Source organism: Hyperolius riggenbachi, chromosome 8 (assembly GCF_040937935.1).
Source record: "Hyperolius riggenbachi isolate aHypRig1 chromosome 8, aHypRig1.pri, whole genome shotgun sequence".
NCBI classification, from domain to species: domain Eukaryota; kingdom Metazoa; phylum Chordata; class Amphibia; order Anura; family Hyperoliidae; genus Hyperolius; species Hyperolius riggenbachi.
The window spans coordinates 300065742-300137830 of record NC_090653.1 but is presented as its reverse complement, the minus strand read 5'-3'; the positions used below and the strand labels follow the sequence as shown (position 1 = coordinate 300137830).

At 44.7% G+C, this 72089-nt stretch overlaps 1 protein-coding gene across 1 annotated transcript; it reads left to right on the top strand.

Annotated features, from left to right (window-relative positions):
* Positions 1-27058: 27058 nt before the first annotated feature.
* On the top strand, positions 27059-62913 carry TRAF1 (TNF receptor associated factor 1). The gene is made up of 10 exons (XM_068249958.1): positions 27059-27302; positions 31938-32022; positions 36623-36721; positions 41470-41631; positions 44669-44740; positions 47596-47661; positions 51908-52318; positions 54521-54698; positions 60554-60702; positions 61907-62913. Exons 1-10 carry the CDS (start codon positions 27109-27111, stop codon positions 62123-62125), a joined length of 1635 nt encoding a protein of 544 aa, XP_068106059.1. The 5' UTR covers positions 27059-27108; the 3' UTR covers positions 62126-62913.
* The last annotated feature ends 9176 nt before the right edge of the window (positions 62914-72089 follow it).

The following is a 72089-nucleotide window of genomic DNA, read 5'->3' as shown; positions in this document are numbered from 1 at the left end:
GTACTACTTTTGCAAACGATCGTCGTTGGTTAAAATCCGCCGAGACAGAACTTTCTTTTGTAGCGATTTGGCTCGTTCGTCGTTTGCCTTAATAGTCGGTGGTTCGTTTTTTGTAACGATCGTCGTTGGTAAAGATCGGGGAACGATCGTTACAAACGACTATAGTCGCATGTGTGTACGCACCTTTACACTACATGATGCATACATAGATATATGACTAGGGTAGGGATTAGATTGTGAGCTCCTCTGAGGGACGGTTAGTGACAAGGCAATATACTCTGTACAGCGCTGCGGAAGATGTCGGCACTATATAAATAATAATACTATTTATATTACTATTATATATTAAACTATACTATTTATATTACTATTAACATACTATTTTAATCAAATGAAATCCTTAGCCTTGCATTGGCCATCGCTATATATGACACGGATGTATAATCTTTGTGGTATTTCCCCAGGCAGGTGGTAGCGGAAGCTGTGACCTAATATACTGTACTCTGTACAGGGGCAGGACAAGGGACATTGTGTGACATTACATAACACAACACATGTGACTTTCCTGCCTGTAAACACAGGGAAGACAGATTACTGTAAGCTTGAGAAGTCATCCTTGTTACGCTGCACCAGTCACAGTCCTCCTGACACTTCCCACGTGACGTTATCCAGAAACCGGCATTCACCCAGCAGAGCAGCATTCATTGCAGTATGTTTTGCATTTTTTTTTTTTTTTGTCACAAAACCAAAGTTGTACAGGACTAAGATTCAGCCCAGGTACACTTGCAAATCTTAAAGAGACTCCGTAACAAAAATTGCATCCTGTTTTTTATGATCCTACAAGTTCCAAAAGCTATTCTAATGTGTTCTGGCTTACTGCAGCACTTTGTACTATCACAGTCTCTGTAATAAATCAATGTATCTTTCCCTTGTCAGACTTGTCAGCCTGTGTCTGGAAGGCTGCCAAGTTCTTCAGTGTTGTGGTTCTGTGATGCATCTCCCCCCTCCAGGCCCCTATATGCACACTGCCTGTGTGTTATTTAGATTAGTGCAGCTTCTCTCTTCTCTCTTATCTTTTACAAGCTGGATAAATCCTCCTCTGAGCTGGCTGGGCTTTCACATACTGAAGAATTACAGAGTCAGACAAGGGCAAAGCTGTTTGCAGGAAGAAACGAGCAGCCTGAAACTTCAGTGCATGAGAGATGCAGGGGGAAAGAAACACACAAATGATCTCTTGAGATTCAAAAGGAATGCTGTATACAGCCTGCTTATGTATGAATGTATTTTCTATATGTGGACATACTGTACATCAACCTACTTCCTGTTTTGGTGGCCATTTTGTTTGTTTATAAACAAACTTTTTAAAACTGTTTTTAACCACTTTCAATGCGGCGGGGAGCGGCGAAATTGTGACAGAGGGTAATAGGAGATGTCCCCTAACACACTGGTATGTTTACTTTTGTGCGATTTTAACAATACAGATTCTCTTTAAAATGTAAAATAAATATAAACACATACAAATAAGAAGTATATTTCTTCCAGAGTAAAATGAGCCATAAATGACTTCTCTCCTATGTTGCTGTCACTTACAGTAGGTAGTAGAAATCTGACATTACCGGCAGGTTTTGGACTAGCCCATCTCCACTTGGGCGGCTCCATGCTGTGCATGCGTGAGTGTGTGAGAGAGAGCGTGATCGCGCATGCCCAGAACAGAGCAGAGGACTCCCGAAGACTTCCAAGGTCTCCTGCAGCAAAAGAGAGCAATCTCTGACCCATTGGAGTCTGCTAACGGGGGAGTCAGCACTGGAAGGTGGACCAGGAGAGGAGCGGAAAGCCTTCCCTCTCCTTAGGTGAGTTTAACCTCCTTAGCGGTGATCCCGAGTCAGACTCGGGATGGAAATCTGCAGATTAGAGCGGTAATCCCGAGCCTGAGTGAGATATATGTTGGAGCTGCTGCAGATCTCTCTGTACATATGTATGTATGTATGCTATGTATCCTCTTAGCAGGAATGCAGAGCCAGAAGGGGGGCAGGCTTGGGCTTGAAAAGACATCACAGAAGACTGACTCAGCTATAATTATTCCAGGGCAAAGCTAGACTGAATGCTCAGTCGGGGATTCTTATCAGAGATGGTAATAGGCAGGCTGAGCAGAGAAGAATGAAACAAAGAGCAGAGTAGGTGTTTACTGTCATGTTCCCATTGATATATACTGTATGGTAGAATACATGAGGGTGCTTCGTCTCTGATTCTCTAACCAATACTGAGAAATCAGTTCTACATAATGCAGATACTTCTATATAAACATACTGTATATAAATGGATGTAAATGTCATATTACTATTTTGATTGGTGCACTGCATACATTTAAAGGGAACTTAAAGTGAGAGGGATGTAAGAGCTGCTATATTTATTTAACTTTAAACAATGCAGATTGCCTGGCTATCCTGCTGATCCTCTGCCTCTAATACCTTTAGCCCAGCCCCTGAACAAGCATGCAGCAGATCAGGTACTCTGACTGAAGTGTGACTAGATTAGCTGCAAGCTTGTTTCTGGTGTGTGATTTAGAAACTACTGCAGCCAACGAGATCAGCAGGACTGCCAGGCAACTGGTATTTTTTAACAGGAAACTAAGCTTTGGAAGCCTCCATGTCCCTCTCAGTTAAGGTTCCCTTTCACATAACATTTGCATGAACTGGAAACGATTAGTGTCTCATTGATCATCCCTATCTATGACTCAGGACTGTGGTGTTTGTGGCATATCCCCAGGGCAGGTGGAAACGGAAGCTGTGGCCTAATATAGTCTGCAGAGAAGGGACACTGTGTGACCTTACATAACCGCACATGCCACACTTCCTGCCTCCACACACAGGAACACGTATTACTTACTGTACACTTGTGAAATTGTCCTCACTGGTCACACTTCATGTTCACAAGTGACGTTATCCAGAAACTGACATTTACCCAGCAAAGCAACATTTTCCAGTCAGTTTTGCTTCGATTCAGGGGTGAAACTAGAAATTAGTGGGCCCCCCCTGCAAAACTTTGGATGCCCCCTCCCCCATTTAGCACAGGAAGTAGAATGGGGCGTTGCAAAGAGGGGAGTCCGTGTTACCTGCCAGCTGCCGTCATTTCTGGAGGCGGGAGCCCGAGGTGAGGGAGGGGGGAGTCGTCGTGTGTGCCTGTTTCTCCCCCTCCTGTGCTGCGCCCCCTCCTGCCCCTAAAAAAATGGCCAGAGCTGCGGCCCCCCTCAGGCTTCTACCCCTACGTGCCCCCGTGGCCACTGCATACATTGCGGGGGCGATTGTTATGCCCCTGCTTCCAATCATTTCAATCTTTTCTTACAAAACAGAAGTTCCCACGGATGAAAAACTGATCCTGTACAAACTGACCCCTTTTCAATTCAGATCAGTTTGTTAAGTTGGACATCCGTTTTTCATCTGTGGTTTTTGTTCCATTTCGCGTCGCCACCGACACAGTATGCCCGTCAGCATCCACAATATGGAAAAGTTGCGCGGTACCCAAACTTGCATTGCGCTCGTTGGAACAAACCAAACGGGATCTGTTCTGAATAGACTAATGTGAATGGATTTTATTGCTTTGCATAGGATCCCTTCGCAACTGTGCCGAACCATTCTGTTTAGTTCCGCTAAATGGAGCATTATTGAAAACAGTGTGAACCCAGCCATACAACCCTTTTCCACCGTGCACGGCACGCGTCTTGCGAGACGCCATGCTGGCACAGCTGTGATGAGAGACACCAGGCCCGGTCCGCCCATGATGCCAAGTGAGGCGACTTCCTCAGGCGGCAGAAGTCTGGGGACAGCACCAGGCAGAAACAGGAAGTGAAGAGAGTGCCTGGCCAACCTATACTGGGGGCAACTGTACCTGGCTAACCTATACTGGGGTCAATTGTGCCTGGCTAACCTATACTGGGGACAACTGTACCTGGCTAACCTATACTGAGGGCAACTGTACCTGGCTAATCTATACAGGGGGCAACTGTACCTGGCTAACCTATACTGGAGGCAACTGTACCTGGCAAACCTATACTGGGGGCAACTGTACCTAGCTAATCTATACAGGGGGCAACTGTACCTGGCTTACCTATACTGGAGCAACTGTACCTGGCTAACTATACTGGGGGCAACTGTACCTGGCTTACCTATACTGGGGGCAACTGTACCTGGCTTACCTATACTGGAGGCAGTTGTACCGGGCTAACTATACTGGGGGCAACTGTACCTGGCTAGCCTATACTGGGGGCAACTGTACCTGACCAACCTATACTGGAGGCACCTATACCTGGCTAACCTATACTGGAGGCAGTTGTACCTGGCTAACCTATACTGGGGGCAACTGTACCTGGCTAACCTATACTGGGGGCAACTGTACCTGACCAACCTATACTGGAGGCACCTATACCTGGCTAACCTATACTGGAGGCAGTTGTACCTGGCTAACCTATGCTGGAGGCAACTGTACCTGGCTAACCTATACTGGGGCAACTGTACCTGGCTAACCTATACTCGGGGCAACTGTACCTGGCTAGCCTATACTGGGGGCAACTGTACCTGGCTAGCCTATACTGGGGGCAACTGTACCTGGCTAACCTATACTGGAGGCACCTATACCTGGCTAACCTATACTGGAGGCAGTTGTACCTGGCTAACCTATACTGGAGGCAGTTGTACCTGGCTAACCTATACTGGGGGCAACTGTACCTGGCTAACCTATACTGGAGGCACCTGTACCTGGCCAACCTATACTGGGGGCAACTGTACCTGACTAACCTATACTGGGGGCAACTGTACCTGGCTAACCTATACTGGGGGCAACTGTACCTGGCTAACCTATACTGGGGGCAACTGTACCTGGCTAGCCTATACTGGGGGCAACTGTACCTGACCAACCTATACTGGAGGCACCTATACCTGGCTAACCTATACTGGAGGCAGTTGTACCTGGCTAACCTATGCTGGAGGCAACTGTACCTGGCTAACCTATACTGGGGCAACTGTACCTGGCTAACCTATACTCGGGGCAACTGTACCTGGCTAGCCTATACTGGAGGCACCTGTACCTGGCCAACCTATACTGGGGGCAACTGTACCTGACTAACCTATACTGGGGGCAACTGTACCTGACTAACCTATACTGGGGGCAACTGTACCTGGCTAACCTATACTGGGGGCAACTGTACCTGGCTAACCTATGCTGGGGCAACTGTACCTGGCTAAACTATACTGGGGCAACTGTACCTGGCTAACCTATACTGGAGGCAGTTGTACCTGGCTAACCTATGCTGGGGCAACTGTACCTGGCTAACCTATACTCGGGGCAACTGTACCTGGCTAGCCTATACTGGAGGCACCTGTACCTGGCCAACCTATACTGGGGGCAACTGTACCTGACTAACCTATACTGGGGGCAACTGTACCTGACTAACCTATACTGGGGGCAACTGTACCTGGCTAACCTATACTGGGGGCAACTGTACCTGGCTAACCTATGCTGGGGCAACTGTACCTGGCTAAACTATACTGGGGCAACTGTACCTGGCTAACCTATACTGGAGGCAGTTGTACCTGGCTAACCTATGCTGGGGCAACTGTACCTGGCCAACCTATACTGGGGGCAACTGTACCTGACTAACCTATACTGGGGGCAACTGTACCTGGCTAACCTATACTGGGGGCAACTGTACCTGGCTAACCTATGCTGGGGCAACTGTACCTGGCTAAACTATACTGGGGCAACTGTACCTGGCTAACCTATACTGGAGGCAGTTGTACCTGGCTAACCTATGCTGGGGCAACTGTACCTGGCTAACCTATACTGGGGGCAACTGTACCTGGCTAACCTATACTGGGCGGTGGGCGCATCCTCACAAGTTTGCCTCAGGCAGCAAAAAGTCTAGTACTGGCCCTGCAAGACACATCCGAACCCTCCAGCCTTGCCATGTACAGCTATAGGGATTTGCCTTTGGTTTCCGTTTTTATTGTATGCCGTCCGATAGTTTTTCCCCCGAATGCCAGTCCAATGACAGGGTATTGATTGCAATAGGCTGCATTTTCCATCCAATTCACATGCCAGAAAACGCAGCGAATGGCCCATAGTGGAAACAGGCCCCTAGAGCTTACCATCAGTCCAAACTTTAGCATAGTGATGAGCAAGTATGACAATATTCTTTTTGCATTAATTTTTTGCAAAAATAATGTAAAATTCGACTTTCAAGTGAAAAATCATTCTGCAATAAGTCTGTGATTTGCGTTAAAATAAACGATTTTTGCACTTTTTTGTAAACGTTCACTGTAAAAATAAAAAAACTTTGCATCGTAAAGAAAAATGTGTTTCCTTTGACAATATTTCAAAAATACAAAGGCCTCAATTCACTAAGCTTTATCAAACACTTCATCAGACGTTTGATAATTTACCTCATGAGTAAAATCTAATATTGAATTCACTAAGGTGTTATAGCTTTATTGAACATTTTATCGATAAAACATTCCATAAAGCTATAACCTTAGTGAATTCAAAATTAGATTTTACCCATGAGGTAAATTATCAAACGTCTGATGAAGTGTTTGATAAAGCTCCGTGAATTGAGGCCATTTAATATATTTTTCGATGCAAAAATGACTTTGGCAAAAATTTGCAAGCAACCCTGCTTTAGAATAAGGGTAAGATTGCGATGGGGATACATTTTGGCGTCACGCAGTAAGAACTTCCTATCCTCTGATCCCACAGACAGAAGTACAAGTTTCGGGTAGCGTTGGCCAAATGGCAAAGTTGTTTTAAAGGATACCTGAAGTGAGATGTGACATGATGAGATAGACATGTGTATGCACACAAATAACTAGGCTGTGTTCCTTTTTTTTTTCCTTTCTCTGCCTGAAAGAGTTAAATATAAGGTATGTAAGTAGCTTACTCTGTCCTGACTCAGACAGGAAGTGACTACTTCTGAGAGCAAGAAAGAGATAAAAAGGGGAATTTCTTATCAGCGATAGTCACACTGTAGTCACTTCCTGTCTGAGTCAGGACTGAGTCAGCCACTTACATACCTGATATTTAACTCTTTCAGGCAGAGAAAGAAAAAAAAAGGAACACAGCATAGTTATCTGTGTGCTGGGCACTGTACATACCCATGTCTATCTCATCATGTCACATGTCACTTCGGAAATCCTTTAATGGGGGGAAAAAAGCCTTTGCTGTGTGCGCTGTATTGATTATTGTGATTGTTTATTTTATACATATAGGTTGTCCTTTGTTTTATTTGGGTAACTGATTGATTGATGAAAGTTACGTTTTAATCGATATTTATGACCTGACTTGACTCTTTCATCTTTGTGTCATAGGAAGAAGTACCAGCACAGGATCTAACCCTAGACAATTGTATCCAAAACCAGGAAGTCTGGCACAGATTTCAATACGAAAGAGGAAATGCTTAACGTAGCAGCCGATTACATAATAGCGGGTTCTGTTATGGCTGCTTCTGTGATGTCACCAAGGCTGGATTTACACTTTTTGTGCTCCAACACAGACTAGGAAGACTGGTGCACCACAGCTGCTCTTTACAGCATACCATTCTGAGTAACAACAATAACAATAATATTTATATAGCGCTTTTCTCCCTGGGGACTTAAAGCGCTGTACACTGCTCACCCGCTTGCTGGTGTGCCTGCCTATTGCAGTGATAGCACACGGCAGCGGGTTGCTATTTACAGAACAGACAGCTACCCCAAGGTGTATTGCCACCCTGAGGAGATGGACAACTTGCCACAACAAGCCTGGTCCCCGGCTAGTGGGACGCATGCCTCCTTTGCTGGCTTTTCCTATACTGGACTGCCAGCCATCAGATCAGATGAGATTATTCCTGCACCAGCCTCCCTTCACACACCAGAGTCCCTGAGTGCACTCTCCATTTGTGTCCTACGGAATAAAGGGAACCGCCTGCGGGTGGACGAAAAGGGCGCTGCCATAGACTTTAACCACCCTGGCGTTCTATTTAAATTGCCAGGGTGGCGGCGGCAGTGGGTTTTTTTTTCGTAATTTTTTCTTCATGCTGCCAACTGAAAGTTGGCAGCATAAAAGCCGACTAGAGGGCGCACATGGTGCGCCCTTCTGATCGCCTCCGGCGATCACAAGCAACAAGAAATCTCGCGGAGAGCGGGATTTCTTGTTGGGCTTACCCCGTCACCATGGCGAAGATCGGATGACGTCATGGACGTCAGCCGCCGTCCTGATGTCAGACGCCTCCAATCTAGCCCTTTGCGCTTGCTGAAAGTGATTGGGCCAGGCAGCGCAGGGCTCGGACGGGGGGGACCTCTTCCGCCGCTAGACCCAGCGGATCACCGCTGAGCGGCGGCGATCGAACACCACACGCAGCTAGCAAAGTGCTAGCTGCGTGTGGCGCACTTTATTTCATGCAAATCGGCCCAGCAGGGCAAGAGATATCAGCCTCGGCGGCAATGGACGAGCTGAGCTCGTCCATACCGCCAGGAAGGTAATGCAATTATCATTTATACGGTAAAAAAAGCAGAAAAAAGGGTGACGTGATAAATTTCGTTAACAACATTAGAACATTATAGTTTTTGAAGTATGTTATCGTTTTAGAAGCTTGCAGTGTTATAGTTTTTGTCATATTATTTTGTTTATATTTACAGATTTTATGTTTTCAAAGATATTATCGTTACTATTTGTAAAAGATTGTTCCTGCAGAGGGAGTGGTTAGTGTTAGGCACCGCCTGGGCAGCGATTAGTTTTAGGCAACACCAGGGGGGTGGTTAGGCACCACCGCGGTGGGGGGGTGGTTAGGCACCACCGGGGAGGGGGGTTAGGGTTAGGCACCACCGGGGTGGGGGGGAGGTTAGGGTTAGTCACCACCAGGGGAGTGGTTAGTTTTAGGCACCACCAGGGGAGGGTTCTGTGTGAGGGTTGGGTTAAGCTGTATTGTTGAATTACATAGCGATATTTACCGTTAATATCTTTTCGTTACTATTTCTCGTCTGGTTTTACAACGGTATTTATCGTTAAAGTTTGACAACGATGTTTATCGTTATCAGATTTTGTTAATAACCGGCGCCATTTCGTTATCACCTCGGGCCCTTTTTTCATGCACACCCTCCTACAGATCCCTCTTCCATGTACAGCAGAACCTTTCTTTCATAAACAGCTCGCTTGGGCATCAGTTTCCCTTTTCCATGTGTTGCTCCCTGTTTTCACCCTCCTTCCTTTCATATGTAGCGTAGCGAGTAGCGACCCCTTCATGTCCAGGTGCCCCTTGGCCTGCAGCCGCCCAAGGCTTGGTCCTTGTGGCTTTACCATAAATCCAGCTCTGGATGTCACATCCTAATACGTATGAGCCATCTCAGTGCTCATACATTGCTTCAATGTGTTTATGGCTTTCTGACAACCACCAATTTTGGGTCACCAAAATTCAGTAGGAGGCGGGTGTGTTGTGTTGGATCCATTCCCCTCCGAAAATACACAGGAGGTGATCAGGCGGAGGTATGAAAGCCCATTTCTACATTAGCAGTTCTGGATTCGGGAGTCTGTTGGACGGATTTTGCTTTAATCTTCTTTCATTGGTTTACAGAATCCTCCATCTCCCACCACCTCCTCTTCCCATCCATAAATGTGACAGATTTCCAGCCTTCCCGCTACTAATGTTACCCGATTTCCACGGAAAGAGGGAATTGGACTCCGGCCTCGTATTCCAGGAAAGCTGACTTCATTCATCATCGTTAGCGGCCTTCAAATGTTACAAAGACCAAAACGCGAGCTTTACTTCTGGAAGCTGCAGAGATGATGTAAGAGGAAGCCAGAGACGGTCCAGGAATACCGAGTCCCCCCAGATCCCCCGGGACACCCCTTAGACTCTCTACGATGTTTCCAGTAACGGCTGCTCCATGGAGATGTTTGGCGCTCGATCTCTGACACCAGACGAGCTTCATTCTTACTTTGTGAAGCGGCCTGGCAGCCAATCAAAAGTTGGGACTTTTCACACAAAACCCCGAGAAGAGAAATCATTGAATTGTAGAACAGTTGAGAAAGGAGATCTGTATTTATTAAAAATAAACTTTATTGAATGTAACCTAATAATTTACAGATTACCCAGCAAGCTCATGTGAACCATGTGTTATATTTGAGAACTGAGGCGCCAAGTGCTACCTAGACATACTGCTGTTGTGTGCTCCTTCCTGTATTTGCCTGATGAAGCGGGCTTGACCTGCGAAACGCGTTGCGATCTACCTTTGGAGTATACCAATAAATATTCCCCATTTTTTAATACACAGTTGTTGTGTCTGCTTGCGGGAGGTAAGTCCACCACTGCCTCCTAAGCAATTTTTAAAACTTTTAAATACTGTTTTTATTCTTCTGGCGCCTCTGTTCTCAAATATAACCCGTCTTATATCCACCCTTGGTGGAGGGGGATACCCCTTCTTGTTTTCTAGTCTAGAGAGAGCGACTTCTTAATCCTGAGTGAGGACAGGCTAATCTCCTCACCTGCTTATACAGTGGTTGCCTGGAGGTAACGCTGGTTTGTGAGTATCTAATTTATACTTGTTCCATTATCCATTTGCCTTAACATACTACACCATATTAGGCAATCGGTTCTTCTTCTTTTTTCATGGTGAACCCTAGGAGTGCGGAAGGGGCTGAAAGCTGATGGCTAAACACACCGCCAGAACCGCTGGAATGCAATGACCTGACTTAACCTAAAGATTTGATACTTACCCGGGGCTTCATTCATGCGCAGAAGACCCAGACTGACACGACTGACCCAGTTACCGAGGCTGATTGACTGAACGGCAGACCGCGGTAGGCTGGCGAGGGACTCAGACATGCCTATGGGGCTGGAGGAAGCCCTGGGTAAGTATTGATTCTTTAGGTTAAATCGTCTCTGGTTTACTTTAATATTACAGAGCCAAACCAATCCAACATGCAACATTTTGGATTATTGTGGTTCTATAATGTTAACAAGCTGACACAAAATTGCATTGCAGCGTTTCTGGGCTACCCTGTAGTTACGCCCCGGGTCCCAGCACTGGATGCCCTCTGCTGCGGGGGATGTGCTGCACCGGTCCCACATCACTCGCTCGCTTTCAGCAGATTAGTGATGTGATCACCGGCCACACGTGAAGTCCTGCTTCCTCTGTGACTACAGCGGTGTCTCATGTCACCCGGCAGCTGATCCTCTCTGTGTTACACCGATCGTTACAATATCATACAATATTACACTGTTATACAAGCTGTACACTGACTGCTTTACATTGTATCACAGTGTCACATCTGCTGTGCTGTCCCATGAGAAGATATCATACAATATTACACTGTTATACAAGCTGTACACTGACTGCTTTACATTGTATCGCAGTGTCACACATCTGCAGTGCTGTCCCATGAGAAGATATCATACAATATTACACTGTTATACAAGCTGTACGCTGACTGCTTTACATTGTATCACAGCGTCACATCTACAGTGCTGTCCCATGAGAAGATATCATACAATATTTACACTGCTACACAAGCTGTACACTGACTGCTTTGCATTGTATCACAGTGCCACATCTGCAGTGCTGTCCCATGAGAAGATATCATACAATATTACACTGTTATACAAGCTGTACACTGACTGCTTTACATTGTATCACAGTGTCACATCTGCAGTGCTGTCCCATGAGAAGATATCATACAATATTACACTGTTATACAAGCTGTACACTGACTGCTTTACATTGTGTCACAGCGTCACATCTGCAGTGCTGTCCCATGAGAAGATATCATACAATATTACACTGTTATACAAGCTGTACGCTGACTGCTTTACATTGTATCACAGTGTCACATCTGCAGTGCTGTCCCATGAGAAGATATCATACAATATTACACTGTTATACAAGCTGCACGCTGACTGCTGTACATTGTATCACAGCGTCACATCTGCAGTGTTGTCCCATGAGAAGATATCATACAATATTACACTGTTATACAAGCTGTACGCTGACTGCTTTACATTGTGTCACAGCGTCACATCTGCAGTGCTGTCCCATGAGAAGATATCATACAATATTACACTGTTATACAAGCTGTACACTGACTGCTTTACATTGTATCACAGTGTCACATCTGCAGTGCTGTCCCATGAGAAGATATCATACAATATTACACTGTTATACAAGCTGTACGCTGACTGCTTTACATTGTGTCACAGTGTCACATCTGCAGTGCTGTCCCATGAGAAGATATCATACAATATTTACACGGTTATACAAGCTGTATATGGACTGCTTTACATTGTGTCACAGTGTCACATCTGCAGTGCTGTCCCATGAGAAGATATCATACAATATTACACTGTTATACAAGCTGTACACTGACTGCTTTACAGTGTACCACAGTGTCACATCTGCAGTGCTGTACCATGAGAAGATATCATACAATATTACACTGTTATACAAGCTGTGCACTGACTGCTTTACATTGTATCACAGTGTCACATGTGCAGTGTTGTCCCATGAGAAGATATCATACAATAGTTACACTGTTATACAAGCTGTACATTGACAGCTTTACATTGTATCACAGCGTCACATCTGCAGTGTTGTTCCACGAGAAGATATCATACAATATTTACACTGTTATACAAGCTGTATATGGACTGCTTTACATTGTGTCACAGTGTCACATCTGCAGTGCTGTCACATGAGAAGATATCATACAATATTACACTGTTATACAAGCTGTACACTGACTGCTTTACATTGTATCACAGTGTCACATCTGCAGTGCTGTCCCATGAGAAGATATCATACAATATTACACTGTTATACAAGCTGCACACTGACTGCTTTACATTGTGTCACAGTGTCACATCTGCAGTGCTGTACCATGAGAAGATATCATACAATATTACACTGTTATACAAGCTGTACACTGACTGCTTTACATTGTATCACAGCATCACATCTGCAGTGTTGTTCCACGAGAAGATATCATACAATATTTACACTGTTATACAAGCTGTATATGGGCTGCTTTACATTGTGTCACAGTGTCACATCTGCAGTGCTGTCACATGAGAAGATGTCATACAATATTACACTGTTATTCAAGCTCTACACTGACTGCTTTACATTGTATCACAGCGTCACATCTGCAGTGCTGCCCCATGAGAAGATATCATACAATATTACACTGTTATAGAAGCTGTACACTGGCTGCTTTACATTGTGTCACAGTGTCACATCTGCAGTGCTGTCCCATGAGAAGATATCATACTATATTTACACTGTTATACAAGCTGTACACTGACTGCTTTACATTGTATCACAGTGTCACATCTGCAGTGTTGTCCCATGAGAAGATATCATACAATATTTACACTGTTATACAAGCTGTACACTGACTGCTTTACATTGTATCACAGTGTCACATCTGCAGTGTTGTCCCATGTGAAGATATCATACAATATTACACTGTTATACAAGCTGTATGCTGACTGCTTTACATTGTATCACAGTGTCACATCTGCAGTGTTGTCCCATGAGAAGATATCATACAATATTACACTGTTATACAAGCTGTACGCTGACTGCTTTACATTGTATCACAGCGTCACATCTACAGTGCTGTCCCATGAGAAGATATCATACAATATTTACACTGCTACACAAGCTGTACACTGACTGCTTTGCATTGTATCACAGTGCCACATCTGCAGTGCTGTCCCATGAGAAGATATCATACAATATTACACTGTTATACAAGCTGTACACTGACTGCTTTACATTGTATCACAGTGTCACATCTGCAGTGCTGTCCCATGAGAAGATATCATACAATATTACACTGTTATACAAGCTGTACACTGACTGCTTTACATTGTGTCACAGCGTCACATCTGCAGTGCTGTCCCATGAGAAGATATCATACAATATTACACTGTTATACAAGCTGTACGCTGACTGCTTTACATTGTATCACAGTGTCACATCTGCAGTGCTGTCCCATGAGAAGATATCATACAATATTACACTGTTATACAAGCTGCACGCTGACTGCTGTACATTGTATCACAGCGTCACATCTGCAGTGTTGTCCCATGAGAAGATATCATACAATATTACACTGTTATACAAGCTGTACGCTGACTGCTTTACATTGTGTCACAGCGTCACATCTGCAGTGCTGTCCCATGAGAAGATATCATACAATATTACACTGTTATACAAGCTGTACACTGACTGCTTTACATTGTATCACAGTGTCACATCTGCAGTGCTGTCCCATGAGAAGATATCATACAATATTACACTGTTATACAAGCTGTACGCTGACTGCTTTACATTGTGTCACAGTGTCACATCTGCAGTGCTGTCCCATGAGAAGATATCATACAATATTTACACGGTTATACAAGCTGTATATGGACTGCTTTACATTGTGTCACAGTGTCACATCTGCAGTGCTGTCCCATGAGAAGATATCATACAATATTACACTGTTATACAAGCTGTACACTGACTGCTTTACAGTGTACCACAGTGTCACATCTGCAGTGCTGTACCATGAGAAGATATCATACAATATTACACTGTTATACAAGCTGTGCACTGACTGCTTTACATTGTATCACAGTGTCACATGTGCAGTGTTGTCCCATGAGAAGATATCATACAATAGTTACACTGTTATACAAGCTGTACACTGACTGCTTTACATTGTATCACAGCGTCACATCTGCAGTGTTGTTCCACGAGAAGATATCATACAATATTTACACTGTTATACAAGCTGTATATGGACTGCTTTACATTGTGTCACAGTGTCACATCTGCAGTGCTGTCACATGAGAAGATATCATACAATATTACACTGTTATACAAGCTGTACACTGACTGCTTTACATTGTATCACAGTGTCACATCTGCAGTGCTGTCCCATGAGAAGATATCATACAATATTACACTGTTATACAAGCTGCACACTGACTGCTTTACATTGTGTCACAGTGTCACATCTGCAGTGCTGTACCATGAGAAGATATCATACAATATTACACTGTTATACAAGCTGTACACTGACTGCTTTACATTGTATCACAGCATCACATCTGCAGTGTTGTTCCACGAGAAGATATCATACAATATTTACACTGTTATACAAGCTGTATATGGGCTGCTTTACATTGTGTCACAGTGTCACATCTGCAGTGCTGTCACATGAGAAGATGTCATACAATATTACACTGTTATTCAAGCTCTACACTGACTGCTTTACATTGTATCACAGCGTCACATCTGCAGTGCTGCCCCATGAGAAGATATCATACAATATTACACTGTTATAGAAGCTGTACACTGGCTGCTTTACATTGTGTCACAGTGTCACATCTGCAGTGCTGTCCCATGAGAAGATATCATACTATATTTACACTGTTATACAAGCTGTACACTGACTGCTTTACATTGTATCACAGTGTCACATCTGCAGTGTTGTCCCATGAGAAGATATCATACAATATTTACACTGTTATACAAGCTGTACACTGACTGCTTTACATTGTATCACAGTGTCACATCTGCAGTGTTGTCCCATGTGAAGATATCATACAATATTACACTGTTATACAAGCTGTATGCTGACTGCTTTACATTGTATCACAGTGTCACATCTGCAGTGTTGTCCCATGAGAAGATATCATACAATATTACACTGTTATACAAGCTGTACACTGACTGCTTTACATTGTATCACAGTGTCACATCTGCAGTGCTGTCCCATGAGAAGATATCATACAATATTACACTGTTATACAAGCTGTACGCTGACTGCTTTACATTGTATCACAGTGTCACATCTGCAGTGTTGTCCCATGAGAAGATATCATACAATATTACACTGTTATACAAGCTGTACACTGACTGCTTTACATTGTATCACAGCGTCACATCTGAGGTGTTGTCCCATGAGAAGATATCATACAATATTTACACTGTTATACAAGCTGTACACTGACTGCTTTACATTGTATCACTGCGTCACATCTGCAGTGCTCTCCCATGAGAAGATATCATACAATATTACACTGTTATACAAGCTGTACACTGACTGCTTTACATTGTATCACAGCGTCACATCTGCAGTGCTGCCCCATGAGAAGATATCATACAATATTTACACTGTTATACAAGCTGTACACTGACTGCTTTACATTGTGTCACAGCGTCACATCTGCAGTGCTGTCCCATGAGAAGATATCATACAATATTACACTGTTATACAAGCTGTACACTGACTGCTTTACATTGTATCGCAGTGTCACACATCTGCAGTGCTGTCCCATGAGAAGATATCATACAATATTACACTGTTATACAAGCTGTACGCTGACTGCTTTACATTGTATCACAGCGTCACATCTGCAGTGCTGTCCCATGAGAAGATATCATACAATATTTACACTGTTATACAAGCTGTACACTGACTGCTTTACATTGTATCACAGCATCACATCTGCAGTGTTGTTCCACGAGAAGATATCATACAATATTTACACTGTTATACAAGCTGTATATGGACTGCTTTACATTGTGTCACAGTGTCACATCTGCAGTGCTGTCACATGAGAAGATATCATACAATTATTACACTGTTATACAAGCTGTACACTGACTGCTTTACATTGTATCACAGTGTCACATCTGCAGTGCTGTCCCATGAGAAGATATCATACAATATTACACTGTTATACAAGCTGCACACTGACTGCTTTACATTGTGTCACAGTGTCACATCTGCAGTGCTGTACCATGAGAAGATATCATACAATATTACACTGTTATACAAGCTGTACACTGACTGCTTTACATTGTATCACAGCATCACATCTGCAGTGTTGTTCCACGAGAAGATATCATACAATATTTACACTGTTATACAAGCTGTATATGGGCTGCTTAACATTGTGTCACAGTGTCACATCTGCAGTGCTGTCACATGAGAAGATGTCATACAATATTACACTTTTTTTCAAGCTCTACACTGACTGCTTTACATTGTATCACAGCGTCACATCTGCAGTGCTGTCCCATGAGAAGATATCATACTATATTACACTGTTATACAAGCTGTACACTGGCTGCTTTACATTGTGTCACAGTGTCACATCTGCAGTGCTGTCCCATGAGAAGATATCATACTATATTACACTGTTATACAAGCTGTATATGGACTGCTTTACATTGTATCACAGCGTCACATCTGCAGTGCTGTCCCATGAGAAGATATCATACAATATTTACACTGTTATACAAGCTGTACACTGACTGCTTTACATTGTATCACAGTGACACATCTGCAGTGTTGTCCCATGAGAAGATATCATACAATATTACACTGTTATACAAGCTGTATGCTGACTGCTTTACATTGTATCACAGTGTCACATCTGCAGTGTTGTCCCATGAGAAGATATCATACAATATTACACTGTTATACAAGCTGTATGCTGACTGCTTTACATTGTATCACAGTGTCACATCTGCAGTGTTGTCCCATGAGAAGATATCATACAATATTACACTGTTATACAAGCTGTACGCTGACTGCTTTACATTGTATCACAGTGTCACATCTGCAGTGCTGTCCCATGAGAAGATATCATACAATATTACACTGTTATACAAGCTGTACGCTGACTGCTTTACATTGTATCACAGTGTCACATCTGCAGTGTTGTCCCATGAGAAGATATCATACAATATTACACTGTTATACAAGCTGTACACTGACTGCTTTACATTGTATCACAGCGTCACATCTGCAGTGTTGTCCCATGAGAAGATATCATACAATATTTACACTGTTATACAAGCTGTACACTGACTGCTTTACATTGTATCACTGCGTCACATCTGCAGTGCTCTCCCATGAGAAGATATCATACAATATTACACTGTTATACAAGCTGTACACTGACTGCTTTACATTGTATCACAGCGTCACATCTGCAGTGCTGCCCCATGAGAAGATATCATACAATATTTACACTGTTATACAAGCTGTACACTGACTGCTTTACATTGTGTCACAGCGTCACATCTGCAGTGCTGTCCCATGAGAAGATATCATACAAGATTTACACTGTTATACAAGCTGCACACTGACTGCTTTACAGTGTATCACAGCGTCACATCTGCAGTGTTGTCTCATGAGAAGATATCATACAATATTACACTGTTATACAAGCTGTACACTGACTGCTTTACATTGTATCACAGCGTCACATCCGCAGTGCTGTCCCATGAGAAGATATCATACAATATTACACTGTTATACAAGCTGTACACTGACTGCTTTACATTGTATCACAGTGCCACATCTGCAGTGCTGTCCCATGAGAAGATATCATGCAATATATACACTGTTATACAAGCTGTACACTGACTGCTTTACATTGTATCACAGTGTCACATCTGCAGTGTTGTCCCATGAGAAGATATCATACAATATTACACTGTTATACATGCTGTACACTGACTGCTTTACATTGTGTCACAGCGTCACATCTGCAGTGCTGTCCCATCAGAAGATATCATACAATATTACACTGTTATACAAGCTGTACACTGACTGCTTTACATTGTATCACAGCATCACATCTGCAGTGCTGTCCCATGAGAAGATATCATACAATATTTACACTGTTATACAAGCTGTACACTGACTGCTTTACATTGTATTACAGCGTCACATCTGCAGTGCTGTCCCATGAGAAGATATCATACAATATTTACACTGTTATACAAGCTGTACACTGACTGCTTTACATTGTATCACAGCGTCACATCTGCAGTGTTGTCCCATGAGAAGATATCATACAATATTTACACTGTTATACAAGCTGTACACTGACTGCTTTACATTATATCACAGTGTCACATCTGCAGTGTTGTCCCATGAGAAGATATCATACAATATTACACTGTTATAGAAGCTGTACACTGACTGCTTTACATTGTCTCACAGTGTCACATCTGCAGTGCTGTCCCATGAGAAGATATCATACAATATTACACTGTCATACAAGCTGTACACTGACTGCTTTACATTGTCTCACAGTGTCACATCTGCAGTGTTGTCCCATGAGAAGATATCATACAATATTACACTGTTATACAAGCTGTACACTGACTGCTTTACATTGTATCACAGTACCACATCTGCAGTGTTGTCCCATGAGAAGATATCATACAATATTTACACTATTATACAAGCTGTACACTGACTGCTTTACATTGTATCACAGCGTCACATCTGCAGTGCTGTCCCATGAGAAGATATCATACAATATTACACTGTTATACAAGCTGTACACTGACTGCTTTATATTGTGTCACAGCGTCACATCTGCAGTGCTGTCCCATGAGAAGATATCATACAATATTACACTGTTATACAAGCTGTACACTGACTGCTTTACATTGTATCACAGTGTCACATCTGCAGTGTTGTCCCATGAGAAGATATCATACAATATTACACTGTTATACAAGCTTTACACTGACTGCTTTACATTGTATCACAGTGTCACATCTGCAGTGCTGTCCCATGAGAAGATATCATACAATATTACACTGTTATACAAGCTGTACACTGACTGCTTTATATTGTGTCACAGCGTCACATCTGCAGTGCTGTCCCATGAGAAGATATCATACAATATTTACACTGTTATACAAGCTGTGCACTGACTGCTTTACATTGTGTCACAGCGTCACACCTGCAGTGCTGTCCCATGAGAAGATATCATACAATATTTACACTGTTATACAAGCTGTACACTGACTGCTTTACATTGTGTCACAGCGTTACATCTGCAGTGTTGTCCCATGAGATGATATCATACAATATTTACACTGTTATACAAGCTGTACACTGACTGCTTTACATTGTATCACAGTGTCACATCTGCAGTGCTGTCCCATGAGAAGATATCATACAATATTACACTGTTATACAAGCTGTACACTGACTGCTTTACATTGTATCACAGTGTCACATCTGCAGTGCTGTCCCATGAGAAGATATCATACAATATTACACTGTTATACAAGCTGTACACTGACTGCTTTACATTGTATCACAGTGTCACATCTGCAGTGCTGTCCCATGAGAAGATATCATACAATATTACACTGCTATACAAGCTGTACACTGACTGCTTTACATTGTATCACAGCGCTACATCTGCAGTGCTGTCCCATGAGAAGATATCATACAAGATTTACACTGTTATACAAGCTGCACACTGACTGCTTTACAGTGTATCACAGCGTCACATCTGCAGTGTTGTCTCATGAGAAGATATCATACAATATTACACTGTTATACAAGCTGTACACTGACTGCTTTACATTGTATCACAGCGTCACATCCGCAGTGCTGTCCCATGAGAAGATATCATACAATATTACACTGTTATACAAGCTGTACACTGACTGCTTTACATTGTATCACAGTGCCACATCTGCAGTGCTGTCCCATGAGAAGATATCATACAATATTTACACTGTTATACAAGCTGTACACTGACTGCTTTACATTGTATCACAGTGTCACATCTGCAGTGTTGTCCCATGAGAAGATATCATACAATATTACACTGTTATACATGCTGTACACTGACTGCTTTACATTGTGTCACAGCGTCACATCTGCAGTGCTGTCCCATGAGAAGATATCATACAATATTACACTGTTATACAAGCTGTACACTGACTGCTTTACATTGTATCACAGCATCACATCTGCAGTGCTGTCCCATGAGAAGATATCATACAATATTTACACTGTTATACAAGCTGTACACTGACTGCTTTACATTGTATTACAGCGTCACATCTGCAGTGCTGTCCCATGAGAAGATATCATACAATATTTACACTGTTATACAAGCTGTACACTGACTGCTTTACATTGTATCACAGCGTCACATCTGCAGTGTTGTCCCATGAGAAGATATCATACAATATTTACACTGTTATACAAGCTGTACACTGACTGCTTTACATTATATCACAGTGTCACATCTGCAGTGTTGTCCCATGAGAAGATATCATACAATATTACACTGTTATACAAGCTGTACATTGACTGCTTTACATTGTCTCACAGTGTCACATCTGCAGTGCTGTCCCATGAGAAGATATCATACAATATTACACTGTCATACAAGCTGTACACTGACTGCTTTACATTGTCTCACAGTGTCACATCTGCAGTGTTGTCCCATGAGAAGATATCATACAATATTACACTGTTATACAAGCTGTACACTGACTGCTTTACATTGTATCACAGTACCACATCTGCAGTGTTGTCCCATGAGAAGGTATCATACAATATTTACACTATTATACAAGCTGTACACTGACTGCTTTACATTGTATCACAGCGTCACATCTGCAGTGCTGTCCCATGAGAAGATATCATACAATATTACACTGTTATACAAGCTGTACACTGACTGCTTTACATTGTATCACAGTGTCACATCTGCAGTGCTGTCCCATGAGAAGATATCATACAATATTACACTGTTATACAAGCTGTACACTGACTGCTTTACATTGTATCACAGTGTCACATCTGCAGTGCTGTCCCATGAGAAGATATCATACAATATTACACTGTTATACAAGCTGTACACTGACTGCTTTACATTGTATCACAGTGTCACATCTGCAGTGCTGTCCCATGAGAAGATATCATACAATATTACACTGCTATACAAGCTGTACACTGACTGCTTTACATTGTATCACAGCGCTACATCTGCAGTGCTGTCCCATGAGAAGATATCATACAAGATTTACACTGTTATACAAGCTGCACACTGACTGCTTTACAGTGTATCACAGCGTCACATCTGCAGTGTTGTCTCATGAGAAGATATCATACAATATTACACTGTTATACAAGCTGTACACTGACTGCTTTACATTGTATCACAGCGTCACATCCGCAGTGCTGTCCCATGAGAAGATATCATACAATATTACACTGTTATACAAGCTGTACACTGACTGCTTTACATTGTATCACAGTGCCACATCTGCAGTGCTGTCCCATGAGAAGATATCATACAATATTTACACTGTTATACAAGCTGTACACTGACTGCTTTACAGTGTATCACAGTGTCACATCTGCAGTGTTGTCCCATGAGAAGATATCATACAATATTACACTGTTATACATGCTGTACACTGACTGCTTTACATTGTGTCACAGCGTCACATCTGCAGTGCTGTCCCATGAGAAGATATCATACAATATTACACTGTTATACAAGCTGTACACTGACTGCTTTACATTGTATCACAGCATCACATCTGCAGTGCTGTCCCATGAGAAGATATCATACAATATTTACACTGTTATACAAGCTGTACACTGACTGCTTTACATTGTATTACAGCGTCACATCTGCAGTGCTGTCCCATGAGAAGATATCATACAATATTTACACTGTTATACAAGCTGTACACTGACTGCTTTACATTGTATCACAGCGTCACATCTGCAGTGTTGTCCCATGAGAAGATATCATACAATATTTACACTGTTATACAAGCTGTACACTGACTGCTTTACATTATATCACAGTGTCACATCTGCAGTGTTGTCCCATGAGAAGATATCATACAATATTACACTGTTATACAAGCTGTACATTGACTGCTTTACATTGTCTCACAGTGTCACATCTGCAGTGCTGTCCCATGAGAAGATATCATACAATATTACACTGTCATACAAGCTGTACACTGACTGCTTTACATTGTCTCACAGTGTCACATCTGCAGTGTTGTCCCATGAGAAGATATCATACAATATTACACTGTTATACAAGCTGTACACTGACTGCTTTACATTGTATCACAGTACCACATCTGCAGTGTTGTCCCATGAGAAGGTATCATACAATATTTACACTATTATACAAGCTGTACACTGACTGCTTTACATTGTATCACAGCGTCACATCTGCAGTGCTGTCCCATGAGAAGATATCATACAATATTACACTGTTATACAAGCTGTACACTGACTGCTTTATATTGTGTCACAGCGTCACATCTGCAGTGCTGTCCCATGAGAAGATATCATACAATATTACACTGTTATACAAGCTGTACACTGACTGCTTTACATTGTATCACAGTGTCACATCCGCAGTGTTGTCCCATGAGAAGATATCATACAATATTACACTGTTATACAAGCTTTACACTGACTGCTTTACATTGTATTGGTGTCACATCTGCAGTGCTGTCCCATGAGATGATATCATACAATATTTACACTGTTATACAAGCTGTATGCTGACTGCTTTACATTGTATCACAGTGTCACATCTGCAGTGCTGTCCCATGAGGAGATATCATACAATATTACACTGTTATACAAGCTGTACACTGACTGCTTTACATTGTATCACAGGGTCACATCTGCAGTGATGTCCCATGAGAAGATATTATACAATATTACACTGTTATACAAGCTGTACACTGACTGCTTTACATTGTATCACAGCGTCACATCTGCAGTGTTGTCCCATGAGAAGATATCATACAATATTACACTGTTATACAAGCTGTACACTGACTGCTTTACATTGTATCACAGTGTCACATCTGCAGTGCTGTCCCATGAGAAGATATCATACAATATTACACTGTTATACAAGCTGTACACTGACTGCTTTATATTGTGTCACAGCGTCACACCTGCAGTGCTGTCCCATGAGAAGATATCATACAATATTTACACTGTTATACAAGCTGTACACTGACTGCTTTACATTGTGTCACAGCGTCACATCTGCAGTGTTGTCCCATGAGAAGATATCATACAATATTACACTGTTATACAAGCTGTACACTGACTGTTTTACATTGTATCACAGTGTTACATCTGCAGTGTTGTCCCATGAGAAGATATCATACAATATTACACTGCTATACAAGCTGTACACTGACTGCTTTACATTGTATCACAGTGCCACATCTGCAGTGCTGTCCCATGAGAAGATATCATACAGTATTACACTGTTATACAAGCTGTACGCTGACTGCTTTACATTGTATCACAGTGTTACATCTGCAGTGTTGTCCCATGAGAAGATATCATACAATATTACACTGCTATACAAGCTGTACACTGACTCCTTTACATTGTATCACAGTGTCACATCTGCAGTGCTGTCCCATGAGAAGATATCATACAATATTACACTGTTATACAAGCTGTACACTGACTGCTTTACATTGTATCACAGTGTCACATCTGCAGTGCTGTCCCATGAGAAGATATCATACAATATTACACTGTTATACAAGCTGTACGCTGACTGCTTTACATTGTATCACAGTGTCACATCTGCAGTGTTGTCCCATGAGATGATATCATACAATATTACACTGTTATACAAGCTGTACACTGACTGCTTTACATTGTGTCACAGCGTTACATCTGCAGTGTTGTCCCATGAGATGATATCATACAGTATTACACTGTTATACAAGCTGTACACTGACTGCTTTACATTGTATCACAGTGTCACATCTGCAGTGCTGTCCCATGAGAAGATATCATACAATATTACACTGTTATACAAGCTGTACACTGACTGCTTTACATTGTGTCACAGCGTTACATCTGCAGTGTTGTCCCATGAGATGATATCATACAGTATTACACTGGTATACAAGCTGTACACTGACTGCATTACATTGTACCACAGCGTCACATCTGCAGTGCTGTCCCATGAGAAGATATCATACAATATTACACTGTTATACAAGCTGTACACTGACTGCTTTACATTGTATCACAGTGTCACATCTGCAGTGCTGTCCCATGAGAAGATATCATACAATATTTACACTGTTATACAAGCTGTACACTGACTGCTTTACATTGTGTCACAGCGTCACATCTGCAGTGCTGTCCCATGAGAAGATATCATACAATATTACACTGTTATACAAGCTGTACACTGACTGCTTTACATTGTATCACAGTGTCACATCTGCAGTGCTGTCCCATGAGAAGATATCATACAATATTACACTGCTATACAAGCTGTACACTGACTGCTTTACATTGTATCACAGCGTCACATCTGCTGCAGTGTTGTCCCATGAGAAGCTATCATACAATATTACACTGTTATACAAGCTGTACACTGACTGCTTTACATTGTATCACAGCGCTACATCTGCAGTGCTGTCCCATGAAAAGTTATAGTAAAGGTTTACAAAACATTTGAGAGGGGTTTACTGACTTTTGTGAGATACTGAACTAAGGGCTGTTTTACATCTGAGATGGAGTTGGTGAAAAATCAACAGATACGTTTTGATCTATGCGTGTTTGTGCGTTTTTCATGACTTACGTTGTTACTTTTAATGCGTTTTCAATCCGTTACAGCACAGGAAAACGCGGGTGATGTTATCATTTTTTGATTTTCGACTGAAAGGGTGTGCATTGAAACGTTTTAAAAATGCATGCTCTTTTTGTCGGACAATTAAAAGCTCCAGGGGGCGTTGAAACGCAACGCACAAAAACGCAGCGTTAGACATGAAAGGTAAAATGAAAGTCTATGGACTTTATTTTATCTTGGATAACGCACACAATGGCTGTTGCATAAAAACGGCCAAAAACAACCCTGATGTGACATTAAACTTTCAGAATGTCTAGATTCTCTGGTTCTTTTTACCACGAGATTATCTTTACTATAAACAGTGGCGTGAAAGGGAATTGGTGACTTAAATGAAACAGAAAGTGTGACGTCTGTTTTTTACAGCAGGAGATATTTCGGTGACTTTCCGAAGTAATCATTATCCAAAGCTTGTGTAAGAAGATCTCTGGCATACGTGTGTATGCATGTTCAGTGTGTTCTGTGCTCTGTACAGTGTATGTGATCTATAGGATCAGCAGTGTATGTGATCTGTAGGATCAGCAGTGTATGTGATCTGTTGTAGGCTCAGCAGTGTATGTGATCTGTAGGCTCTGCAGTGATCTGTAGGCTCGGCAGTGTATGTGATCTGTAGGCTCTGCAGTGATCTGTAGGCTCTGCAGTGATCTGTAGGCTCAGCAGTGTATGTGATCTGTAGGCTCGGCAGTGATCTGTAGGCTCTGCAGTGATCTGTAGGCTCAGCAGTGTATGTGATCTGTAGGCTCGGCAGTGTATGTGATCTGTAGGCTCTGCAGTGATCTGTAGGCTCTGCAGTGATCTGTAGGCTCAGCAGTGTATGTGATCTGTAGGCTCTGCAGTGATCTGTAGGCTCTGCAGTGATCTGTATGCTCAGCAGTGTATGTTATCTGTAGGCTTAGCAGTGTATGTGATCTGTAGGCTCAGCAGTGTGATCTGTAGGCTCAGCAGTGTGATCTGTAGGCTCAGCAGTGTATGTGATCTGTAGGCTCAGCAGTGTATGTGATCTGTAGGCTCAGCAGTGTATGTGATCTGTAGGCTCAGCAGTGTATGTGATCTGTAGGCTCAGCAGTGTATGTGATCTGTAGGCTCAGCAGTGTGATCTGTAGGCTCAGCAGTGTGATCTGTAGGCTTAGCAGTGTATGTGATCTGTAGGCTCAGCAGTGTGATCTGTAGGCTCAGCAGTGTGATCTGTAGGCTCAGCAGTGTATGTGATCTGTAGGCTCAGCAGTGTATGTGATCTGTAGGCTCAGCAGTGTATGTGATCTGTAGGCTCTGCAGTGATCTATAGGCTCAGCAGTGTATGTGATCTGTAGGCTCTGCTCTATATGCGCTCGCCTCTGTAAGTTCTGCAGTAACACAGAAAAGTTTGCTCTGCCTCTACTTCCTGTTGAAGCACAGTGAGCACAGAGAGCCAGGCATTGGGGAAATCACCGCTGTCAGCCTGTAAGTGAAGTAATCAGGGGAAATTCTGTCTGGGTTTCCCTGCAGATGGGGAGGAGAAAAGATAGGTATTAAGCCTTCTCTTGGGTGTCATTCTTGCCTCACACACTGCCTGAGAAGGAGCGCTTCCACACCAGTCTGCGGCATTCTGACCCTCCATGGACAAGCTGAAGAGTGGCCCTTGCTCGACGCCGGACGAGAATGAGTTTGTGTCTGGTTACCCCACCAGCATTTGCAAAGAAGTACCGGGGAACAAATATCTCTGCTGCAACTGCAACAACGTCCTGAAGAAGGCGCAACAGACGTTGTGCGGACACCGATACTGCTCCCCTTGCTTGGCCTGGATCATCAGGTCAGTCCTGGGTACTTTGGTCACTCTTCTTTAGGCCGCTCTTGTCCTTTTCCCTTGAGCAAGATGTGGTCTCTCTACCTCTGGTCCTCCTCTTCTGGGGTAGTTGTGGTCTCTCTCCCTTGGGCCAGCTTTGATCCCGCTCCCTCAGGTCTGTTTTGGTCTTTCTCTTTTGGTCAGCTATGGTCTCTCTTCCTTGGGTCAGCTGTGGATCCTCTACCTCAGGTCAGCTCTGGTCCTTATCCCTTGGGGCAGCTGTGGTTTCTCTTCCTTGGGCCAGCTGATATCCCTCCCCTTAGGTCAGCTCTGCTTCCTCTCCTTTGGTCAGCTGTGGTCTCTCTTCCTTGGGTCAGCTATGGATTCTCTCCCTCACCCTCAGGTCAGTTCTGCTCCTTCTCTCTTGAGGCAGCTGTGGTCTCTCTCCCTGGACCATCTATGGATCATCTCCCTTAATCCATCTCTGGCCCCACTGCCTGGGCCATCCGTAGTCCTTCTCCCTCAGGCCAGCTCAGATCCTTCTCCTTTGGGCAACTGTGGTCTCTCTCCCTTGGGCCAATTGTGGTCCTTCTCTGTCAGGTCAGCTGTGGTCCATCTCTCTTGGGGCAGTTGTGGTCCTTCTCCCTTAGGCTAGCGATGGATCCTCTCCCTCAATTCAGCTCTGGTCCTTCTCCTTTGGGCAACTGTGTTCTCTCTCCCTTAGGTCAGGTCTGGTCCCTCAGCCTCAAGTCAGCTCTGGTCCTTCTCTCTTGGGCCAGCTCTGGTCCCTCTCCCTCAAGTGAGCTCTGGTCCTTCTCCCTTGTGCCAGGTCTGGTCCCTCTCGGTCCCTCAGCCTCAAGTCAGCTCGGGTCCTTCTCTCTTGTGCCAGGTCTGGTACCTCTCGGTCCCTCAGCCTCAAGTCAGCTCTGGTCCTTCTCTCTTGAGGAAGATCTCGTACCTCTCCTGCAGGCCCAGTTGGCTACTCACAGTTAGGCTCCAACATACACAAAACCACAGGGAAGACATTTAGAGAAAAGGTTAAAAATTTACCAGAGCCACCTTCCATTATCTAATCAGAGTTTAGCTTTTCTCTTCTTGAAAAATGCAAAGAATAACTCTGATTGGTTGCTTAAGACAAATGACAAACTTCAGTTCTCGTTTTCTTCTCGTCAGTCATTGAAATCAGCCCTTTTCATTGTCCATTTTTAATTGTATTACCATTCTCTGCAGACGGTGAGCATATTGTGGGAACACTTATGCACTACGCAGCAGTTCCAGGGGTATAATGATAGCCCCTGCAGCTTCCACCATTGCGGGAGTGCCCAGGGCTAAGGGCGCTCGCTCCTCCTGTGATTTGCAGAGTAGCTGCAGCAAAGCTTAATATCTTACCTATTTCCAGTGACGAGACAGGTCCTCCTCTCTGCATCTCCTGCTCCTGGCACAAACACCCTTCTTGATGGCTAACCCTCCTCTCCGCCCAAACCTCCTACCTGATGCCTAACCTTAACCACCCCTCCCCCACGCCGCCAATTGCCACCAAAAAAAAATTGTAATTTTTTTCAGGTATCACCATGGACGTTCACTGAAATTGTGGCATTGAGTGGCAATTTGAACCCAGCACAAAGACAATTTTTGCGCTTTTCCCTGGACATAATGGTCATGGCTACACATCAGAATGTGGTAGTTGTCATGGGTGGAGTACAATGTACAGATGCTGGTCCCTTCCCCCCTATAGAAAGCGATACGTGCCCCCCTTTCCCGCATTTAGATAGCCAGATGTGCCCCCCTTTAGATAGCCAGACACTCCCTGCTTTTTCTGCTGCTGTTAACACTTCTATACTTCTCTGCAGAAGGATGGAGAGAAGCAGGGGCACTTTGGGCAGCCAGCGAACCCCTTCTCACGCAGGTGGGGGTGCAGCAGCCATGCTGAGCGCCCTCACAGTGCTACGCCCAGGGACATATGTCCCCCTTGCCCCCCCCCCCCCCCCCCATAGCTACGCCTCTGCAAGGAACCCCTGCAGACTGCTCAAGGAACCCTGGTTGAGAAAGCCTGATCTAACTGAATTGGGCCAAGCACTGCTACACAGAGCAACGCAGGTGCCACGAAATTCTGCAGAAGGCATGGCTGTGTGCGATGCTGAGCCACGCCAATGTCTGTGTGGGCAATTACAGCTTTAGAAAAACTCTGATAAAGTGGGCGGATTCAAGTCAGAAGTTAAAAATACAAACAGGCCCGGTTGTGTCATTCCACTACTACTGCGTTCAGCTTGTTCCACGTGGTTTTGCTGTAACGTTCCACATGAAATCTGGCAGAGAAGGGACTGATACATCATCATCATCATCTCACCCCCCACCCCACAGTACAAAAAGGGAGTTTTGGGACTGCTGCGCAGTTTGGTGATTAAGTGGCCAAGTTCAAAATTCCCCTTTATAAATGAAGAAATAAACATAATTGTTCCGTATGAAAGTGACAAAGCAAGGGATCGGCAGCACTGGAGATTCGGAATACCCCCAACCCTGCTTTCATTTATTTCCTCTCTGATCATTTTTAAACTGTAGCTGTATTGACATGATGAGAAAGCCATGGGTATAGATATAGTGCCAGCAGAGCCGGATCATCTACAAGGCAACTTAGGGAGATGCCTAGGGCCTGGTTGGAGTCCAGGGGTCGGTCTGCCACCTTTTCTGACCTTCTCCATCTTACATTGCCAAACAAGCCCCATGGCCAGCAGAAGGAGACAAATTTTGTATCTTGCCTAGCACCCCATTTCCTGTTAATTCTTCTTTGAGTACCAGTCCTACTTAGAACCTGCCTATGATCACTTTTTTTTTTTGATTGCAAGGGTAAATACATTTGTGTAACGTGTGGGTCTTTTCACACTGGGGCGGTGTGTCAAATTGACCACAACCTATTGAAAGGCTATTGGGAGGTTCACACTTCCCATGTAGCGGTACGCTGCGCCGGAAGTGCCCAATCTAATGCTCGCGCATACCTACGTTACCAGGCGGCTCCTGCGGTGACCCGGAAGTCATGTTAGTCTATGGCGATGCAAGCGCGTGTCACTTCCTGCCTGGCGGAATGCCAGACAGGGAATACCGAGTACTACCCTGTTTTGGGTGGTGCGATACGGCGAACGTGACCCACCGGATACGCCAATATGCAGTGTGAAACCAGCCTTCAGGCCTTGTTCACACTGCAGGCGTTTTTGTAAAATTTTAAGCGCAGGCGATCTTCAAAATCGCCCTGAAAGCGTTTGTGCAATGATTCTCTATGAGAGCGTTCAAATCAGAGCGGTTCGTTTGCGATCCGCTTTGAAAAGCGCTGCTTGGGCCATTTTTGAGGGGATTTGCCTCAATGGAAGGTATAGGAAAACCGCAAAACGCTCACAAAATCGCCTTGGCAAGCGATTGCGTGAGCGTTTTTTAAAAAAGAATACATTGTATTTATTGTTTACGGATTTTTGGGGGGATAAAAAGACGGAAGTGCTCTGCAAAAGGGCTTACAAAACACCCACAAAAACGAGCGGACGTGCAGAAAATCGCCGGAAAACGCTTAAAAAAAAGAGGAAAGAAAAACCCACCGCAGACACGTGAGCCGAATGCAATGTGAACGTGGCGTAAGTGTACATGAGATTAACTTTTACTTATCTGAGGCCTCCTCCAGCCCCCAGTACACCATCCACTCCCTCGCCGCCCTCTCGGCCCCCTCGGTTATGCTGCCATCTGCCCCGTCCGCAACTCAACTCAGTTGCGAACTACTGCGCATGCGCGTTCCTGGCCACGTGCACCCCCTGATCACATTCCCATCACCAGGAGTGTTCTGCACACATGCAGTTCATTAGGGCGGTCACTGCACTTGTGCAGAGGCAGAGCGCGGTCTAGGAAAAGCGCATGCGCAGTGGATTGCACCCAGCTGTGTCACGGACCTCACAGGAGCACAGCGGATCAGACCGAAGGGACATCGAGGGAGCTGGCAGACCACAGGGGGCTGGACAAAGCCCCAGGTAAGTGAAAATCCTTTTCTCCTATTGATCTCACGTTACTTTAAGGTGCACAATTACCCAATCCCTTTGGTTATGGGGTCGGGGTCTATGCAGATGTGCCGGTGGCCTGCAGGCTAGCAATGCATTCTGTTAGTATGGAGGAGGAAGGATGACAAGCACTACATGATGGATTAGGAGGGGTTGGGAGAACAATGCTCTTGGGATGAGATCGGTCAAGATCTCTCCGGGACGCTGACCACACGCTAGATTCACAGGCGGTCTCCACTGGCTGCCTAGGCCAAGAGCCATCTAGCATGTATATGAACTCCTAATAGGCCAGAACACTTGTATCTCGCTGAATAAATACTGCCGATAGCAGGCTAGCACTGAAAGTTCAAAAGCTCATTATTCTCTGTGTGGGAGCTGCAGGAATCAGATTTGACATCATACTGACATGGCTGATGTTTACACTTCACACTAGAACTGAAAATAAGGATATGACACACCAGGAAAGTTTGATTTACCATTAACACTTTTGTTTGTTTATTTATCTGATTGTTTATCTCATCCTTTGATTTTCATGTCAGCTTTGCTTTGTTTTGCCAGACACCCGTTACACATTGTGACAGCCGTCATCAGCACATCTCATGACTGATCTCTGTTGTCTTTGTCCAAACAGTAACCGGAAAAGTCCCGTCTGCCCCAAATGTAAAGTGGAAGACCCCAATTCCCTGACTGAGGACAGCTACCTATCAGAGGAGAAGGTGAGTACTGGCCCAAGCATACAGGAGTTGGCAATTGTATATGATGGATTTATTTATGCAAAAATAGTATATGATGGAGATGTAGAAAATATCGGTAATAGAGGAAATTTCGTTATAAATAACATAATTAAGAACATTGTTCATTTTTTTAATAACATTAATTTATAGATTATTTAGTAAGTGTTCGCTCAAATATTTCCCCACCCTGATTCACATTCTGAAATGCACCACTGGTGGTGACATTGTTAGTTCTGCCAGGTGATCTGTGTGGAATGTTCATTACTGAGTAGGGATGCTCATTCAAATTCCGATCGGAACGCGGAAATCAGTAATACAAGTGCGGTAGGCGGATTTATCGCAGAAATTTCCGCCGACTTTAAAGAGAACCAGAGATGAAGCACCCTCTTGTATTTTACCTTATAAATCAGTGGGGACATGACAGTAAACACCTAATCTGCCCTTTGTTTCATTGTTCTCTGTGTAATCTGACTGTTATCACCTCTGATAAGAAGCCCCGACTGAGAAGTCAGGCTGCTCCGTCTAGCTTTGCTACAGAAAGATTATAGCTAAGTCTGTCTTCTGTGGTGTTATTTCAAGCCCAAGCCTGCCCCCTTGTGGCTCTGCTATAATGACTCAGCAATAATCATTCCCAGCAAAGCCAGATTTAATTGCTCAGTCTGGGATTCTTGTGACTGCTGATAACAGACACTTTTAGCAGTGAGGGTGAAACAGAGAGCATGGTAAGTGTTTTCTCTAATGTTCTTACTGATATACATGGTAAAATACACAAGGGTGCTTCGTCTCTGGTTCCCTTTAACATCAATTTTCTCAAAAATTATAAGGTCTTTTTGAAAACTTTTTTTGCATCTTGTTCACAAGATTCAGTTTAAAGAGAACCAGAGATGAAGCACCCTCTTGTATTTTACCTTATAAATCAGTGGGAACATGACAGTAAACACCTAATCTGCCCTTTGTTTCATTGTTCTCTGTGTAATCTGACCGTTATCACCTCTGATAAGAGTCTGCGACTGAGAAGTCAGGCTGCTCCGTCTAGCTTTGCTACAGAAAGATTATAGCTAAGTCTGTCTTCTGTGGTGTTATTTCAAGCCCAAGCCTGCCCCCTTGTGGCTTTGCTATAATGACTCAGCAATAATCATTCCCAGCAAAGCCAGATTTAATTGCTCAGTCTGGGATTCTTGTGACTGCTGATAACGGACACTTTTAGCAGTGAGGGTGAAACAGAGAGCATGGTAAGTGTTTTCTGTAATGTTCTTACTGATATACATGGTAAAATACACAAGGGTGCTTCCTCTCTGGTTCCCTTTAATAAACCCTGAACATTTGGTGTTGTAAAGGACTTAAGGGGGCTTTGCTATTAACCACTAAAGTCGGCTGATTTTTACTGTAATGTAAAATGCAGAAAATCTGCATTTTCTGATATGCGGTAATTCAGAAGACTCAGAATGAATAAACCAATCAGAGAATGGGGATTTAGGCTGAAATTTCCCCATTCTCTGATTGGTTTATTCATTCTGCGTCTTCTGATTGGCTTAAAATTACAGCATATCGGATAATGCAGATTTTCTGCATTTTACATTACAGTAAAAATCCGCCGACTTTAGCGGTTGATAGCAAAGCCCCCGTAAGTCCTAGAAACACCAAATGTTCAGGGGTTGGGTTATTATACTGAATCTTGTTAACAAGATGAAAAAAAAGTTTTCAAAAAGACCTTATAGTTTTTGAGAAAATCGATGTCGGGGGAAATTTCCGCGATTTCCGGTGGAAATCCGCATCAGAATGCGGAAATTGGTAGTGGGAAGCGGAATCGGTAGCCGTAGCGGTAATTAGCCATGGAGGAATGCGGATTTTCTGCGGAATCGGAAATTGGCATCTCCGACCATCCCTATATACTGAGAGTTCTGTGCACAGAGGGAGATGTTGTTTGCTTGGCAGCTGGAAAAAGCGGTTATTTCCCACAATGCAACAAGGTTTACAGACAGGAAACTGTCAGGACCATGGTCATGACATCACACTGTGGGAGGGGTTTTACCACAATATCCGCCATACCCCCCTCCCCACCCGATGATTTATTTGAGAAAAGGTAAAGATTTCTTGTGGGAAAGGGGATATCAGCTACTGATTGGGATGAAGTTCAATCATTGGTTAAAGGACACCGGAAGTGACATGTGACATGATGAGATAGACATGTGCATGTACAATGCCAAGCACACTAATAACTAGGCTGTGTTCCTTTTTTTCTTCCTCTGCCTGAAAGAGTTAAATATCAGGTATGTAAGTGGCTGACTGAGTCCTGACTCAGACAGGAAGTGACTACAGTGTGACCCTCACTGATGAGAAATTTCAACTATAACACACTTTCCTAGCAGAAAATGGCTTCTGAGAGCAGGAAAGAGATACAAAGGGTCAGTATTTTATAGATTTTAGCTCTGGCATACTTCAATGAATGTGTCATTGAGCAAAAACGATAAAACTTAAAAAGGTAGATTTAAACATAAAAGTGTGGAATACCTTAAAACAGGGGTTCTCAAACTGGGTTCCTTCGGCACCCTGGTGCGCCACGGGCACCTTTCAGGGGTGCCTCGGCATGCATCCCGATCCTTTATGCAATACCATCAGGTAATGCAACCGCACATTGATATACAATGCGGCTGCATTACCTGCTAGTTAACCTTTAGTCCCCGCAACCAGGGTTGTAGTTGAACATGAGGAATTGCGTTGCCTAATTAGCATCACTAGCGACTTGGAGTGGGTTGTCGCCTGATAAGGGTCATAATGGCATTTCGGTGGTAGTTTTTGCCGAGGGGTGCCTTGAAAAAATGTCAAAGCCATCAAGGGTGCCTTCACCCAAAAAAGTTTGGTAACCACTGCCTTAAAAAGTCATTTTTAGGAGAAGGAAGACAGATACAATCGTTTATTTCATTAGTTTATTTTCGCCTCGGGTGTCCTCCCTGGCGGTTAATTTTTTTTGCCAATTTGGCAAAAATCCTTTATTTTTTTATTTTTTTTTTTGTTTCATGTAAAGCTACCAGAGTGGTAGCTACATGAAACACCACTAGAGAGCGCATGTGTCCCTCTAGTGCGATCGTCGCCGGCAACAATAGCAAACAGGGGAACGCGTATATAACGCGCTCCCCTGTTTGGCTTCTCCTGTCGCCATGGCGATGATCGGGATGACGTCATGGACGTCAGCCGACGTCCTGACGTCAGACACCTCCGATCCAGCCCATAGCGCTGCCCGGAACTCATTGGTCCGGGCAGCGCAGGGCTCTGGCGGGGGGGGGGGGGCCTCTTTCGCCGCTGTGTGCGGCCGATCGCCGCAGAGCGGCGGCGATCAAGCTGTGCGCGCGGCTAGCAAAGTGCTGGCTGCGTGCACAGCAATTTACAGTATAAAAATCGCCTCACCAGTGGCTGAGATCTCCCCCTGCGCGGCATAGCCCGAGTTCAGCTCGGGCTTACCGCCAGGGAGGTTAAAGTTCCTCTTTAAAGTGGACCGCCAGTGTATATTATACACTCAACCTGTCCTCGTTACCTGGTGTGTCTTTATCCTCCGAATCCCCGTAGGCCCAGGACGTAGCCCAACCCCTGCTAAAAAAAAAACACATTCTCGAGTAGAGAAAACACGATGGTGTTATTTTTAGCAGGGGGCGGGGCTACATGAGGAATTCTCACTTGAACTCCCCACCAAATGTTAAAACCTAACCCCCCCCTCCCCCTCTCCAGTAGGGCCGGTTTGTACTTTGTGCCACCCAAGGCCACTACCGCCAGCTGCCCCCTGACAAACAGCAAAACCCCCTGCTGACTGACTACAAACTATCAATCTGTCATTTGTTTCATCAATCTGTTTTGTGCATCAATTCCATCTGAAATGATCAGAATCGTTATCCTTTTTAATCCATTTATGGGCCAAATCGATGATTTCCGATGGTTTCCTGCCAATCACAATTCATGGATCGGACAGTTGACCGTTTGGTCAAATTGCATCGTTAATGGGCACCTTAAGATCTTGGTCACAGGAAGTTGCCCTCGTTTGCTTCTCCTTCATCCCAGACACTTGCCCTGACTGCTGCAGTTCACGTTTGGCACCTTGACTGCATAAGGGTGCCAGCCTGCTGCCCACCCCTTGCATGCTGGTGCTCTAGGCCATGGCCTTTGCGGCCTTGCCTCAAATCCGGCCACGCCCTCTGGTGTCCCGTCTGTAGCTGATCAGCGACGCTAATACAAACCTATACAGTATCCAATCCCCCACTTATGTATCTAATCTGTTACTACTCCCGCATCGGTCGCCCAACTCACCGCCTGGGAACCCGATTACCGATACTCGGCATTGGCGAGCCATTCGCCCAGAATTCCCTGACATCATTTGTTATGTCCTTGATATTCATTCCCTCCAACGTGCACCTGAAATGGAAATCTGTCTGTGGCCGGCCGGACTTACCCTTCAATAAAACCACCAGCAGCTTTCTGTTACTTTCATTATGTTTGGAGCTGAGGGGGGGGGGATGACTCTGACAAGTGTCTGAAGTAGGACAGAAATTCCCCGACTTACTAATCATCTCTCCATCTGTGAATTCTATTTCAGGCCTTCAGCGATGCGGCGATCAACAAGGAGATCTCTGAACTGAGGGTGCACTGCCTGACGGCCGGGTGCAGCTGGAGCGGAGTGCTGCGTGACTATGATGTGAGTCTGCTATGTGCACATTACTGTTCCCTGACAGAGAATAAGCATGTTTATTACCTGAGTGTCTGCGGCATATGTATGGAGACTGCACAGTATCACTTCCAACTACTGTATATCTGCTCTTATTCTGTATGTATGTGGGCTGCACAGTATTACTTCCAACTACTGTATATCTGCTCTTATTCTGTATGTATGGAGACTGCACAGTATCACTTCCAACTACTGTATATCTGCTCTTATTCTGTATGTATGTGGGCTGCACAGTATTACTTCCAACTACTGTATATCTGCTCTTATTCTGTATGTATGGAGACTGCACAGTATCACTTCCAACTACTGTATATCTGCTCTTATTCTGTATGTATGTGGGCTGCACAGTATTACTTCCAACTACTGTATATCTGCTCTTATTCTGTATGTATGGGGGCTGCACAGTATCACTTCCAACTACTGTATATCTGCTCTTATTCTGTATGTATGGGGGCTGCACAGTATCACTTCCAACTACTGTATATCTGCTCTTATTCTGTATGTATGTGGGCTGCACAGTATGACTTCCAACTACTGTATATCTGCTCTTATTCTGTATGTATGGGGGCTGCACAGTATTACTTCCAACTACTGTATATCTGCTCTTATTCTGTATGTATGGGGGCTGCACAGTACTACTTCCAACTACTGTATATCTGCTCTTATTCTGTATGTATGGGGACTGCACAGTATGACTTCCAACTACTGTATATGTATATCTGCTCTTATTCTGTATGTGTGGAGGCTGCACAGTATAACTTCTCTTGTCCTGTATGGCGGGTGTAATTATCAGTATCTGCTCTTATTCTATGTGTATGGGGGCTGCACAGTATGGCTTCTCTTGTCCTGTATGCCGGGTGTAATTCTCAGTATCTGCTCTTATTCTGTATGTATGGGGGCTGCACAGTATGGCTTCTCTTGTCCTGTATGCCGGGTGTAATTCTCAGTATCTGCTCTTATTCTGTATGTATGGAGGATGCACAGTATGACTTCTCTTGTCCTGTATGCCGGGTGTAATTCTCAGTATCTGCTCTTATAATGTATGTATGGAGGCGGCACAGTATGACTTCTCTTGTCCTGTATGCCGGGTGTAACTCTCAGTATCTGCTCTTATTCTGTATGTATGGAGGCTGCATAGTATGACTTCTCTTGTCCTGTATGCCGGGTGTAATTCTCAGTATCTGCTCTTATTCTGTATGTATGGAGGCTGCACAGTATGGCTTCTCTTGTCCTGTATGCCGGGTGTAATTCTCAGTATCTGTTCTTATTCTGTATGTATGGAGGCTGCACAGTATGGCTTCTCTGGTCCTGTATGCCGGGTGTAATTCTCAGTATCTCCTCTTATTCTGTATGTATGGAAGCAGCACAGTATGGCTTCTCTTGTCCTGTATGCCGGGTGTAATTCTCAGTATCTGCTCTTATTCTGTATGTATGGGGGCTGCACAGTATGACTTCCAACTACTGTATATCTGCTCTTATTCTGTATGTATGGAGGCTGCACAGTATGACTTCTCTTGTCCTGTATGCCGGGTGTAATTCTCAGTATCTGCTCTTATTCTGTATGTATGGGGGCTGCACAGTATGACTTCTCTTGTCCTGTATGCTGGGTGTAATTCTCAGTATCTGCTCTTATTCTGTATGTATGGAGGCGGCACAGTATGACTTCTCTTGTCCTGTATGCTGGGTGTAATTCTCAGTATCTGCTCTTATTCTGTATGTATGGAGGCTGCACAGTATGACTTCCAACTACTGTATATCTGCTCTTATCCTGTATGTATGGAGGCTGCACAGTATCACTTCCAACTACTGTATATCTGCTCTTATTCTGTATGTATGGAGGCTGCACAGTATCACTTCCAACTACTGTATATCTGCTCTTATTCTGTATGTATAGATGCTGCACAGTATGACTTCTCTTGTGCTGTATGCCGGGTGTAATTCTCAGTATCTGCTCTTATTCTGTATGTATGGGGGCTGCACAGTATAGCTTCTCTTGTCCTGTATGCCGGGTGTAATTCTCAGTATCTGCTCTTATTCTGTATGTATGGAGGCTGCACAGTATGACTTCTCTTGTCCTGTATGCTGGGTGTAATTCTCAGTATCTGCTCTTATTCTGTATGTATGGGGACTGCACAGTATGACTTCTCTTGTCCTGTATGCTGGGTGTAATTCTCAGTATCTGCTCTTATTCTGTATGTATGGGGGCTGCACAGTATGGCTTCTCTTGTCCTGTATGCCGGGTGTAATTCTCAGTATCTGCTCTTATTCTGTATGTATGGAGGCTGCACAGTATGGCTTCTCTTGCCCTGTATGCCGGGTGTAATTCTCAGTATCTGCTCTTATTCTGTATGTATGGAGGCTGCACAGTATGGCTTCTCTTGCCCTGTATGCCGGGTGTAATTCTCAGTATCTGCTCTTATTCTGTATGTATGGAGGCTGCACAGTATGACTTCTCTTGTCTTGTATGCCGGGTGTAATTCTCAGTATCTGCCCTTATTCTGTATGTATGGAGGCTGCACAGTAGGACTTCTCTTGTCCTGTATGCTGGGTGTAATTCTCAGTATTTGCTCTTATTCTGTATGTATGGAGGCTGCACAGTATGGCTTCTCTTGTCCTGTATGCCGGGTGTAATTCTCAGTATCTGCTCTTATTCTGTATGTATGGGGGCTGCACAGTATGCCTTCTCTTGTCCTGTATGCCAGGTGTAATTCTCAGTATCTGCTCTTATTCTGTATGTATGGAGACTGCACAGTATGACTTCTCTTGTCCTGTATGCCGGGTGTAATTCTCAGTATCTGCTCTTATTCTGTATGTATGGAGGCTGCACAGTATGACTTCTCTTGTCCTGTATGCTGGGTGTAATTCTCAGTATATGCTCTTATTCTGTATGTATGGAGGCTGCACAGTATGGCTTCTCTTGTCCTGTATGCCGGGTGTAATGCTCAGCATCTGCTCTTATTCTGTATGTATGGAGGCTGCACAGTATGGCTTCTCTTGTCCTGTATGCCGGGTGTAATGCTCAGCATCTGTACATGTAATACACACATAGGTCACACAGTTTCAGGGGCTGGAGTATCAGGCTGGAATTCCCAGGTATAGGACGGACTCTGGACCCTGCGGGGTGAGGAAATGTTATTAATAACTGGGGGGATAATTGGGGAATTCACAGCGACCCAACCAGTTTCCCCGGAGAAGTTCCAGCGGCCGAGTCACCCAGATCCCCCGGGGGATCTCTCGTCACACATTCCGCTCCATCTGCATTCTATAATCTCATCACATGTCTGCAGGAAAAGGGTAAACTGAGTGAATAAAGCTGCCCACGGCCTACAGCTGCCTGAGTGCTGCTAAAGTGGACCTGAACTCTCACACAGAACAGACGGGAAACAGAGAGAAATCCACCCTGTATGTATTTAGAGAGTTTAGCCTGTCTAATCCCCCCTCATCTGTGACTAATCACAAGTGTAATTTGATCTCTCCCCTGTGTCACTCGACTGCCGTGGCAGATAAGCTCATTTGAAAGCACAGGATGTTTACCATAGAGGTGCCAGGCTATGTACCGGACCGTATTGGTGATATGCTCCTATTTATTGCCTGAGGAAGTGGGATATACCCGCGAAAACGCGTTGCACCTTGTTCGGAGTATGTAAATAAGCTGATTTTTGCTTAAAACAGCAATTTTTGTGTCTGTTTTGGAGGGGTAAGTCCACCGCTACCTACTTCATTTTAACCATTTTAAAGAAATATTGTTTTTACCCTGTTGGCGCCTCTGTACTACTTTTACAATAGGTCTGCTTACATGAAGGCAGGAAGTAGACACACTGCAGATTTATTGCAGGATTCCTATCAGCTGTAGCAAAGAAATGTTTTTCTTTAAAGGGACTCCAAGCAGTGCAGAAACTATGGAAAGATGGATATCATTTTAAAGCTCTCTTTCTCCTCTTTCCAATGATATATAAACCGCCACCCTACGCCTTTTAGTTTTCGCTATTTTCTCGATTGAAATTGCCGCGGCCGCGATTTCAATTGCGAAAATAGAGAAAACTAAAAGGCATAGGGCGACGATTTAGGTGTCGCCAGAAAGAGGAGAAAGAGAGCTTTAAAATGATATCCATCTTTCCATAGTTACATTGTATTACACAGGACGACTTTTTCTGCTGAATGGAGCTGCTGACACTGGGGAAAGTGTCGTCCTGTGTAATACAAGTACCTATGGAAAGATGGATATCATTTTAAAGCTCTCTTTCTCCTCTTTCTGACGACACCTAAATCGTCGCCCTATGCCTTTTAGTTTTCTCCTTTTTCGCAATTGAAATCGCAGCCGCGGCAATTTCAATCGCGAAAATAGCGAAAACTAAAAGGCGTAGGGCGGCGGTTTTTATATCATTCGAAAGAGGAGAAAGAGAGCTTTAAAATGATATGCATCTTCCCATAGTTTCTGCACTGCTCGGAGTCCCTTTAACTCTTTCAGGCAGAGAAAGATAAAAGGAACACAGCATAGTTATTTGTGTGCTTGGCACTGTACATGTCTATCTCATCATGTCACATGTCACCTCAGGTATACTTTAATGTCGCCAACAGCAGACAGTAAAGAAACAAAAAAACATCATTAAGGTAGAAATTCAGATTCTTACAAATGCTTATTTTGACGTCTGTTAAAGTCCTGATGATGGTGATGATGAAATGCTGATGACGTCATCTGACACTTTCCCTCGTCACAGGATCATCAGGCCGTTTGTGACTTTGCCGCCATCTTGTGTCACACGGGCTGCGGGCGGAGCGTCCAGCGGAGGTTCCTCGCTGACCACCTGGAAAGCGAATGCGCCAATAACACGACCGCCTGCGCAAAATGTTCCAAGCGGATCCCCAGTAACAACTTCTCGGTAAGAATAACTGAATTATATTCATCCAGTCCAGCCACAGCCTATAATATAACACAACAGCCAGCTGGGCCTCCTGTCCCTGGTGTTGCCTCCAAATCAGGATGGAAGCTATCTAGTTATTCTTATTCCATTCCAAGGACAGAACAGAGATAGATTAGGATGTAATGTGGCCCTAGGCAATGTTGTAGATTGGGCGCCCCCTTGTGGTAAGCTGAAGTGGAAGGAGGACGGAGAAGGTGGCAGGTGGGCCCCTTGCCATTCTCCAGGCCCCAGGCACCTGCCTAGGTTGCCTGGTGGATTGTCCTGCTCCAGCTCTATCCTATCCAGGGTAATAGAGGAAGTGACAGAGTCATCTCTGAGCTGGGAAATCACCACACACACACTCCGTGCTCCTCTGAGGCAGAAGAGGAAATTCCGAAGAGGGGAAAAATAGCTAAAAATCACCCAACATTTATTATTACCACTAAGACTAAAGGGTAATTTCACACCAAACTCGCTGAGCATCCGCAAACCATAGGACCGCAACGGTGATTAAAACTAACATTGCGCTTTGCCAGCGCACGGCGCCACATTCAGTGCAGCACACAGTCCATAGATTTATGCTTGTACCGCAACCGTTACCATACATGTCCTCCAGTAACACACAGTCCATAGATTTATGCTTGTACAGCAACCGTTACCATACACGTCCTCCAGTAACACACAGTCCATAGATTTATGCTTGTACAGCAACCGTTACCATACACGTCCTCCAGTAACACACAGTCCATAGATTTATGTTTGTACCACAACCGTTACCATACACGTCCTCCAGTAACACACAGTCCATAGATTTATGTTTGTACCACAACCGTTACCATACACGTCCTCCAGTAACACACAGTACATAGATTTATGCTTGTACAGCAACTGTTACCATGCACATCCTCCAGTAACACACAGTCCATAGATTTATGTTTGTACCACAACCGTTACCATACATGTCCTCCAGTAACACACAGTCCATAGATTTATGTTTGTACCACAACCGTTACCATACACGTCCTCCAGTAACACACAGTACATAGATTTATGCTTGTACAGCAACTGTTACCATGCACATCCTCCAGTAACACACAGTCCATAGATTTATGCTTGTACAGCAACCGTTACCATACACGTCCTCCAGTAACACACAGTCCATAGATTTATGCTTGTACAGCAACCGTTACCATACACGTCCTCCAGTCACACACAGTCCATAGATTTATGCTTGTACAGCAACCGTTACCATACACGTCCTCCAGTAACACACAGTCCATAGATTTATGCTTGTACAGCAACCGTTACCATACACGTCCTCCAGTAACACACAGTCCATAGATTTGTTTGTACCACAACCGTTACCATACATGTCCTCCAGTAACACACAGTCCATAGATTTATGCTTGTACCGCAACCGTTACCATACACGTCCTCCAGTAACACACAGTCCATAGATTTATGCTTGTACAGCAACCGTTACCATACACATCCTCCAGTAACACACAGTCCATAGATTTATGCTTGTACAGCAACCGTTACCATACACGTCCTCCAGTAACACACAGTCCATAGATTTATGCTTGTACAGCAACCGTTACCATACACGTCCTCCAGTAACACACAGTCCATAGATGTATGCTTGTACCACAACCGTTACCATACACGTCCTCCAGTAACACACAGTCCATAGATTTATGCTTGTACCACAACCGTTACCATACACGTCCTCCAGTAACACACAGTCCATAGATTTATGCATGTATAACAACCGTTACCATACACGTCCTCCAGTAACACACAAGGCTGAGGGGCGTTATTCCAACGGAAATCGTCGTACCTCAAACACCCCTGTGTGGCAGAGTATTGGAATATAATTGCATTGCGCTGTAATACAATTATGTTGTCCATTGTGCCACAACACTATGGATGTACTGTCAGGGACTCTAAGAGCTGGTTCCCACTGCCGCCGGTACTTTTTAAAGGACACCTGAAGTGAGAGGTATATGGAGGCTGCCATATTTATTTCTTTTTAAAGGGAACCAGAGACGAAGCACCCTTGTGTATTTTACCATGTATATCAGTAAGAACATTAGAGAAAACACTTACCATGCTGTCTGTTTCATCCTCACTGCTAAAAGTGTCTGTTATCAGCAGTCACAAGAATCCCAGACTGAACAATTAAATCTGGCTTTGCAGGGAATGATTATTGCTGAGTCATTATAGCAGAGCCACAAGGGGGCAGGCTTGGGCTTGAAATAACACCACAGAAGACAGACTTAGCTATAATCTTTCTGTAGCAAAGCTAGACGGAGCAGCCTGACTGCTCAGTCGGGGATTCTTATCAGAGGTGATAACAGTCAGATTACACAGAGAACAATGAAACAAAGGGCAGATTAGGTGTTTACTGTCATGTTCCCACTGATTTATAAGGTAAAATACAAGAGGGTGCTTCATCTCTGGTTCTCTTTAAGCAATACCAGTTGCCTGGCAGCCCTGCTGACCCTCTGCCTCTAATACTTTTAGCAATAGCCCCTGAACAAGCATGCAGCAGATCAGGTGTTTTCTGACATTATTGTCAGATCTGACAAGGTTAGCTGCATGCTTGTTTCAGCTATGTTATTCAGACACTACTGCAGCCAAATAGATCAGCAGGGCTGCCAGGCAACTGGTATTTTAAAGAGGAAATAAATATGGCAGTCTCCATTTTCTTCTCACTTCAATTGTCCTAACGTCCTGCTGAAGATTCTATCCCTAGAAAAGATTAGTGTTTTTAGTTGCACCTTCAAGCACACTATGGGATGGGAAAAATGTGAAGACAAACTCAGAGTTACGCCAGCCCTGCACGGGGAGATCAGATCGACTTGCCCGATATGCCTAGCTGACTGATCCCTATCCGATTGGATTACGATTAGATAGCAAACGTTTTCTGCACACTGTGGAAGGATGTATACAATTTACATAAACCCACATGTTGTGGAGTTCCTGGGATTAGTGGGTCTTTTTTTCTTTTCAGAAACACAAATGTGACAAATGTTCCCCTGAAGACCAACAACAGAAGAAACCAGAGACAACATGGAAGGGGAAGGTGAGACAGACTCCCCAGAGGAGCTCACAATCTAATCCTGCCATAGTCATAGTGTAATGTCCTACCATATTATTATTATGTATTTATATAGCACTGACATCTTCTGCAGCACATTACAGAGTACATAGTCATGTCACTGACTGTCCTCAGAGGAGCTCACACTCTAATCCTACCATAGTCATAGTCTAATGTCTTACCATATTATTATTATGTATTTATATAGCACTGACATCTTCTGCAGCACATTACAGAGTACATAGTCATGTCACTGACTGTCCTCTGAGGGGCTCACAATCTAATCCTACCATAGTCATAGTCTGATGTCCTACCATATTATTATTATGTATTTATATAGCACTGACATCTTCTGAAGCACATTACAGAGTACATAGTCATGTCACTGACTGTCCTCAGAGGAGCTCACACTCTAATCCTACCATAGTCATAGTCTAATGTCCTACCATATTATTATTATGTATTTATATAGCACTGACATCTTCTGCAGCACATTACAGAGTACATAGTCATGTCACTGACTGTCCTCAGAGGAGCTCACACTCTAATCCTACCATAGTCATAGTCTAATGTCCTACCATATTATTATTATACATTTATATAGCACTGACATCTTCTGCAGCACATTACAGAGTACATAGTCATGTCACTGACTGTCCTCAGAGGAGTTCAGTCTAATCCTACCATAGTCATAGTCTAATCCTACCATACTATTATTATGTATTTATATAGCACTGACATCTCCTGCAGCACATTACAGAGTACATAGTCATGTCACTGACTGTCCTCAGAGGAGCTCACACTCTAATCCTACCATAGTCATAGTCTAATGTCCTACCATATTATTATTATGTATTTATATAGCACTGACATCTTCTGCAGCACAGTACAGAGTACATGGTCATGTCACTGACTGTCCTCAGAGGAGCTCACACTCTAATCCTACCATAGTCATAGTCTAATGTCCTACCATATTATTATTATTATGTATTTATATAGCACTGACATCTCCAGCAGCACATTACAGAGTACATAGTCATGTCACTGACTGTCCTCAGAGGAGCTCACACTCTAATCCTACCATAGTCATAGTCTAATGTCCTACCATATTATTATTATGTATTTATATAGCACTGACATCTTCTGCAGCACTGTACAGAGTACATAGTCATGTCACTGACTGTCCTCAGACGAGCTCACACTGTAATCCTACCATAGTCATAGTCTAATGTCCTACCATATTATTATTATGTATTTATATAGCACTGACATCTCCTGCAGCACATTACAGAGTACATAGCCATGTCACTGACTGTCCTCAGAGGAGCTCACTATCTAATCCTACCATAGTCATAGTCTAATGTCCTACCATATTATTATTATGTATTTATATAGCACTGACATCTTCTGCAGCACTGTACAGAGAACATAGTCATGTCACTGACTGTCCTCAGAGGAGCTCACAGTCTAATCCTACCATAGTCATAGTCTAATGTCCTACCATATTATTATTATGTATTTATATAGCACTGACATCTTCTGCAGCACTGTACAGAGTACATAGTCATGTCACTGACTGTCCTCAGAGGAGCTCACTATCTAATCCTACCATAGTCATAGTCTAATGTCCTACCATATTATTATTATGTATTTATATAGCACTGACATCTTCTGCAGCACTGTACAGAGAACATAGTCATGTCACTGACTGTCCTCAGAGGAGCTCACAATCTAATCCTGTCATAGTCTAATGTCTAATCATATTATTATTATGTATTTATATAGCACTGGCATCTTCTGCAGCACATTACAGAGTACATAGTCATGTCACTGACTGTCCCCAGAGGAGCTCACACTCTAATCCTGTCATAGTCTAATGTCCAATCATATTATTATTATGTATTTATATAGCACTGGCATCTTCTGCAGCACTGTACAGAGAACATAGTCATGTCACTGACTGTCCTCAGAGGAGCTCACAATCTAATCCTGTCATAGTCTAATGTCCAATCATATTATTATTATGTATTTATATAGCACTGGCATCTTCTGCAGCACATTACAGAGTACATAGTCATGTCACTGACTGTCCCCAGAGGAGCTCACACTCTAATCCTACCATAGTCATAGTCTTATGTCCTACCATATTATTATTATGTATTTATATAGCACTGACATCTTCTGCAGCACATTACAGAGTACATAGTCATGTCACTGACTGTCCTCAGAGGAGCTCACAATTTAATCCTACCATAGTCATAGTCTAATGTCCTACCATATTATTATGATGTATTTATATAGCACTGACATTTTCTGCAGCACATTACAGAGTACATAGTCATGTCACTGACTGTCCTCAAAGGAGCTCACACTCTAATCCTACCATAGTTATATTCTAATGTCCCACCATATTATTATTATTATTATTATTATTATTATGTATTTATATAGCACTGACATCTTCTGCAGCACATTACAGAATACATAGTCATGTCACTGACTGTCCTCAGAGGAACTCACACTCTAATCCTACCATAGTCATAGTCTAATGTCCTACCATATTATTATTATGTATTTATATAGCACTGGCATCTTCTGAAGCACATTACAGAGTACATAGTCATGTCACTGACTGTCCTCAGAGGAGCTCACACTCTAATCCTACCATAGTCCTAGTCTAATGTCCTACCATATTATTATTATGTATTTATATAGCACTGGCATCTTCTGAAGCACATTATAGAGTACATAGTCATGTCACTGACACAGACTGTCTCACTGTACTCTTTTCATGCTTCCAGGAAATCATACACATTAATTAAAATCCTAATTCATTGCAGAACCATAATTGTGCCAATGGTTGGAAGGAGAAATGCCGATTTTCCTCGTTTGGCTGCAGCTACAGGGTGAGTACAGGGGGCAGGAGAATAAAAAGGTTATCATAGTCACTGACAGTTGCATGTGACCAGCGTGTCCACAGGGGGGCACTGTTCTGTGAGGGTTGCAGTTGCATGTGACCAGCGTGTCCACAGGGGGGCACTGTTCTGTGAGGGTTGCAGTTGCATGTGACCAGCGTGTCCACAGGGGGGCACTGTTCTGTGAGGGTTGCAGTTGCATGTGACCAGCGTGTCCACAGGGGGGCACTGTTCTGTGACGGTTGCAGTTGCATGTGACCAGCGTGTCCACTGGAGGGCACTGTTCTGTGAGGGTTGCATGGTCGCATAAAGTGAAACAGAGAACACTGCCTTGCTTTGGTAATTATGATATTAGGCCATTATCTCTAGTATCACTATACAAGGTGAGACTGGTGGGTCTCATACATAGGGGTGTATTCAGCAAAAGTCCGTAAAACTGCTGCGTGTAGAGAGTGCATGGCAATTTTACCGCTAATGCCGACCATTATTCTTTTATCATTTAGTATTTATATAGCGCTGACATCTTCCGCAGCGCTGTACAGAGTATATATATTGTCTTGTCACTGACTGTCCCTCAGAGGAGCTCACACTCTAATCTCTACCATAGTCCTATGTCTATGTATTATGTATCAAACGCAGATAGAACAGAGGCGCCAAAAAGAGTAAAAACACTATTATTTAAAAACAGTAAAAAGAGGGAAGGTAAGGTGGACTTACCTCCCTCTAGCAGTGGAAAACAAAACTCTGAGGTAGAGTAGAATGCATTTATTAAACAGTGTAACTCCCAAAGATGCAACGCGTTTCGCGGGCCACAGCACCGCTTCCTCAGGCTATACAGGAGTTCAAAAAAGCTGTAAATGGGACATATACATAAATCAACAAAAAAGCATCAAACACTGACAGAGGCATACAGCTGTAACATTGGAACATAAATTTCATTATAACCAGCATCTGCTGGTCTGTGAAGGTCAGATAAGTCTATCTTATCTAAGCAAAAAACACAAAAAAAAAAAAAAAAAAAAAAAGGTTGTGTGACAGTGGGGAGAGTGCATGCTCTCTAAACTGTTTTTACACTTGCATAGTCTTGGCGGTTATATCATTGTGATTGTTTCAGTCCGAATATACATGTGTAAAGATTCTTGCATTAACTAGAATAAAGTAACCCTCTCAGCCCGATTAGCTGCATTGAAAGCAGGCTCAGGCAGAGTAGGATCACCTAGGATATGTGCTGTATAACACTAAGTGCTTATAAGTAACAACAAGACATTTACCAAGTGCTTGCTCTAAAATTAATGGCAGTGAAAGAACGATGTGTAATAAGGTGGTAGTGTCTACTACCAGTGGAACAAAAAAGCGAGGAGCTGGCTGTTAGCCAGTGGGTGACATACCTGTATCCAATCCAAGTATTGAATGAGCGCCTCTGTGCGGGCGTGCTCCATAAAGCCTCTATTTGTACTTAGCTAGGAGAGGTGGGGGCCAATCAGTGTGCGCCACACGCCGGAGAAGTACGCCCACCATCGGCCTGGCCAATGGGGAGATCCGGTGGAATTCCAACAAAATGACGCCTATGTGGCGGTCGCCATCTTGTGGGTTGGAATAGGAATGTCTCCTGTATGGCAGTCGCCATTTTGTTGGTTTGTATGTGGGGCAGACATAATAATGTCGCATGGGAGGGCGGCCGCCATCTTGTGGGTTAGAAAGGTACTTTTGTGTATTGATGCTTCGATGGTGGCTGCCATTTTTTTGGTGGGGAACCAGGAACAACTATATGAAGCAGAGTGCTGATTGTGTTAGACAATTCGGGAAGCTATTTGCAGAGACAATAATTATAAACAGCATATGATCAATAATCAAATATAAATAGACGTGCAACGGGAAAAAAAATAATAAACGTGCAACGGTAAAAAAAAAAAAAAAAAAAAAAAAAAAAAACTGTTGTTAATAGGTATCAATCTGGTGTTATGCTGAAACTAAGACATGATATATAAAATACTCCATAAGATATCAGATTAAATGCGATGTATAATAAAGGATGTATAAAAAGAATGTATGAAAAACATTCTACAAGGTATCTAAAAAGACCATACAATATCGAATTGATAATATAAAAATAAATATAAATATAGATGTAATAGACAATATGGGTATAAATGCATGTTATTAAATAAACCTTAAAAAGGACTAAAAATTCTAAGACATCTTAAAAAGAGAGCGACTAGAAAAGTACATAAAACATTCGGTCAGGTTGCTGCAGCCGGCACCATAACAGATTTCCAGTTTATGAGTAGTGTAATTAAAAATTAGTATATTTTTTCCAGAATTTCATTTAATCCATCCGGTACTAGACTTTTTAGTATCTGGATCCAGTACATCTCCTGTTTTTTTAGGGTATCAAAGGAATGGGGCAGTGAGGGCGGTAGTGCTTCAATGAAGGTGAACTTAAGGAAGTGAGGGTCGTTGTTGTGGTGAGTGCCGAAGTTGACGTGAGACGCTGTGGAGGGGATAGTTATTCAGAATGTTCCTTTTGTGTTGGCCGACCCTGCTCCGGGCCGTTTGTGTGGTCCGACCGACATACTGCAGTCCGCAGGGGCATGATATCAGATAAACAATATTAGAGGTGTGGCAGGTGATGTTTTGTTTGATTGGATACACAATGGTGGTGGCTTTAGATTGAAAGGAGTTTGATTGGATGATGAAAGGGCAGGCGAGGCAGCGTGCGCTGTTGCAGGGGTAGGATCCTGCACCTCTAGGGTCCTCTTGTATTTGAGTGTTCTGTGTTTTTAGTCTACTGGGTATGTCTATGTATGTATCATGTAGTGTATGTATCGTAGTCTAGGGCCAATTCACTTATCTGTATGTTTTTGGGATGTGGGAGGAAACCGGAGTGCCCGGAGGAAACCCACACAGACACGGGGAGAACATACAACCTCCATGCAGATAGTGGCCTGGCTGGGATTCAAACATAGCTGACAATAAGAAAGAACATGTTTAGCGCAACCCATATTACCTAGGGAATGCGAGCATTACCAGGATACCGTGCACTACGCAAATTTGATTTTAGACTAAACTGATCAAAATTAGAGCAATTGGACATATTGGGGCAATACGTTTCTGGCAGATTTGACCAGAGTGAATTGAATTTGTCAGGAATCAAACAGGAAAATCGATGGACGTCTGGCCAATTTTTAGCTTTGCGTCCTTAAAGCCAATGGGTACCGCTATCCAAATAAAAAAGTCAGATACTCACCTAAGGAGAGGGAAGGCTCGGTCCTAATGAGCCTTCCCTCTCCTCTCCCGGTGCCCTCGGTGCTGCGCTGGCTCCCCCGTTCGCGTCCGCCGCCGCAGGGACTTCGGAGGTCTTCAGGAGCACTCGGGCTTCCGAAGACGGGCCGCTCCATACTACGTACGCACACGCGATTGCATCATAGAAGGCGCTCCCGCATGTGTAGTATGGAGCGGCCCGTCTTCGGGAGCCCGAGTGCTCCCAAAGGCTTCCGAAAGCTCCCTTCGGCAGCGGAAGTGGCAGTATTTGACTGAACTGGTCGAACACTGCTACGGGGGATCCTGCGCGGGACCGGGCACCGGGAGAGGAGAGGGATTGCTCATTAGGACCAAGCCTTCCCTCTCCTTAGGTGAGTATCTGACTTTTTTATTTTGATAACGGTAAACATTCACTTTAAGAGGAACCTGAAGTGAGAGGGATAAGGAGGCTGACATGTTTATTTCTTTTTACACGATACACATTGCCTGGCTGTCCTACTGATCCTCTGCCTTTAATACTTTTAGCCATAGCCCCTGAACAAGCATGCAGCGGATCAGGTGTTTCTGACAAAAATCTGACAAGATTATCTGCATGCTTGTTTCAGGTGTAGGATTCAGATACTACTGATACCAGAATGATCAGCAGGACTGCCAGGTAACTGGTATTGTTGAAAAGGAATGGATCCTCTGCCTCTAATACTTTTAGCCATAGCCCCTGAACAAGCATGCAGCAGATCAGGTGCTCTGACTGAAGTGTGACAGCATTTGCTTCATGCTTGTTTCAGGTGTGTGAGTCAGACATTACTGCAGCCAGAGAGATCAGCAGGGCTGCCAGGCAACTGGTATTGTTTAACAGGAAATAAATATGGCAGCCTCCATATCCCTCTTACTTCAGGTGCCCTTTAATGTGCACATCAAACATTTACATGTCATTTCACAGCTCCCTCTGTTGCTCACTGACATGTCCTCTTTACAGGGGAGCAAAGAAAAGATGAAGGAGCATGAGAAGTCCTCAGCGGCGATGCACTTGTCGATGATCTTCCCAGTTTTACTACAGATGAAGAACAGCCTGACCCTGACAGAGGGGCCTGAAAATGGGTTCCACAACCACCTGGAGGATCCCACCATCCGGGCCGCCAGAAAAGTGTTCTCCACTTTACAGCCGGGGGAGCTGAACGGTAAAGTCACAGCTGACTACAGCTGTCTGAACGGCTCCTCGGGGGCGGAGCTTCTCGCCAGGCTGGCTGTGCAGGAGGCCAGGATGCAGGTGTTTGAAAACATTATCGCTGTCCTGAACCGCGAGGTGGAGAACGCCAACGCTGAGCAAATCGCAGCCCAGGAGCAGAGGAACGAAGACCAGCAGAAACTGAAAGCGTGTGAGCAGAAGGTGAGGAGTCAGTATTCACCACAATGTGCAAAGGAGGTTCCACTAAAGTGGACCTGCACAGGACAAACGGAAACATAGAGACATGCACCTTGTATGTATTTAGAGAGTTTAACTTGTTTAAAGAGAACCAGAGATGAAGCACCCTCTTGTATTTTACCTTATAAATCAGTGGGAACATGACAGTAAACACCTAATCTGCCCTTTGTTTCATTGTTCTCTGTGTAATCTGACTGTTATCACCTCTGATAAGAATCCCTGACTGAGAAGTCAGGCTGCTCCGTCTAGCTTTGCTACAGAAAGATTATAGCTGAGTCTGTCTTCTGTGGTGTTATTTCAAGCCCAAGCCTGCCCCCTTGTGGCTTTGCTATAATGACTCAGCAATAATCATTCCCAGCAAAGCCAGATTTAATTGCTCAGTCTGGGATTCTTGTGACTGCTGATAACAGACACTTTTAGCAGTGAGGGTGAAACAGAGATCATGGTAAGTGTTTTCTCTCATGTTCCCACTGATATACATGGTAAAATACACAAGGGTGCTTCCTCTCTGGTTCCCTTTAAGGAGAGTCTGAAGCGAGAATAAATCTCGCTTCAGTGCTTATATTCAGCAGGGGCACGTGGCTAAACGGAGGTCCCTTACCTCCCAAATCCCCTCCGTGCAGCGGGGGATCTCTTCCTGGTGAGGCAGGGCTAATGGCCGCAGCCCTGCCTCACGCGCGTCTGTCAGCGCGCATCTCCGCCTCTCCCCTGCCCAGTCTTCCTTCGCTGAGAGGGGCGGGGGAGAGGCGGCGATGCGCCGCTGATAGACACGCATGGAGGCAGGGCTGCAGTCGTTAGCCCTGCCTCAACATCAGCAAAATCTACGACCAAGTTGGTCGTACATTTTGCAGGGGGGGATTTGGGGGGTAAGGGACCCCCGTTTAGCCGCGGGATAGCGGCGTTTTAGCAGGCGCACACGTGCCCCTGCTGAGTATAAGCACTGAAGCGAGATTTATTCTCGCTTCAGTGTCTCTTTAATCCCTCTCATTTATTGTGTCTAATCACAAGTTGTAATTTGATCTCTCCCATGACTCCACATGACTGCCTATGGCAGAGATGGCAGATAAGCCCATTTGAAAGCACAGGATGTTAACCCTATGTCTGCTTTCATGAATCAGGAAGTAGATACAGTGCAGATTTATTTCAGGATTTGTATCAGCTGTAACAAAGAAATGTTTTTTGTTTCTGTTACAGATCTTTTAGAACAGAGGACATTCTGAGTTCAGGTCCGCTATAAAGTGGACCTGAACTCTTGCACAGGACAGAAGGAAAACAGAGAGAAATGTACCCTGTGTGTATTTAGAGAGTTTGAGGTTGTCTAATTCCGTCTTAATCTGTGACTAATCACCACTGTAATTTGATCTCTTAGCTGTGTCAGCTCAGGAATCTTCTCAGCCAGGCAGAGCAGCTAATTTGTAAAAACAGGATGTTAACCCTATTTCTGCTTCTATGAAAGCAAGAAGTAGACACACTGCAGATTTATGCAGCTGTATCAAATAAATGTTTTTCTTTAAAGGTTGTTATACTGTCGCTTATCTTTTAGAGCTGAGAAGAAGTTCTGAGTTCAGGTCCGCTTTAAAGAGGCACTGTGGTGACATACGGAAGAATGTAGTCAATTATTTATGGTACTCTTTTTTTACGTTAACCATCCTGGTTTCAGCAGAAGAAACGCTTGGTACGTGAGCCCGCCTTCCTAGTGATCTTTAGCCTAGGCTGCTTAATTATGCAACCTCCTGCCACAGTGCACTCTGGGAAAACAGGTGTTGTTTCTGCTCAATAAACACAGTAAGGCTGGGTTCACACATAAAAGGTGACCAGTCCTGTCAGTTTTATATGGCCTGGTTCACACCTATATCTGTACATTTCCTGTCCTGTCAGTTTTGCATCAGTTTTTTAGGAGTTTTCTATGGCTCACAATTAGTTGCATTGTTAAACGGGCATCTTGGCAGCAGCGATCTTCGTGGGATTATAATAATCGAATCATTTGGTTGGTCGGCCGCCAAGCCGCATGAGTTGAGGGATGAGTTGGAGAGATCTCAGTTATGAATGTGATATAACCGGCAGGTAGCATGCTGGATACACACCATTGATTTTGGTTGGGCTGGAAACAGGGGGGATTGCACACACGTCACAGCCTCTGAGCCAGACTGTCCTGACTTTTACCAGATCGTCAATCTGCGCTGCACGCTGGCAAGGAAGGAGGTGGAGCTGAATGAGCTGCACGTGCGCCTGGCCTCCACCGAGCAAACCTCTTACGATGGCGTGTTTCTATGGAGGATCTCCGACCTGACGCAGAAATGTCACGACGCGGTGACCGGACGGGCTGTCAGCCTTTATTCTCCAGGTACTGAACAGGCATTACATTCTCCTGCACTGCATGTGCTACTCTGTCACTTATATGACCCTTTATTTATTTTATGTACTGTATTTTCTTTTTGCACTGACTGATCCGTTCCTCTTAAAGTTAGGCGTGTGTGTGTGTGTGTGTGTGGGAGGGGGTGTTAGGATTAGACATTGGCATGGGGTTGATTAGGGTTAGGCATCAGTAGAGGGATGTCTTAGGGATAGGCATTGGTAGAAGGAGGAGGGTCTTAGGGTTAGGCATTGGTAGAGGGAGGTCTTAGGGTTAGGCATCGGAAGAGGGAGGTCTTAGGGTTAGGCATCGGTACAGGGAGGTCTTAGGGTTAGGCATTGTTAGAGGGAGGTCTTAGGGTTAGGCATCGGTAGAAGGAGGAAGGTCTTAGGGTTAGGCATCGGTAGAGGGAGGTCTTGGGGTTAGGGCATTGGTAGGTGGGGGTCTTAGGGTTAGGCATCGGTAGAGGGAGGTGTTAGGCATCGGTAGAGAGAGGTCTTAGGGTTAGGCATCGGTAGAGGGAGGTCTTAGGGTTAGGCATCGGTAGAGGGTAGAGGGAGAGGGAGGTGTTTGGGTTAGGCATCGGTAGAGGGAGGTCTTAGGGTTAGGCATCAGTAGAGGGAGGTCTTAGGGTTAGGCATCGGTAGAGGGAGGTCTTAGGGTTAGGCATCGGTAGAGGGAGGTCTTAGGGTTAGGCATCGGTAGAGGGAGGTCTTAGGGTTAGGCATCGGTAGAGGGAGGTCTTAGGGTTAGGCATCGGTAGAGGGAGGTCTTAGGGTTAGGCATCGGTAGAGGGAGGTCTTGGTGTTAGGCATCGGTACAGGGAGGTCTTAGAATTAGGCGTCGGTACAGGGAGGTCTTAGGGTTAGGCATCGGTAGAGGGAGGTCTTAGGGTTAGGCATCGGTAGAGGGAGGTCTTATGGTTAGGCATCGGTAGAGGGAGGTCTTAGGGTTAGGCATCGGTAGAGGGAGGTCTTAGGGTTAGGCATCGGTAGAGGGAGGTCTTAGAGTTAGGCGTCGGTACAGGGAGGTCTTAGGGTTAGGCATCGGTAGAGGGAGGTCTTAGGGTTAGGCATCGGTACAGGGAGGTCTTAGGGTTAGGCATCGGTAGAGGGAGGTCTTAGGGTTAGGCATCGGTAGAGGGAGGTCTTAGGGTTAGGCATCGGTAGAGGGAGGTCTTAGGGTTAGGCATCGGTAGAGGGAGGTCTTAGGGTTAGGCATCGGTAGAGGGAGGTCTTAGGGTTAGACATCGGTAGAGGGAGGTCTTAGGGTTAGGCATCGGTAGAGGGAGGTCTTAGGGTTAGGCATCGGTAGAGGGAGGTCTTAGGGTTAGGCATCGGTACAGGGAGGTCTTAGGGTTAGTCATCGGTAGAGGGAGGTCTTAGGGTTAGGCATCGGTAGAGGGAGGTCTTAGGGTTAGGCATCGGTAGAGGGAGGTCTTAGGGTTAGGCATCGGTAGAGGAAGGTCTTAGGGTTAGGCATCGGTAGAGGGAGGTCTTAGGGTTAGGCATTGGTAGAGGGAGGTCTTAGGGTTAGGCATTGGTAGAGGGAGGTGTTAGGGTTAGGCATCGGTAGAGGGAGGTCTTGGGGTTTGGCATCCGTAGAGGAAGGTTGTAGGGTTAGACATCAGTAGAGGGAGGTCTTAGGGTTAGGCATCGGTAGAGGGAGGTCTTAGGGTTAGGCATTGGTAGAGGGAGGTCTTAGGGTTAGGCATTGGTAGAGGGAGGTGTTAGGGTTAGGCATCGGTAGAGGGAGGTCTTGGGGTTTGGCATCCGTAGAGGAAGGTTGTAGGGTTAGACATCAGTAGAGGGAGGTCTTAGGGTTAGGCATCGGTAGAGGGAGGTCTTAGGGTTAGGCATTGGTAGAGGGAGGTCTTGGGGTTTGGCATCCGTAGAGGAAGGTCTTAGGGTTTGGCATCGGTAGAGGAAGGTTGTAGGGTTAGGCATCAGTAGAGAGGTCTTCAGGTTAGACATTGGCAGGGGGTGATTAGGGTTAGGCATCAGTTGAGGGAAGTCTTAGGGTTAGGCATCAGTTGAGGGAAGTCTTAGGGTTAGGCATTGGAGGGTTGGTTAGAGTTAGGCATTGGTAAAGGGAGTGTTCTGTGTGAGAGTAGGGTTAGGTTAGCTGTAGTAAATCGGCATTACCTCTGTAAAACAGTAGAATATTGGTAAATGTTATCAATATTCTACCAGCTATTTTCCGTCGCCCAAATCTCTCTGGCACTTGTTAAGGGTGAGTGGAGTCATGGTACTCACACTTGTTACTCGACTCCTGCAGGTGGCCCCCAGCGGTAGGTTAGCCACACCCATGAGGAGGAAGTGGTTGAGCATTGTGGGGGCGTCGTAAGAGGTATACTGAAGGACCCATTATTTGTAGTTACAGATAACATAATGTGGAAATAACAATGTAAGGCTAGGTGAATATTTCCGCGCTGAATAATGCACACCGGGGTCAGGAGGCCTCATTCCAGTGAAGGTCGGGCTGGATTTTCCTGGGAACGTTGCCCAGTCCTGGGCAGAGCATAAGTGGTTAAGTGCTCTCCAGAGAGTCTTCAAATCCCCAAACTGAGCTGAGTCACCCGGCAAGTGAAACAGACTTGGAATTTTCACAGCGTTTCGGTTTTGTTTGTTTTTTTGCTCGTTCAGAAAAAGCATGAATGTAGAGCGAAGGTGATCAGTTCTAATCGCTCCTTTTCCCATCTCATTTCCAGTGGACATCTGCCAGATGCACCCCGAGGAGGCATATCAAATCACTGAAAGTGGGTAAAACAGACCCCAGTGGCTGAATGCCCCAATGGGAAGTCTCTGTGTCCAATAGGAGAAGCTCTTGGGGCTCAAATGTACGCAGGGGCGTAACCAGAGGGGAGCAGCTCCTGCAATCACAGGGGGGGCTCAGAGCTGTGGGGGTCCCGTCCCAACTACTAAGCTTCCCTTACTCTTATACAGGGGACTGAACTTCAGATCAGGTGGTTTGTGGCTACACTTGTTATGGGTGTGACGATCCTGATGGCCACACTTGCTGTATGACCCCTGTGAGATGGGCCCCCAGGCCGCGAGGGTCACCAGGGGGAGGCAAGGGAAGGTGTGTGAGATGAGCCCCCCAGGCCGCGAGGGTCACCAGGGGGAGGCAAGGGAAGGTGTGTGTGATGGGCCCCAAGGCTGTGAAGGGCTCCAAGGGGAGGCAAGGGAGCTGGCTGAAGAAGCAGTAGCCAGGGTGTGAGGGGTCGTTGGTAATCCTCAACACTTGGTAGCGCAGTCTGGAGATTTAGAGGAGGTCAACTGGGGGGAGGGGTTTTCCAATAATCCTCTTCGCTGATCTGATGACCCTCTGTACTGTCGTTTGTATCTGTGCCGTTGGTGGAGAAGCCAACCTAACCCTCTTGTCACACAAACCCTCCCTCTACCGATGCCTAACCCACCCTCCCATGCCCAAATCTAACTGACCCCTCCCCCTCCCCACACACCCATTCACTACCACCAATGCCTAAGCCTAACCGATCCCCCCTGTAGCAAAATCTGATGATATTTAGCACTAAACCTAACTCTATTCTCATACAAGCCATCCATCCAATGTCTAACCTTAGCCAACCCCCCACCCCACAGATGCCTAATCCTATACAACCCCCCCTCCCCACAGATGCCTAATCCTCGCCAAGCCCCGTTCCCCACAGATGCCTACCCCTAGCCAACCCCCCAAACCAATGATGCCTAACTTAGCCAACTCCCCCACCCACAGATGCCTAACCCTAGTCAACCTCACACCCACAGATACCTAACCCTAGCCAACTCCTCTACCCACAGATGCCTAACCCTAGTCAACCACCCACCCACAGATGCCTAACTTTAGCCAACTCCACCACCCACAGATGCTTAACCCTAGTCAACCTCCCACCCACAGATGCCTAACCTTAGCCAACCTCCCACCCACAGATGCTTAACCCTAGCTAACCCCCCACCCACAGATGCCTAACCTTAGCCAACCCCCCACCCACAGATGCCTAACCTTAGCCAACCTCCCACCCACAGATGCCTAACCTTAGCCAACCTCCCACCCACAGATGCTTAACCCTAGCTAACCCCCCACCCACAGTTGCCTAACCTTAGCCAACCCCCCACCCACAGATGCCTAACCTTAGCCAACCTCCCACCCACAGATGCCTAACCCTAGCTAACCCCCCACCCACAGATGCCTAACCTTAGCCAACCCCCCACCCACAGATGCCTAACCTTAGCCAACCTCCCACCCACAGATGCCTAACCCTAGCTAACCCCCCACCCACAGATGCCTAACCTTAGCCAACCCCCCACCCACAGATGCCTAACCTTAGCCAACCTCCCACCCACAGATGCCTAACCCTAGCTAACCCCCCACCCACAGATGCCTAACCTTATGGTGGCCACTAATGATCCAATCTTTTTCATCCAATCTTACCATTTCTATCTAATAGAAGGGAACTGCCTATAGTATCCAATTAATATATTCCATCAGTTTACTCTTCTACTACATAGATTTGGTAAGATTGGATAAAAAAGATTGGATCATTAGTGGCCACCCTTAGCCAACCACCCACCCACCCACCCACAGATGCCTAACCTTAGCCAACCCCCCCCCCCCACACACACACACACACACACACACACACACCAACAGATGCCTAACTCTAGCCAACCCCCTTCCCCACAGAAGCCTAACCCTAGAAGACCCCCCACCCTTTGATGCCTAACCCTAGCCAACTCCCCCCCACCCCCCACAGATGCCTAACCCTACAAGACCCCCCACCATGCCTAACATAAAAGCCCCCCGCTGTAAACCCAACAATATCTGCGCCACTGTTGCCGCCAACTACAATAAATATTGTATTTGGGGAAGTTTGCGCGCTGCCAGAGACAGCCATGTTAATAGTGGCTGTAAGCAAAAATGTGAGGTGCCCGCTATTTGCACTCTGTTTGAATAGCGGGTGGTCCAGCACCTGTGGGTGAAGCCACTATTAAGATGGGTGCCTATGGTGGCGCCATACTTCCCAGGCAGGCACCCAAGTTTTCTGTTACCCAGTTGGAGGCTTCTTTCTAAAGTAAAAGGAGCCTCCGGTGTATATTTGGCACCACTGTACATACAAACAGCACCCCTAGTGGCTGAACGGGATAGCTGGAGGTTTCTGAGTGAAATCCTGTCTACCTTGCAGCGGGGTCTTGTGTTGGCATGATCAATGAGATGCTATTATAGCTCGTATGCAAATTCAATGCAAATTGTACGCACTTCCTGCTGATTTTAATTGGCCCAAATGCCAGCTGTGTACAATCTGTGTGTCACCCAGAAATGGTATCATCTCAATGAACTTCTCTAGCTTTATTCATAACAGACGCGTGCACAAAAGTGATTTACAGAGGAGCTCCAGTGAAAATAATGTAATAAAAAAGTGCTTCATTTTTACAATAATTATGTATAAATGATTTAGTCAGTGTTTGCCCATTGTAAAATATTTTAAATCCCTGATTTATATTCTGACATTTACGGTAACACACGGTGACATTTTTACTGCTGGCAACTGGCAGGTGATGTAGCTGCTGCATGCTGTTTTGGCAGTTGGAAACAGCTGTAAACAGCTATTTCCCACAATGCAACAAGGTTCACAGACAGGAAACTGCCAAGAGTACATACTCAAAATGTCTTTGTGGGAGGGGTTTTACCACAATATCAGCCATACAGCGCCCCCTGATGGTCTGTTTGTGAAAAGGAATAGATTTCTCATGTAAAAGGGGGTATCAGCTACTGATTTGGATAAAGTTCAATTCTTTGTCGGAGTTTCTCTTTAACTGATGAGTAAAACTCTCTCTCTCTTTCTGCAGCTTTCTACACGGCCAGGTATGGCTATAAAGTGTGCCTCCGCATCTACCTGAATGGCGATGGAGCCGGGAAGGGAACGCACATCTCGCTATTTTTCGCCATCATGAAAGGAGAGTATGACGCCTTGCTTGCCTGGCCCTACAAACACAAGGTAATACACCCCCTCAGTCCGCACCTCAGAAATCAATGGAGCAGATATAGAATGTGATATCGTACAGCTAAAGGCAGCAAAGCCGGCCAGACAGCATACAAGCATACAAGTGGACCGATCGACCATGAAAATCTGTGTCGCAACAAGCATGCCCTATCGACCATTCAACTGATTTGGAGCCAAAATCTGTCGAATGTATTGATCGAGCATGCTGGGACATCTCGGGCCGACGTGGTCAATTGGATGCACAGGGGTAACGGTGTACAGTATCGTGGCAAACGCGAAGGACACCTAGGCTGCTGTTCCCCCAAATATAAATGTGCACCTTCCCCCGCGCACAGATTTCAAATGTCCTTGGCCAAACTTCAGTGCAGAGTGAAGCCAAAAGACGTCTCACCGTACGCCTGGTGAAAGTCGGGGGTTTGCGGTAATGCTATTCCCCCTCCGAGTTGCTGCTATGAAGATCGGTTCATTCGATTCTCAATCAGATTTCTCCTGAAATATGGTCAAGATTAATGATGGTCATGTCCACACCTCCCAACTTTTAGAGATGAGAAAGATGTACACATAAGCCACACCCCTGATCACGCCCCCGTCACACATGCCATAAAATGTTGTTTTATAATTCAAACCACACCGGTCCTTTCTATCCTGGTTCATTTTCCTTCATAACATTTTAAAATAAATATATTAATTTAAAGCATGGGAATAAAGTTTAGAGTCAATCAAACACATTTTTAGTAGAGAAATATATATATTTGCATAGAAATAGGGACAAAGTCCTGAAAGAGGGACAAATGAGGAGGAAAGAGGGACAAGGCTCCCAAAGAGGGGCTGTCTTTCCAAAAGAGGGACAGTTGGGAGCTATGGTCATGTCCAGGAGAACTCACGGAGAAGCATGTGATCAGTTTGGTCAGGTGATGGATCTGGAAGTCTCTGATTGGCTAGTCATGATCATGTGGTAAAGCAGGGCATGATCACAGCAAATCAGAGCTTTGCAAATCTATCAGCTGATCAAACAAATCCCATGCTTCTCCATGAGTTCTTCTAGGCATGAGCACCACTAATCAAGATCAATGTATGCAAGGTGGTAAAACAATTGTGACTGCTCTGTATTTTCTGGATGGGGCTGGTATGGATAGTGGATAGTATTCTATATAACATTGGCATTCATTGACCCGATGACTTTTCTCTGATTTTTCAGGTGACTTTTATGCTCCTGGACCAGACGAACCGCGAGCACGTGTTCGACGCCTTCCGGCCGGACGTTTCCTCCGCCTCCTTCCAGCGGCCGGTGAACGACATGAACATCGCCAGCGGCTGCCCCTTGTTCTGCCCGCTACCCAAGTTAAAGTCCAGCGCCAACCACTACGTCCAGGAGGACACCATGTTCATCCGCTGCATCATCGACACCAACTCGTGATAACAGCAGCTCCACCATATACATTAGATACGACGGCGGATCTCATAGCTCAATGGACTCGTAACGCTTCTCTGTCTGGGTGGCATATTCCTAGCTTCAAAAACTCTTCTACGTTGGCCATGGGACACCAAAAAGTCACTTCGGAAAGTCGATTTTCTCTGTGAAAGACGCTCGATTGACAATCAGAAAAGATCAGAAGAATCTGTAAAGTGACGGTCACACAACCCCTTCCTCTGCATGCCACAAGCATGGAAGCCACGAGCCAATGCTCCACTGCCAGGAAAGCAGAGAGCCCAGGGCCCAGCATAAATCAAGGTGACATGTATGTAGCAACGAGTCCGTAGCTTCTATGTATGCCCTCCCAATTCAGAGAACATCTGTGACAGATTCCCATTCAAATGTCATTTAGACAGAAACTGGTACAGATATACATTTTGGTCTATGCCACATCTTATATTTGTGTATTGCGTTTGGGGGAAGAGATGGAGGCTGAGATATGGGCCAAGCTAACTGGTTAACCACTTAAGGACCACAGGCTACACTAGTAGATTTCAGCCATCGATCGATCCTATGGAATCAATCGTTCAAGCGGAAATCAATTCTATCAAATCTATCGATTAATTTGCGGCCGATTTCGATCAATTTGATGTATCTGACAGGATGGAAAATCTAGGTCGGTCGGCTGCTGGCAGCACATCGATGGCACATAGAGTTGCATTGGATCTAATGGTCCAATAATGCATTTATGCTGGATACACACGGTGCGTTCGTGCACTCGATTTTCCCGTCGATTCGTTTATTTCCAACATGTCCGATTTGGATTTCGATAGATCGTTAGGTCGATTCGCATGCAAAGTATGCCGAATCGACCTAACGATCCATCGAAATCCAAATCGGACATGTTGGAAATAAACGAATCGACGGGAAAATCGAGTGCACGAACGCACCGTGTGTATCCAGCATTAGAAAGATCTGTTCCTAGTGTGTGGCACACATCAGATAGATTCCTGTCAGATTCCACTTGACAGGCATCTGACAGAAATCTATCTGATGGTCGAATCTGCTGCAAATCTGTCAGTGTATGGCCATTTTTACACCTCTTATTGCCCAGGCTATTTTTTTTTACAATTCGGTGCTCTGCCGCTTTAACAGCTCGCTGCAGGGCCGCACAACTCAGCCCACAATGCTAATGTTAAAGGAGTAACTGCGCTGTGTGCTGCCTCCTCTCCCCCTCCCGTTCCCTGCTATCTGCTCATTCTGTATTCCACTGCCCCGGAGGATTCCTAAATCTGCATAGCCTCTCATGCCCCGCCCATCCAGAGCTCTTGCTCCTCCCCTTCGTTAGTCAGTGCATGAAAAAACTTTATTGTCTCCTTTATTGCCACTTCAGCCAATTCTGTGCAATTGTGCCGAGCTTGTGTGAGTTCACAAACTGTGCATGCGCAGTAAACGGAATGACTGCACTGAGGTAAGAATTTGTGCATGAAGTGCCAACCTGGAAGCTATGCCTGGATCAGCGCTACTATAAACATGGAGGCTGAAAAGATTCTTGTGCAGGAAAACAGACTTTGCTTACTATGAACAGATTCTGTAGGCAAGCTTTTATACTACATGGAAGTGTCGAGAGTGGCCAATCAAAACTGGATGGGTGTACCTTGTATCGGAAAGATATTCCCATTTCACCTCGAAGGGTTTTTAAAAATAATGAAAATGTATTTCATTTTTCTATGCGAAGGTGTCTAAATAGGGTATTTGGAAGTGTTTTTACTTTTTGGCCACAAGATGGAGATACAGAGTTAGTGCGTTCTAAAAATAGAAACAGAACCAAGTGTTTGTATTTGTTTATATTTGTGTAAATACAGGGACTAAGATACTCGTGCTGGGGGAGGTGAAAAGGTTACAGCACATGGGTGGGGCATTGGCAATGACATGTTGTTTATTTATGGAGTTGTGTGTTTTATTTGCAATAAACATTTTGTACTGTTAATTTCTGCTGGTCCCTTATTTGGTCACTGCGGGCGGGAGGGGGATCGCTCTCTATGTGTAGCAGGGGTGGGCAGAAGTGGCTGCGTCACATTGGGGCAAGCTGGGAATCGCTGTGCCCCCACAAACCTACCAGGTGATGCTTGTTTCAGGTGTGCGATTCAGACACTACCGCAGAGATCAGCAGGACAGCCAGGCAACTGGTATTGTTTAAACAAACAGTCAAAGAAAAAATGCCCTGCGCTAACTAGCTAGGCAAAAGTCAAAACAAAAAGAAGCGCTCCAATGTAGCATTAACATTTTTAATGAGGATACGCAATATAAAATTGCACTTACATTTAGGTTTCTTTAAAATCAGTGTGTAGTGGCCTGCCTATGATCGTAACCCTCTGCCGCGGTCTGGCCAGGACCCGGTGATGTGACGTTGTTGTTCTACGTTCTGCTGGCTGCAGTGTCTCCAGGAGGGGAAGGAGGGGGCGTGACTGCTCACGTAAATGCCTCCACGTCACTACCGGTTTCAGCGTTCATCAGATCATGATGAAGACTTGATGAAGGTGCAGGAAGCGCCGAAACCGGTAGGGATGCGGAGAATGCCAGAAAGCCACCAGGACCCCACTAGGAGCTACAGGATGTCGCTGGCGGCTCACTGAGCATTTCCTCCTGCATGGGGGGAGGGGGGAGGTTTCTGCTTTTTCAGCGAGTTGCTCATGAAACCAACAAGCAGATGTACCCAGTATCAGATGAACCCCGCCGGTGCCGGATACCGGGATTCTGCTGTATAGCAGCTTCCATATCCCTCCCGCTTCAGCTGTCCTTTAAAGCAAACCTGATGTGAAAATTAAAAGTCAAAATAACCATACACAGGTCATACTTACCTCCTGTGTAGTCTACTCCTCAATCTCTTTCTCCTCTCCTGAGTCCTGTTTGTCCACTGTGATCAATGGAATTCTCCGTCCTCCATTTTAGAAGGGGTCATTAAGCCCCTAACAGCTTTCTGGTCAGCACACTGTTAAACTGTAATATCACTGACTTCAGCCATAGGGAAGCATGGACATTACCTTGCTCATCTGTTGTCCTTTCAGTTATAACTGACAGCAACTGATATATTTCAGTTCTGACAAAATCTTGTCAGAATTGGAAGGAATAGTAGTAAGAAGAAAATGGTGAGCTTCTGAGAGGAAATGACGGCAAGGTAAGTATGTAATATTCATTTGCAGGTACATCATGTTAATCCAAATGCCCCCATGCTGAGATCAGGATTGTGATCGCAACTTCTTTTATCTGGCTGGAGGTACATCATGTGTTTTATTTTAAAGAAACCGTAACCAAGAATTGAACTTTATCCCAATCAGTAGCTGATACCCCCTTTTACATGAGAAATCTATTCCTTTTTCACAAACGCATCATCAGGGGGCGCTGTATGGCTGATATTGTGGTGAAACCCCTCCCACAGTGTGATGTCAGGACCATGGTGCTGACATCACATTGTGGGAGCCTCATTGCATTGTGGGAAATAACAACTGCCAAAAAAGCAAGCAGCAGCTCCTTCCACTGACATCACCTGCCAGCAGTAAAAATGTCACCATGTGAAAAATGTCAGAATGTAAATCAGGGAGAGAAAAGATTTTACAATGGGCAAACACTGACTAAATCATTTTTACAGTGGGATGCAAAAGTTTGGGCAACCTTGTTAATTGTAATCATGATTTTCCTGTATAAATCGTTGGTTGTTGTGATAAAAATGTCAGTTAACTATATCATATAGGAGACACACACAGTGATATTTGAGAAGTGAAATGAAGTTTATTGGATTTACAGAAAGTGCACAATAATTGTTTAAACAGAATTAGGCAGGTGCATAAATTTGGGCACCACAAAAAAGAAATGAAATCAATATTTAGTAGATCCTCCTTTTGCAGAAATTACAGCCTCTAAACGCTTCCTACAGGTTCCAATGAGAGTCTGGATTCTGGTTGAACAAAATAGGAGAGAAAAGATCTCACAACTCACCAGATTATCAGAATTTTTTGTGTATAAAAATATTATTTATTGATATAAAAAAGAACACATATATAGGGGGATATAAAAACCACAATATTACAATAACATACACGAGGTAGGGAGACAAAGACAATCTAAACATATGTTAGAAATCCCCTGTAATAAGGGCAGGGTGGCTGCGGGAAAACAATATGTATGCGTAATGGGGCCAGCAAGACTACATAATATCAGAATATCAAAAATATACAGGCGGAAGCAGTCCCTAACGCTCTAGCAAAGTATGAGAAAATATACAGGCGGAAGCAGTCCCTAACGCTCTAGCAAAGTATGAGAAAATATACAGGCGGAAGCAGTCCCTCACGCTCTAGCAAAGAATGAGAAAATATACAGGCGGAAGCAGTCCCTCACGCTCTAGCAAAGTATGAGAAAATATACAGGCGGAAGCAGTCCCTCACGCTCTAGCAAAGAATGAGAAAATATACAGGCGGAAGCAGTCCCTCACGCTCTAGCAAAGTATGAGAAAATATACAGGCGGAAGCAGTCCCTCACGCTCTAGCAAAGTATGAGAAAATATACAGGCGGAAGCAGTCCCTCACGCTCTAGCAAAGAATGAGAAAATATACAGGCGGAAGCAGTCCTTCACGCTCTAGCAAAGTATGAGAAAATATACAGGCGGAAGCAGTCCCTCACGCTCTAGCAAAGTATGAGAAAATATACAGGCGGAAGCAGTCCCTCACGCTCTAGCATGAGAAAATATACAGGCGGAAGCAGTCCTTCACGCTCTAGCAAAGTATGAGAAAATATACAGGCGGAAGCAGTCCCTCACGCTCTAGCATGAGAAAATATACAGGCGGAAGCAGTCCCTCACGCTCTAGCAAAGTATGAGAAAATATACAGGCGGAAGCAGTCCCTCACGCTCTAGCAAAGTATGAGAAAATATACAGGCGGAAGCAGTCCCTCACGCTCTAGCAAAGTATGAGAAAATATACAGGCGTAAGCAGTCCCTCACGCTCTAGCAAAGAATGAGAAAATATACAGGCGGAAGCAGTCCCTCACGCTCTAGCAAAGAATGAGAAAATATACAGGCGGAAGCAGTCCCTCACGCTCTAGCAAAGTATGAGAAAATATACAGGCGGAAGCAGTCCCTCACGCTCTAGCAAAGTATGAGAAAATATACAGGCGGAAGCAGTCCCTCACGCTCTAGCAAAGTATGAGAAAATATACAGGCGGAAGCAGTCCCTCACGCTCTAGCAAAGTATGAGAAAATATACAGGCGGAAGCAGTCCCTCACGCTCTAGCAAAGAATGAGAAAATATACAGGCGGAAGCAGTCCCTCACGCTCTAGCAAAGAATGAGAAAATATACAGGCGGAAGCAGTCCCTCACGCTCTAGCAAAGAATGAGAAAATATACAGGCGGAAGCAGTCCCTCACGCTCTAGCAAAGAATGAGAAAATATACAGGCGGAAGCAGTCCCTCACGCTCTAGCAAAGAATGAGAAAATATACAGGCGGAAGCAGTCCCTCACGCTCTAGCAAAGTATGAGAAAATATACAGGCGGAAGCAGTCCCTCACGCTCTAGCAAAGTATGAGAAAATATACAGGCGGAAGCAGTCCCTCACGCTCTAGCAAAGAATGAGAAAATATACAGGCGGAAGCAGTCCCTCACGCTCTAGCAAAGTATGAGAAAATATACAGGCGGAAGCAGTCCCTCACGCTCTAGCAAAGAATGAGAAAATATACAGGCGGAAGCAGTCCCTCACGCTCTAGCAAAGTATGAGAAAATATACAGGCGGAAGCAGTCCCTCACGCTCTAGCAAAGAATGAGAAAATATACAGGCGGAAGCAGTCCCTCACGCTCTAGCAAAGAATGAGAAAATATACAGGCGGAAGCAGTCCCTCACGCTCTAGCAAAGTATGAGAAAATATACAGGCGGAAGCAGTCCCTCACGCTCTAGCAAAGTATGAGAAAATATACAGGCGGAAGCAGTCCCTCACGCTCTAGCAAAGAATGAGAAAATATACAGGCGGAAGCAGTCCCTAACGCTCTAGCAAAGTATGAGAAAATATATAGGCGGAAGCAGTCCCTCACGCTCTAGCAAAGAATGAGAAAATATACAGTCGGAAGCAGTCCCTCACGCTCTAGCAAAGTATGAGAAAATATACAGGCGGAAGCAGTCCCTCACGCTCTAGCAAAGTATGAGAAAATATACAGGCGGAAGCAGTCCCTCACGCTCTAGCATGAGAAAATATACAGGCGGAAGCAGTCCCTCACGCTCTAGCAAAGAATGAGAAAATATACAGGCGGAAGCAGTCCCTCACGCTCTAGCAAAGTATGAGAAAATATACAGGCGGAAGCAGTCCCTCACGCTCTAGCAAAGAATGAGAAAATATACAGGCGGAAGCAGTCCCTCACGCTCTAGCAAAGAATGAGAAAATATACAGGCGGAAGCAGTCCCTCACGCTCTAGCAAAGAATGAGAAAATATACAGGCGGAAGCAGTCCCTCACGCTCTAGCAAAGAATGAGAAAATATACAGGCGGAAGCAGTCCCTCACGCTCTAGCAAAGTATGAGAAAATATACAGGCGGAAGCAGTCCCTCACGCTCTAGCAAAGTATGAGAAAATATACAGGCGGAAGCAGTCCCTCACGCTCTAGCAAAGAATGAGAAAATATACAGGCGGAAGCAGTCCCTCACGCTCTAGCAAAGTATGAGAAAATATACAGGCGGAAGCAGTCCCTCACGCTCTAGCAAAGAATGAGAAAATATACAGGCGGAAGCAGTCCCTCACGCTCTAGCAAAGAATGAGAAAATATACAGGCGGAAGCAGTCCCTCACGCTCTAGCAAAGTATGAGAAAATATACAGGCGGAAGCAGTCCCTCACGCTCTAGCAAAGAATGAGAAAATATACAGGCGGAAGCAGTCCCTCACGCTCTAGCAAAGAATGAGAAAATATACAGGCGGAAGCAGTCCCTCACGCTCTAGCAAAGAATGAGAAAATATACAGGCGGAAGCAGTCCCTCACGCTCTAGCAAAGTATGAGAAAATATACAGGCGGAAGCAGTCCCTCACGCTCTAGCAAAGAATGAGAAAATATACAGGCGGAAGCAGTCCCTCACGCTCTAGCAAAGTATGAGAAAATATACAGGCGGAAGCAGTCCCTCACGCTCTAGCAAAGTATGAGAAAATATACAGGCAGAAGCAGTCCCTCACGCTCTAGCAAAGAATGAGAAAATATACAGGCGGAAGCAGTCCCTCACGCTCTAGCAAAGTATGAGAAAATATACAGGCGGAAGCAGTCCCTCACGCTCTAGCAAAGAATGAGAAAATATACAGGCGGAAGCAGTCCCTCACGCTCTAGCAAAGAATGAGAAAATATACAGGCGGAAGCAGTCCCTCACGCTCTAGCAAAGTATGAGAAAATATACAGGCGGAAGCAGTCCCTCACGCTCTAGCAAAGAATGAGAAAATATACAGGCGGAAGCAGTCCCTCACGCTCTAGCAAAGTATGAGAAAATATACAGGCGGAAGCAGTCCCTCACGCTCTAGCAAAGAATGAGAAAATATACAGGCGGAAGCAGTCCCTCACGCTCTAGCAAAGTATGAGAAAATATACAGGCGGAAGCAGTCCCTCACGCTCTAGCAAAGAATGAGAAAATATACAGGCGGAAGCAGTCCCTCACGCTCTAGCAAAGAATGAGAAAATATACAGGCGGAAGCAGTCCCTCACGCTCTAGCAAAGAATGAGAAAATATACAGGCGGAAGCAGTCCCTCACGCTCTAGCAAAGAATGAGAAAATATACAGGCGGAAGCAGTCCCTCACGCTCTAGCAAAGTATGAGAAAATATACAGGCGGAAGCAGTCCCTCACGCTCTAGCAAAGAATGAGAAAATATACAGGCGGAAGCAGTCCCTCACGCTCTAGCAAAGTATGAGAAAATATACAGGCGGAAGCAGTCCCTCACGCTCTAGCAAAGAATGAGAAAATATACAGGCGGAAGCAGTCCCTCACGCTCTAGCAAAGTATGAGAAAATATACAGGCGGAAGCAGTCCCTCACGCTCTAGCAAAGTATGAGAAAATATACAGGCGGAAGCAGTCCCTCACGCTCTAGCAAAGAATGAGAAAATATACAGGCGGAAGCAGTCCCTCACGCTCTAGCAAAGAATGAGAAAATATACAGGCGGAAGCAGTCCCTCACGCTCTAGCAAAGAATGAGAAAATATACAGGCGGAAGCAGTCCCTCACGCTCTAGCAAAGTATGAGAAAATATACAGGCGGAAGCAGTCCCTCACGCTCTAGCAAAGAATGAGAAAATATACAGGCGGAAGCAGTCCTTCACGCTCTAGCAAAGTATGAGAAAATATACAGGCGGAAGCAGTCCCTCACGCTCTAGCATGAGAAAATATACAGGCGGAAGCAGTCCTTCACGCTCTAGCAAAGTATGAGAAAATATACAGGCGGAAGCAGTCCCTCACGCTCTAGCATGAGAAAATATACAGGCGGAAGCAGTCCTTCACGCTCTAGCAAAGTATGAGAAAATATACAGGCGGAAGCAGTCCCTCACGCTCTAGCAAAGAATGAGAAAATATACAGGCGGAAGCAGTCCCTCACGCTCTAGCAAAGTATGAGAAAATATACAGGCGGAAGCAGTCCCTCACGCTCTAGCAAAGAATGAGAAAATATACAGGCGGAAGCAGTCCCTCACGCTCTAGCAAAGAATGAGAAAATATACAGGCGGAAGCAGTCCCTCACGCTCTAGCAAAGTATGAGAAAATATACAGGCGGAAGCAGTCCCTCACGCTCTAGCAAAGAATGAGAAAATATACAGGCGGAAGCAGTCCCTCACGCTCTAGCAAAGTATGAGAAAATATACAGGCGGAAGCAGTCCCTCACGCTCTAGCAAAGTATGAGAAAATATACAGGCGGAAGCAGTCCCTCACGCTCTAGCAAAGAATGAGAAAATATACAGGCGGAAGCAGTCCCTCACGCTCTAGCAAAGTATGAGAAAATATACAGGCGGAAGCAGTCCCTCACGCTCTAGCAAAGTATGAGAAAATATACAGGCGGAAGCAGTCCCTCACGCTCTAGCAAAGAATGAGAAAATATACAGGCGGAAGCAGTCCCTCACGCTCTAGCAAAGAATGAGAAAATATACAGGCGGAAGCAGTCCCTCACGCTCTAGCAAAGAATGAGAAAATATACAGGCGGAAGCAGTCCCTCACGCTCTAGCAAAGAATGAGAAAATATACAGGCGGAAGCAGTCCCTCACGCTCTAGCATGAGAAAATATACAGGCGGAAGCAGTCCCTCACGCTCTAGCAAAGTATGAGAAAATATACAGGCGGAAGCAGTCCCTCACGCTCTAGCAAAGTATGAGAAAATATACAGGCGGAAGCAGTCCCTCACGCTCTAGCAAAGAATGAGAAAATATACAGGCGGAAGCAGTCCCTCACGCTCTAGCAAAGTATGAGAAAATATACAGGCGGAAGCAGTCCCTCACGCTCTAGCAAAGAATGAGAAAATATACAGGCGGAAGCAGTCCCTCACGCTCTAGCAAAGTATGAGAAAATATACAGGCGGAAGGCGGAAGCAGTCCCTCACGCTCTAGCAAAGAATGAGAAAATATACAGGCGGAAGCAGTCCCTCACGCTCTAGCAAAGAATGAGAAAATATACAGGCGGAAGCAGTCCCTCACGCTCTAGCAAAGAATGAGAAAATATACAGGCGGAAGCAGTCCCTCACGCTCTAGCAAAGAATGAGAAAATATACAGGCGGAAGCAGTCCTTCACGCTCTAGCAAAGTATGAGAAAATATACAGGCGGAAGCAGTCCTTCACGCTCTAGCATGAGAAAATATACAGGCGGAAGCAGTCCCTCACGCTCTAGCAAAGTATGAGAAAATATACAGGCGGAAGCAGTCCCTCACGCTCTAGCAAAGTATGAGAAAATATACAGGCGGAAGCAGTCCCTCACGCTCTAG

Excerpts from the sequence above, each read along its gene's own strand:
- TRAF1 (XM_068249958.1), top strand. The coding sequence starts at position 27,109 with ATGGACAAGCTGAAGAGTGGCCCTTGCTCGACGCCGGACGAGAATGAG. Across the intron at positions 36,722-41,469 it reads GAGTGCTGCGTGACTATGAT|GATCATCAGGCCGTTTGTGA; the intron begins GTGAGTCTGCTA and ends CCCTCGTCACAG. Across the intron at positions 41,632-44,668 it reads TCCCCAGTAACAACTTCTCG|AAACACAAATGTGACAAATG; the intron begins GTAAGAATAACT and ends TTTTCTTTTCAG.